The 62,849-nt window shown below is 30.1% G+C and overlaps 7 protein-coding genes across 20 annotated transcripts in view; 2 read left to right on the top strand and 5 right to left on the bottom strand.

Annotated features, from left to right (window-relative positions):
- LOC109806857 (Mal d 1-associated protein) overlaps positions 1-1,967 on the bottom strand; it is a 2,679-nt gene extending 712 nt beyond the window's left edge. Inside the window, exon 1 of the mRNA XM_020369389.2 lies at positions 1,716-1,967. Within this exon, the coding sequence (XP_020224978.1) occupies positions 1,716-1,891 (176 nt within the window). The 5' untranslated portion in view covers positions 1,892-1,967. The remainder of the gene's footprint in view (positions 1-1,715) is intronic.
- A 1,331-nt stretch (positions 1,968-3,298) lies between these two features.
- Positions 3,299-8,900, bottom strand: LOC109809857 (uncharacterized). The gene is made up of 10 exons (XM_020373263.3): positions 8,067-8,900; positions 7,840-7,958; positions 7,495-7,603; positions 7,338-7,377; positions 7,054-7,143; positions 6,862-6,961; positions 6,642-6,769; positions 5,393-5,495; positions 3,818-4,513; positions 3,299-3,673 (listed from the first exon to the last, which is right to left on the bottom strand). The coding sequence occupies exons 1-10, from the start codon at positions 8,206-8,208 to the stop codon at positions 3,653-3,655; spliced, it is 1,548 nt and encodes a 515-aa protein (XP_020228852.1). The 5' UTR covers positions 8,209-8,900; the 3' UTR covers positions 3,299-3,652.
- Positions 8,901-14,599: 5,699 nt separating this feature from the next.
- On the bottom strand, positions 14,600-25,836 carry LOC109808087 (dihydroneopterin aldolase 2). Of its 13 annotated transcripts, XM_020370918.3 has the most exons (16): positions 25,480-25,799; positions 25,223-25,408; positions 24,210-24,419; positions 24,010-24,113; positions 23,485-23,626; positions 23,278-23,337; positions 23,091-23,186; positions 22,541-22,885; positions 22,273-22,413; positions 21,942-22,112; positions 21,271-21,528; positions 20,984-21,135; positions 19,850-20,398; positions 19,410-19,683; positions 17,002-18,748; positions 16,577-16,809 (listed from the first exon to the last, which is right to left on the bottom strand). In XM_020370918.3, the coding sequence occupies exons 4-15, from the start codon at positions 24,042-24,044 to the stop codon at positions 18,641-18,643; spliced, it is 2,331 nt and encodes a 776-aa protein (XP_020226507.1). In that variant the 5' UTR covers positions 24,045-24,113; positions 24,210-24,419; positions 25,223-25,408; positions 25,480-25,799; the 3' UTR covers positions 16,577-16,809; positions 17,002-18,640. The 13 variants fall into 13 exon arrangements, with proteins under 13 accessions (XP_020226939.1, XP_020226941.1, XP_020226943.1 ...); XM_020370917.3 differs by lacking the exons at positions 24,010-24,113; positions 24,210-24,419 and having other exon boundaries at positions 25,480-25,800; XM_083077674.1 differs by lacking the exons at positions 23,485-23,626; positions 24,010-24,113; positions 24,210-24,419; positions 25,223-25,408; positions 25,480-25,799 and having other exon boundaries at positions 23,132-23,186; positions 23,278-23,343.
- A 4,860-nt stretch (positions 25,837-30,696) lies between these two features.
- Positions 30,697-31,014, top strand: LOC109807244 (uncharacterized). Its single transcript, XM_020369763.1, has one exon. It carries the CDS (start codon positions 30,697-30,699, stop codon positions 31,012-31,014), a length of 318 nt encoding a protein of 105 aa, XP_020225352.1.
- Positions 31,015-37,276: 6,262 nt separating this feature from the next.
- Positions 37,277-41,270, top strand: LOC109807347 (uncharacterized). The gene is made up of 4 exons (XM_020369866.3): positions 37,277-37,781; positions 38,497-38,652; positions 38,799-39,470; positions 39,752-41,270. The coding sequence occupies exons 1-4, from the start codon at positions 37,446-37,448 to the stop codon at positions 40,832-40,834; spliced, it is 2,247 nt and encodes a 748-aa protein (XP_020225455.2). The 5' UTR covers positions 37,277-37,445; the 3' UTR covers positions 40,835-41,270.
- Positions 41,271-41,628: 358 nt separating this feature from the next.
- On the bottom strand, positions 41,629-44,357 carry LOC109809440 (uncharacterized protein At5g39865). Of its 2 annotated transcripts, none has more exons than XM_020372758.3 (2): positions 43,243-44,356; positions 41,629-41,896 (listed from the first exon to the last, which is right to left on the bottom strand). In XM_020372758.3, the coding sequence occupies exon 1, from the start codon at positions 44,066-44,068 to the stop codon at positions 43,265-43,267; it is 804 nt and encodes a 267-aa protein (XP_020228347.1). In that variant the 5' UTR covers positions 44,069-44,356; the 3' UTR covers positions 41,629-41,896; positions 43,243-43,264. The 2 variants fall into 2 exon arrangements, with proteins under 2 accessions (XP_020228347.1, XP_020228346.1); XM_020372757.3 differs by lacking the exon at positions 41,629-41,896 and adding an exon at positions 43,059-43,158 and having other exon boundaries at positions 43,243-44,357.
- Positions 44,358-55,147: 10,790 nt separating this feature from the next.
- Positions 55,148-56,392, bottom strand: LOC109807243 (RING-H2 finger protein ATL70). The gene has a single exon (XM_020369762.3). The coding sequence runs from the start codon at positions 55,846-55,848 to the stop codon at positions 55,330-55,332; it is 519 nt and encodes a 172-aa protein (XP_020225351.1). The 5' UTR covers positions 55,849-56,392; the 3' UTR covers positions 55,148-55,329.
- Positions 56,393-62,849: the final 6,457 nt, after the last annotated feature.

Raw genomic sequence — 62,849 nt, 5'->3', positions numbered from 1 at the left:
AACTTTAAAATCAACCTATAAAGCAGAGTCCTTCAAAAAGAAGCTATGTCCATATGAAAATACTCCAATGGTGCACTTCTAAAAGGCTGTGCAGAACCTAATGCCTGAAAATGAAATCAACTAATGCACATGCACACTGATGCACAAACATGTAAGTGCACCCAGGCCACATACAAATAGAGATGGGTTGGTATCATAAATTTAAATGGAACCAAACATGGTCTTATTTGGATAAACATTTTATAAACACTTGTAGAAAATAAGAATGTAAAATGATTCAAGTTTCTTTCACAAGTTAAAAATCACCTTATACTCCTCAGCTTTGGAGAAATTAGATAAAAGAACTTTTATAAAATTGTATAAATTGATTTTAACTAATAAAAACGGCTACATTCATTTTATCTATTTTCGTCGCCTATAAGTACATAAAAGTTTATCTGAACATGACTTAAGTAGAGTACTAAGGTTCTTGTGACTCGAGATATTTGGCCATCAAATATAAACCGTGCAGTATGGGCCTACTCACTGATGACAAGCTCAACTGCAAGAATTCTCTGTGTGTGTGTGTGTTTAAGGGTGACTGGAAGCATTCCCTTTCCCTCCATGTTGCCAAACAGAACACTGTAGCAATTTGATTTTCAATGGAAGCAACCAAGAAAAAATCAATTGCACCTTCCACTTCTAATATGGTTATAAGTCCTCTATTTGTGCGAGTTACAATAGATAATAATTTGACTTCCAACAACCTATCAAGAAATCGTCCATACTTTAAAATATTACAAAGTCTATTATCTGGTTTGTCTACAATGATAAAAAAACTAGTCATCCAAACACTAAATCTTAAAAAGACTAAACAAACTAGATTTTTAAAAACTAATTCAACCATTACATAGTATGTCATGCTTACTTTCAACCCATTTACCATACCCTTATCAAATAACAAGCTACTTTTCACCTGGTTTTGCATGAATGCAAATAAATGAAAAGAAGTCGGAGAAAAATAGAGTAGGTGATGGAGGACAAAGGAGGGTCACTATTATTATTTATATCTATTTGAATTTTATGACAATCTTAGCTATACATTTTCACTTCTGTTTTGCATCAACAGGATTCACATATAAGGACTTAGATACAAATCAACATACCTCTTGGGGAAAGAATTTACAACCAAGGCCCTAGAATTAGATACATCATACATGTCAATGTGAAAGCTTCATAACAGTAGTATGTTTTATAGATTTTCTATATGGAAATTTTAAGCCTACACCTCACACCTTGTGAGTTATCTACTTATCTTAACTCCTTTAGACAAGGATATGCCATAGCCATACATAGCTCTATAATTTTTTCATTTTATTTTTCCAGACTTACATTGCTATCAAAAGATATAACAGTTTTTGGACATACTTATCCCTAGAAAATCTATACCTCCGGTCTTTGCCCTAATTCTTAAAAAGATCAAAGATATCAATGCAGCCGTTACCAATTCTATTCAAAATATTCCAGATTTTCAATTCAAAACATTCATTAAATTATTTTGTGATTCAGAAAACAAATAAATTCTACATACTGTAGGCTAGAATTCATAGCAAACCTCTCCCTAGTATCTAATCAATCAAACAATCAATAGTATTTTCTACGGCATCACATCTTAGAGTATTGTAAAAATAAATAAATAAATAAAAGATTTGTAATAAGTGAAAAATAAGAATTACTTTCCGACGCAATTCCTGAGAAGTTCTTCGGTTTTTTCGCATTTTCTGACGAACTTTCCAGATTCGACCTCCTCTGTTCTGCACTGCGATTTCACGACCTTCGTGGTGGAGCATCGTTCCGAAGAGTCATCGCGTCGATGTTCGCTGCTGTTGTCGTCCCTCCAAACCCAACCCATTTTTTGTGTTTGCAACTTTCGTACAGAAATTCCTCTCTTTTCGCTTCTTTTAGAGGTATTTTTGTGTCTGCAACTTGCACACCAAGATTTCGGGTCAAACGGTGCGTTTTCACTTCTCGCTATTGCTAACAGGAAAACATACATTAAAAAAATAAATTTTAAAAATCATTTGATTAATGCTGTCAAAAATGATTTAATTAATAAAAATATTTTATTGATAATGAAAAAAATATGGGTGTTAGAATTTTTACCTTTTTGTTTGAATAATATTTAATTATTTTGATTGAAAAAATTAAATATTGATCAAATAAATTAAAACCAATCATAATTTTGTTTTAAAGATTACCTAATTAAAGATTAAAGAATATTGATTTAGTTAGATAAAAAAATTTATATATATATTATCCTTTATCTCGTTTTAAAAACTTGTTTTTGTCTATTTATTTGATTCATGTAAAAAACTTAAATTGGAAAAGAATATTTACATATTTAGTATTTTTCAAACTCTAGAGGGGTGGATATAGATTGTTCTCATGTTTGATTGGAAATATTCTTTAGTAATAAACAATAAAAAAAAAACTTATTTTTGCCTTTTATTTTTAAAAAAAAAATCATTTTAAATCTTTAACTTTGAAATTTGAGTTATTATTGTTCACATGAAATAGTAACTATTTTGATTTTGGAATGCAATTTTGAATTTTGTTTCCTTCTGATTCAATACGTGAAACTGCATAAATAAAAATTATAAAATTCAGTTAATGTTGAAATAAAAAATAATTATATTAAATAGAAGTAAAATGTTCGTATCTTAAATAATATATTGAAAAAAGAATAAAAATACTTATTTTCTTCTTTGAGTATTACACTGACATTTTGATCTTTGAGTTTTTTTTTTTTTTTTTTTTTTTTTTGTGATAATCCTATCATGCAAACATCCAAAAGACCAAAACTATATTAATGAATTGATAATATTAGTACCAATCCTCCGGTATGTTATAAAGGATCCATAAGACGTGCCATGTTGCAATTACATAATTACATCAGACAAGGTAAAAACAATTCAATTATTCAAAGTAAAATGCTCTGCTAAACTTCATCTAAGTTAAGCACAGAATCAGAATACACTATGGACAAAAATAAAAGACAAACTTAAATTAAATTGTCAAACAGCATCAATTATATACCTTTAACTCCAAATTTTGTTTTGCAAATAAATGCAAACCCAAATCACCTAAGGCAAGTTTCTACCATTTTTTCTACAATAGGTGCTGTCCCAACTAAGACAACAGAGTTAAATTAGTGAATGCCAGTGAATGGGGATAAAAACCACACCCCGAATGCTAGGAACAAAATAAAACTAACTTCTTAAATCATACATATATAAATAAATTTTTTTAGCAATAGATGGAACAGCAATAATAATGATAATAATAAAATTTGACATTACATACATTGTATTTCTGGTAGAATAATAAGGGACAAAATTAGTCCAACACATATGATCTCTATACAACTCAACCTTTTAGCTATTGCATAAAACAACAGAATCGATACTTTATTTCCCTGGTTGACTTTTTCAGGTCATCTGAAGACATATCTTGAACTGCATCACTGTTTAATTGTTCGTCATCACATATTGTCTGGTCCAGTATTGTCCCATTTTTCAAAGAATAAGAATCAGCCAGGCTTGCTTCAATTGGTCTTGAAAGACTCTGCTCTAGTGAAGCTGGTACTACTTTATTATAGTTTACTTCCTTTACGTTACCATTTGTTCCTGCGTGCCTGATGGAACCAAAAAGAATAAGATCATCAGTTAAATGCATTATGAACTATGCATTCTGTTCTGGCTGGCTTATATTTCCAAACAAAGAAAGAGTTACATAATCACCCGAAGTTTTGGATCATCGGAGATCCTTTGACACTAACCTCATTTTTCAAACACACTTGAATAAGTTTTGCAGAACTTGAATCAACTGTGCCACCTTTTTCCATGCAGTGTGAGTCTCCATTAGCAGAGTGTGAAGTGGAACTGAGTGAATGATATCCATATTCCCGAACAGTTGAAATAACCCTCTCTATAGTTTCAAGAGCATTTCTCACATCTGAGCGTACATATACATTCATCTTGCCCTTAATTACACTCCTTGTATCATCTTCATCTATTGGAATAATGTTGATACCCTTTTCGGCCTGAACAATGTCTTCATTTTCTGCATCTACAATCTCACCATTACCCTTGCCCTTAAGCACACTCCAAGAATCACCTTCCTCAATTGGAACACCAAGTACCTTGTTGACATCTCCAATTTGTACAATCTCTTCACAATGTGCATCTACAACTTCTTCATTACCTGCATCTGAAGTCTTCCCATTATAATTATTTGCACATTGGTTGCTGTTATCCTCACAGAACACATCTTTTGCCCCATCTTGTTCACTTTGAATAAGTTCTTCAGTAGGAACAATGCTTGTTTCTTGCTTAAGTTCTTCTTCTTCCCCATCCATAGCCTTTGATCCATTAATGCTGCATAGAGTTTTGCGTATTCTAACATACAATGAGTCCTCCAAGGCCTTGCTGATGTCTTTATCTTTATTATTGCCCGTCATAATAGAAGCCACAGCCTATAACAACACGAGGAATTGATTAATGTCAAAAGGTGATAAAAAAAACACAAAATAACATTTCAGTATGTTTTATATGCATGAGCAAGGAGAAAATGGTAAATATGCTGAAACCAATCTTCTAGATAGCCATTGTAAATAAAGTGACTGTAAGTTCATCAGCCAGGGCAAATCCTCCTATTGAATATAAGGACAATGTTGAAGAGTGGCCTCAAAACACCGGCTAAAGAAACAAGGAAAAGAGAAGGAATTTTTATGTTAAAAGCATAAAAATTATTTAGTACTTCAATTTTAAGTAATAAGAAGTTAGAGTATTTAGTAGTATATTAAATATGAGAAATTATTATAGATCACATGATCTATAATTACTTTATTTTCTACATAACATGTAATTAAGTGTCATTAATTTTTTTTATAAATTTAAAAACTTAAATGCATATTTTGGTTTTATAGATAATTGATGGTTTTATACTACCTAATAATTCTTCCATAAATATTTTCAGACAATCATTAACAGACACATGAGTTAAATACATACATGTTATAATTAAAGAATCCATATTAATAAATATGAATGTTATCCTTTTTCTCGGTTGATTTAAGGAGGATATTTTCTCTTCTTTTTTTCCTGTAATCCTGATTTCCTTATGATAAAAATAACTCTTTTATCAAATAATATTAACAATAACAATAAAGAATGGATGAAGCTAATGATTTTTATAGAATTTAAAACATAATGCTGCCATACATTTACTTATAACTTGTTTATTTGTTTTTAAAACAAATTGTTGATCTTATTAGTTAGCCGCAAGAAAATAGATACAAAGTCAATATTAGTTGATGTCCCATAACAAAATAAATCTCAAAGGAATCTACAACCTTCTGATAAAGTTTGAAACCACTGCCGATGACCTGCCTTGAAATGAAATTTATGAGGGTTGGAGGTACAAAATCCAGCTTTAAATCCAAATTTGCTATTATCCTACAAAATTTGCCAAAAAAAATTAGGTCTCGGAATAAGGGTTGCACATCAAACCAAAATCTTTTTTCATTTTACACCACATGTTGGAACTTGGAAGCTAAGCCATACCATTAGTCTATAAATTTAAACCAGATCATTTACATATCTTTTTAAGTACCCGGTAAGAAATTAATAGGAAACTTATAATGGAAACAAAAGGTTAGCTGCCAATGGAAACTGGTAGTGTTCTAAGGGCTCCATTGTAGTTCTTAAATGTTTTGTATTCTAACTTCCTATATGTACAATTTTTTTTTCTTAGATAGACACAAATTTATAATCAAAAAATTAATTAGGGCATTGGTAATTAGCAGTGTCATAAGGCATTAATCAAAGAAAGAGGAAACATTTTTTTATTATGAAGTTGCATCGAAAATCATATGAAGTGCATTATTACATATATATTCTAAAAAAGAAAAAAAAATCACTTTTAATTCTTTAATCAATAACAATTATGTTTGACCTAGTGAAGGTTAGATAGAAACATTTTTTGGAATACTAACAAAGTTCCATATCAATAAAATAAGAGAGGAAATAACAGTTTATAAAACATATACTTTAATAATAAAGATACCTTTTAGATGATAATTAAAAGGAAAATTGGGATAAAATATCATAAAATAACTTCAACAGTGTTAAAATAACTTTATAAAAATATCAAAGTTATAATTCTTATAAAATATTCTTTCAAATAAATATCATAAAAATAACTCCATCAACATTAATACTTGAGTTCAATCTTTTTATTATTTAACAATTTTTTTATTAAAAAAAAATTCTTTAATTAAGTCACTTTAGAATACTAATTAAGCATTAATTTGAATTAATGAAATAAAATATTAAATAATTTTTATATTTTTTAAAAATTTACAAATTTGATCTATGTATTAAAAACTTTAAATTTAACAGTTTGATATAAAACATAAATTATTGAACAGAGTAAATTTAGATAAACTTATTTATAAAATAAACAGATCTCTCACTTGACACTTGATATGCTCCCTATATATATATATATTGTCAGTCACATAATACATGTACCCATCCTTGTGCAACATAGGTTTTCTTCTTTGATCTCCACTCTCAAAGTTGTAATTTTTTAGTACTCACCGAAAATAGCTTCTATCGGATGTCACCTTTTGCATAACATAGCCTCCCACCACATCAATTCTCACCACATCCTTTGCTTCAGGAATTACATCCTTGTTGAAACCATCAATGATCTTCGACTCAGGGACCTGAAAGCAAATTAAGCACACATTTGTTGAAGCTTAAATCTAGTTTAGAATTAACTTTCTTGAGAAAAAGAGAGAAGGGTGCAAGGGACTACCGTTTTCAAAAGAACCACCACCAAGTCATCTTGAAAATACTCAAACAGATAATAATGCACTATAGCCTCCCTTGCAGACAGCGGCCATGGAACCTTCATCCTTTCTCACATAATTAGCAATATAAGCATTCAAAAGTAAAGGTTTAACACACTAATAAGTAAATTTTCTTATTGGATGCCGGCAAGACACACCTCACTCGTGATATTTGTTCCCCAATCTGGACCCTCTGCAAACGTTCTGCTACTAGAACTTTGAAACTGGGAATAGTAAACTGAGGCCACCTGAAAAAATTTATAAAAAAAATTGTGAAGGGGTATATCAGCTAGAAGTATCACCAAGATTTGTAGTGTTCCCCTAACATAGATTCAAATAACTTCTATGCTATACAAAAATAATGTCAACTGCATGCAACAAACATGGTATAACCTCAACCTTAAATAGAAAACTAAAATCAAATATTGCACACGATTCTCACCATTTCTTGTAGAGGACCGACTCCCATGAAAGGCATAAAGCTGTAAATGTAACCAAGGATAAGATTTCACGTGTTGAAAATCATAGCATGGCCTTTGTTGTTAAACTAATTAAAAGGGCTATGCCAAAAAAGTTTGGCTCATGATAACATGACTCACAAACATCTAGAGGCCCATCTACATAGCCTTCAACTAGCAATGTATGAAAGGGAGTTCCTTTTGGTCCTTCACGATACATAACACGAAATTCTTCATTATCCTGTTTTAACTGTTGAAAGAAGTAAAATTATCATCAAAACTGTCTCAAGAATACAAATGCTAAACAAAATTGCATCAGTCCTTTGAATTATCAATAGGTAAATAAATCACTGAAGCAAGAAGTTGATCAATGATCACCCAATTCGGTGAACAAAACAAGAAAGTTCAAGATCTTAATCAACAGAAGATGATCTAAATAAGCAATTGAAATATGAAGAAAACAAAGTATGGCTAATGCTAGCTTACTTTCCATTCAGGGTGTGATGTACTAGATCCTCCACTATTGTCTCCGGAAGCACTTCTCAACATATCAAGAAAGTTACATAGTTCTGTTGTCCTGGTTTCCACAACTTTCTCATTACATTCTGCAAAAGACAAAGATAGAATTAAAAAAGTAAATAAACATGACTACCAATAATAATATCTGTCAGTTAGTACCTTTTTCTGAGAAAGAGCTGAAAGCAAACTATTACCTTCAGTTTCTAATTTAGAAGAACGTTGGAATTGACTTTTGACAAGCGTTTTGAGTTTCTGGTTGTTTGTCAGATCAGATAAGGCAAGGGTCTTCTCCAACCTCTCTCTATACTGCATAATGTCGTTTCCCTTTTTCACCATCTCTATAAGCAAATGAGAACGAGCCTTCTATGGCAAAGTCATATGCTAAAAAACGATTTACAATTAAAAGATTCTGCACTAAATATTCTCCAAAACAAGACTAGCTAGCCATCTATTCAGGTTAAATTCAATATCACATGTCATGAGCAGAACAAAAATAGCATATTGTATAACGTAATTGGCCACAAAAGGTTATATGCATAACTCTATGACACTTGACACATCCATTTGAGACGGTGAATCTGAGCTACTACCACTGTGCACCAATAAGACTCAGAAATACGAGTGAGAGAATTCTGAGCCACTCGTTAACAAAATTTGTACACGCACGCCCCAAGAAAGAGGGGTGATAAACTTTAATGAAACCACGTGACCAGAACTGAACACAAGGACTATTCATCATTTTCGATTCATAGCTAAAACAGAGGCGTTAATACCCAATCCAAGAAGAAAATTTTATTAAAGCAAATCCCACTTGCGCGAAACTTTTGATAGATCAACACTCAACAGTGGTTTTTAATGCGAAAAAAGGCGAAATTTGCATCGACCCAAGAATCAGTTAATCCCTCCCATCATAGTGAGTGGAGACAGAGTTTTCAGAAGTGCAAGCATCCATACGGAGGCCATGATCAAACATGAGAACAACCACTTGCTCTTATTCTTAACACTTCATTTTCGGAGAGTTAATAACACGTGGTCTCAGTCAAAATCAATGCGTAATACTTGACCATATAACCTATAAGTAGGTATTAGTTGGAACTACATTTTCTTCTTTCATATAATAAAATTTTTCTCGACAAAACTTTTAAATAAAATTTAAATCTTTTGGTATGTAACAAAAACATTTGTATTAAATATCATTTAAGAGAAAAAGCACGGATAGTAATTAAAGAAATATAAGTTTTTATTTTTTTTTTCTGTCGACATCTATTTTCAGCCGTTATTAATCTGACTTGTGATAGTGGATTACCATGACAAGTTATTTTCTATATTAAATATAGGACTCTCCAATAAATAAATTGTTTAGACAACTTAGTGTAAGTGGGAAGTGTCTACTCAATACGTAAATCCATTATCCATTTTTCCCTTTTTATTTCCTAACACTTTCTTATCAATTAAAATTTATTATAAAATTATAAAATCATAAAATATAAAGAGAACTACAAGCACCGCACCTTCTTTATATGAAATTATCACATGGTCCAAAAGGGTATAGCCTCAAATAATATCTTTTTTTCCGCATAAAGCCTCTAATAATCTCTACGTGTGTGTTTGGTTCAGATTTTTAACATAATTTATTATATTAGAATGAAAACTATCAAAAGAGTCTTAGTTTAATGATCATGTACTAATAATGTAAAATAGTCTTAGTTTTACGTACATATCATCAAAAGAGTTTGTTACTAATTTTTAAGTTGTAATCCAATAACAATCTATAAACGATAAATTTATTAACTTTCATAATAAATTAATAATTACCTTTAAAGGCCTACAAATTGTGATTTTTATTGGTTGACAATACAGAAATTTAGACTAATAGTAGACAATAACTTTTATGTTGAAGGTTTTTACATGGTCCTCAACAAATACTTAAATGCTAATATTTAAGTATAAAATATCCTCAGTTAATATTTAACAAGAAGCAATTATAGAGTATAAATAACAATCGTTAATAAGGATATATGTGAAAAAGTTAATTAATATTATTTAAAACAAAAAAATTGTAAAAAAAAATGGCTAAAACATACAAAAATTGTGGACCGAGAAAAAAATGTCTCTCATTTAGAGAGAAAAAATTTCTTAAAATTCATTTTAACCTCATATATTGTTGAACCAAACTAATTAAAAAATAATATGCACAACATCTATATATTGTTGTTACAAACCTTCCAAGGTTTCCATCTAAAGTCTATTTTTATACTAGATTACAAGTGTTTTTGCTATCTTTTATACCGAAAATGTTTTGGTATATGTAAAAGTCTCATGTTATTTAGTAGTCGAGACTTGAGATTAAGGGTAGTTTATAAATATTCTCCCTTCTTAATCTATTGAGATACCTTTTAAATGATAAAATTATGACGGTCCAACGAGTACGGATGCGGTAACCCTAACGATGACAACAGACTTACAGTATGATCATTGGCGTTAGAAGGAAGGCTTAGGCCACTCTTACCCCTTAGTATCAACTGTTGCTTAGAAGTTAAGGCTAAGAATAGTTTATAAATATTCTCCTTCCTTAACCCATCGAGACGCCTTTTAAAAGATAAAATCGTGACGGTCCAACGAACGCCGAAACGAACAATATCTCAGATACGGTGATTCTAATGATTATAGCGTACTTATGGTAGAAACATAAAATATTAAATAAAAAAAAAAAAAACTTTTTAAAACACTTGTAATCTATATCCTAAGTCCCTAACAGGCTCTTAGAAGAAATCCTTGAGGTTTCCCTGAGTTCCGATGTCTGGACTAAGTCTCGGTGGTTGTATATAAGTATGATGATGATGGAATCTTTGGGTATCTTTGTTACGTGTGGTTGTTTCAAATCGTAGTTATTAAGTGAATGAAAGGATCCTTTCCAGCTGTTGGATGGTTTTTATTAGTTGGACAAGGTAAGAGTTTTTAATTGGATATATGATTTCATAATTGATGTTTACCTTAAAAATATATATTAGCATTTGATAGATAGAGGTTTGAATTGCATAGATTATATAGGAAAAGGAAAGAAGGGTGAGAGTGAGTGGTTAATTGTTGTGGACCACATGTATTGAATGAGTGGTTGGTAGTTAAAATAAGAAGAAGCAATAAAGAAGGTAGGGCTGAGTGGTATAGTACAGTAGGTGGCATTGAATCACAAAACGATGAAGGATGTGGCATAGAGCATAGTGTCCATCGGAACAGTATCCAAAATCTGTCTCCTCTAAATTTCTCCACCCATTTCGCCACTCTACAACTATCATATTCATATCCCATTCCCTTCCTTAATTATGCTTCTTATAACAAAAATAATGGAGGGCATTTCAGGTACCCGTTTTAGTTGCCTTACTATCCATCCCTAAAAAATGACATCAAATGAAATGACTTGATTCTTCAGGTGAGACTGAATCATAAATCTTGACCAATCTCAATTAAGAGGGAATTGACCGGTCAGATTTTTTTTTAAATATATTTTATTATTTATTTAAATTGAAAATTTTAAGGTTGTTTTTGCCATAATTAACAAAGTTAATTAAAAGATCCATAGTATAATTTTTTACATTCAACATTAAAACTACATAAATAAAAATTAAATTAAAATACTAAAAAATATTCTTTCAATCAAAAGCACTACAAATATGTTAATAATCTTTCAACAACACAAATTATAAGTCTTCAAGAATTACAACACAAATATTATTTGACTTCCAATAATTAGATTATATTTTTTTTTGTTAAAATCTGTATTTAAATAATTATAATTATAAGTTTTCAACTATTTTAAATAGTTTAATATCATATTTGTAATAAGATTTGATTTGAGTAAATAAATATATCTAATGAGATTATTTTAATAAAAGATATTTTTATAAAAAATACTTATATACTCATGAATATATTATTATAATTAAATATAAAAAAATTTAATTTTCAGATATCTTATATAAATATTTTTAAAAAAATTTATAAGTAATCAAATAAATTTTAGTTATTTTCACGAAGAATCATGATTCTCGAAAATTATTTCTCAGGATTTATAATTTTTAGAAATCATAATTTTTTAGATATAAAAAAAATTCCTACCAAATGCTTCTTAAAAATGTGTTAATTAACGAAAATATGTAACTAAGAAGGGTTATATTTTTTTAATGAAAATAAATGTGTATTTGTGAAAAATATGTCACTATTAACTATACATTTTTAATAAAAGTATGTACTTTCTTTTATGAAATAATGTCTCCTTATTAAAAGTTATATAAGAAATGACTCTTCACTAAAATCAATAAGATGTGTCTTTTAACGAAGGTAAGGCTAAAAGTCTCTAAAATAATTAAAATCAATTTATCTATAAGACAATAATAAAACAAAATATATCAATATAATATGTATTCAATTTTTTACCTAGTATTTTTTTTAGCAGGAGTTGAAGATAATAATTATTTTTTGAAACATTATAAAATGTTGGAGATGAAATAATAATAATAATAATAATAATAATAATAATAATAATAATAATAATAATAAATTAACAGAGACTAAAAGTAATAAAAAAATAGTAAATTAAATGTAAGAAAATTATATTTAAACTATATTAAAATTAAATTTTAAGGCAATATTTTTTAATTAAAAATCAATTCAAACAAATCCTGTGTGAATGACGTAGTGATGAAAGCTGAATGAAGTTGTTTTTGTTGCAAATGGTTAGTTCGACGGAGAGTATGTTGCAAAGATTCAAGCTCAATCATGTTCTTCGTGCGGACAGGGCTAATGGTTTATGTCATGTGCTGCCATTAATAAATGCCATTTCACACCCATCCTATCCATATAAATATCTATATGGACCACATATCATTAACTAAAATTTAATCATGTCCTTTTTCGACTTTTAATTGTAATACTCAAAAAAATACTAAAATATCATATCCAAAAATAAATTTCATTTCATTTTATATTTTAACATAAATAAATTATTCTATTTTTTGTCATTTTATAATATCAATAAAAATGTTAAATTCATTTTTCTTATTATATATCCTTATCTATATATTATGAAGTAGAAAATATAAAAAGAAATATAGACCAGAGAAATCTAACTAATATTAAGGATTGAGAAAATCTTATGAATTTGTATAATAATTTTTATGAAATTTAAAAGATATTTTTTTTTTGTAAAGATAAGAAAGATTACAAAGATAGTCGTAATGAGAATTGAACCTAGGTCCTCATGTTTCTAACAACTCCAACCCCTTCCTACCCAACCACTAGGCTAATTCTAGTGGTCCAATTTAAAAGACATTTAAGGAGATAGAATTTTTTTTTTTTTTTTTCAGTTTGAGATATATTATAATTCTTATAAATTATTAAAATTTGCTTAATTAGTTATTATTATTTTTTTAAAGGAGGAGAGATCTATTTATTCTAATAACAACTCTTAGTATACATACTTCATTCAATAACTAACGTTTTTTTTTATATCAAATTTTAACAATTTAATAGTTAAATTAAAATAATTTAATGCATTGATCAAATTTAAAAATTTTAAAAAAAATTAAAAACGATTTGGCTCTTTGTTTGATTAATTCAAATTGATAAATAATTATAAAAATATTTTACACATTGATTTGAATTATATAATTTTTTAAAAAGTTTTGAAATATTTATATATGTTACATAATAATAAAATATTTTATCATATTAAATCAACAAATAAATGTAATATAATACAAATTTTTTTTCTTTTAACTCATAAATGTTAAATATTCATCCCACCATGAATAATCTAGTGAGAAACTTATTTTAATTTTTTTTGAAAAAAAAAAGTAAAAATGTCTTTTAAAAATATTATTTTTTAAATAAGGAGCAAAATATGAAAAACCATTATGGTAAAGTAAAAATTTCTACATGTCAGACCTCCTAAGTGTAAAACAAAATGAAAGAGAAGCGTTACTAAACAAGAACAAAAATAAAGTAATTATGATCTACTAAACAATAACAAAAGTGAATTAAATACCAAACATGAATGATGGCGATATAATATAATATTCGATGCTTTTGAATAATGAAAGATGAGAGGTAAGAATGTTTCTACTTTCTTGCCTTGGATGCTACTCTGAAAAAGAAATAGCCATTGAATAAGCCTTGTTCAGAGTGATGTATCACGGCGTCAGTACATGTTTTGAGTATTTTAAAATTGATTGCGAATGAACTTAATTTTCAAGCCGAATGAAATTTATGTTCGTGTGTTTTACCCTCGAAAGTAAATTTGTTATACCTCAATTCAATGTAAACTTTTTAACTGAAACCAGAAGTTACTTTGAATTAAGGTGAAGTTTGGAGACGAAATAAATTTTGCCTAATAAAAGCCAAACACCTATATTTTTACTCAAATCAGGTTTGACTAGTTGCAAATCTATTTTCATGATTTGAAAGTGAAACCAAACACCCTCTAAGTTGTTTTAAACTTTATCCGAAGCAAATTGTAGACATTTCGGCTCTTAGCAAAATCGAAGGTACAAATCTACAACTATTCGCTTTGAACTTCCTTGGGTTCAAAATTATGAAATGTGATAAAAAGTTATCAGTTTAGGCTTTTACAAGCCTATAAAAATTATCCGTCACTCGTCAGTTCAAAACTATCGGTAAGGAAAAAACAATTACAAATGAACAATTAAATAATGATGGTTACATACTAAACTTTACTCACAAACATAGGCAATTCATTAATGTCTCACTGCAATATTGTTTTGGAGAATCCAAATCATTGTATAGTTTATTTAGTATGCCTAATTTTTTGATCTTTTAATTATATCAGCTAGACTGATAAGAGAGAACGCAAGATAAAACATACTAATTGGGTACTGAAGGAAAGAGTTGCCTAACTTTTGTATCAAATGGAACAACACACTAAAATTCTGCAGCAGAAACTATGAAACTTCTAGTCTTATTCTGTTCCCTTTTAAAATTCTGCCGCAGTAAATACGAAAGTTCTACTCTGACAAATCGCTTCTGCGTCTAAGTATCTCAACGCCTAAGTAATCAACTGGACCCCAAACTGCAACATGAGGCTTTCCAACCTTCACTCGAACAGCAGAAATTTCTTTATGCTTTGACAGAGTAGTGATTGCAATTTTTTGGACCACTGACTCCAGAAGGTTGTAAGGTGACCCTTCAAGGACTTCCTTAGCTATACTGCAACACCAATTATTGACATGTCAATAAGATTTCAGCTAATAAATTAGTAAACTACCAATATGAAAAGAGTGCCTCTAGAAGTTAATGCAATCAAACGATGAAAGAAGAATAAATGATGTTCTGAATTTGTCGGTCGCTCACTCATATATATCCGTGTAACTAACTGTATGTGTTAAGTGATCAGATTTGCCAGCTTCTTTCAGATCCAGCCAAGCATCTATATCTACCAAGAACTTCTGGCCCAGATTCCTTTCTTCGGGCCTCACTCCATGAAAACCATGGAATGACAATCCCCTCAGTATGAGTTTGTCTCCCCATGTCAGAGCATCAGACTCCATTTTTTCTGAAATCCATGACAAGTAGAAATGCAAAGGTGAATTTGGTTTTAAAAATCAAATAAAACATAACAAGTGTACTTTGTTAAATATAGCCACCACTCAAATCTCTAAAAATAAAACTGAATCACAAAAGGAACTTCTTGATTATTAAACCATCCAATGAAAAAACAAATAGAAGACAATATATGGAAAGGCATTAAATCAAAGTAGCAACAAAATTGAAGTACAAGACTTGTACATGAATAATTTTTCAGCTATAATCCAATTAGTGCCCATCAGAATATGTTTTAGCCGACAATCGAGACTGTGAAACAATGAAACTTGACTTAGTATTATACACATGCACATTTGAGTCCAATTGTAGTCTGTAAACTATAATAAAGTATGCACATATATAAAATAAAAAACATAAGTTCCCTCATCAGACCACGCTTTCCAAAAGTGATTTCATTTGACACCTCTCTGGCTCTGCTACTAGTTGAATCACAGGTTCAGTACCCGAAAAAAGGCTGTTTGTATGAATTTTATTTTATACAACCATATGTATACCAATCAACCATCCCAACCAACCAAACCGAGAAAACAAGGATGCTCCATCTCCTAGCCCAACAAAAACAATAAAATTTAAATAAATAAATAAAGCCTCCTTGAGATTCAGTCAGATCCACTTCCAACCAAGGTTTTAAAAAATAGTCCACAACTCTTATTTGTCAAGGTTTTTGGAGTCACCGCAATTTTCCACAACATCAACCTTGCTTTCAAGTTTCAACCAAACCAAAATTCCAAATTGTAGAATACCTAATACACAAAATGGTAAAAAGTATAGAGCTTCATTTGCAATAACTAAAATCAAAAGCCTAAACGAATTAACACGTCGTTACGGTGAGTAAATAATAAAGGCATCTTTGCGGCAGTTGCAATGTTTGAACAGTATACTTGCTTCAAAAGAAATTATCACGGCTTGAAGAATCACAACGAAATTTTAAAACAGAAAAAATAAGAATTCGAAGGAAGTATAAAAGACAGTCCAGGCACATTTTAAAATAGAAATTCAGTTGCACGTGATTACTAACGCTTCCAATACCAAATTACGAATAAACAGAGAAAAATGAGAAACCTAGAAAGAATGAGAAGAGGATGACCTCTGCAGTGCGTTCGGCAGGGGAAGAGAAACAAACTTGAGATTCTCGTGCGGAATGCATCCAAACCAAAGAGACCCAAATATTTTCTGTTGCAAATTTTTACCCTTTCATTACTTCAAAAGCAATAACGATTGGCACTACGGAACTAACATCATGTCAAACTTGACAGGTACAAGCAATTTCGCCTTATTGGTTAGTTTCTCTTCCGATACAATCTATGCTAACTACATTTTCTACCAAAAAAAAAGAAAAACCAAAAAAGTTTTCAAAATTCTATTAAAATAAAACAGATACACGCTAAGTTAAAGAGAATAACGTGTTGCAATACTGAACTAGTAACTACGTTAAATTTAGTTGGCACAGAAGAAGAAAAAAAACATATATGCATGGTGGATAGAGGAGATAAAGTGAAAGATGGAACTCACAGTAAGAGTGGAGAGAACGATAGGCAGAGTGGCCAGAACTAGTCATATCATATCTTAAATTTTATTTACTATGCCAAGGAACTAACGCACCTGAGGGCCAGGGGGTTCTCTCTCGCAACTACTGAAGCTCAAGCCCACATACAGCCCACCCCTTTTTTGGTTGGACCAAAAATATTGTTTCTTTTTCTTCTTTAACTATGGAGTCTTACCAAAATGCCCACCCCTATGGAATCTACCCATTGGAAGACATTAAAGGAAAAAAGAAAAAAAGAAAAAAAACTGCTGTAGAAATCTGTGCTACTTCTACGCATCATCGAAAGACAAAATCTATATTAAGAAAAAAGATAATTATGCATGAACACCATGAGTTTACTAACACCTAGAGTACCTAGAGTGAGGGGGAAAAAGTATATATATAAAGGTTTTACCAACAAAGGTCGAACACTTGTTTAATTTTTATTAAAAATTACATCAAAACTACGTAAAAGTACATTGTTCCATTTTTCAATAAAACATTCTAGTTTTAAAAATAAAACATTCTAGTTTTGATTCGTTAACATTGCGTTAAGGATATTGGTTTACATTTTCACTGACGATATATAACAAACAAACAAAAAAGAGACAAGAAAATAAGTATTAATAAGATGTTTGTAATGTTAAAGAGTTTACGGCTAAGTTTTACACATTTGAAACATGAAACCCCAATTAGATAATCTTAAATACAGTTCTTACATATTTGACTCTTTTTTTTCATTCCGTTGAGTATGAATTATAAGAAAACTTCAACCGAATCAAAACTAAAAAGTTAAATTCTTTTTTAAAGTTAGTTTGAAAACTTAAGCTTAAGTCAACTTTTTAATTATAATTCAAACGCACGCTCGTATAACTTGTTTGGTTTCCAGTCCCTGACATCTGTTCGGCGTCTATTCTGAAGCAGTAAAACATAGCTTCTACGTTTTTGACATGAAAATTGAAGTAAACATGCGGAAACACACAAACACTATTGACCAACAAATAAAGCCTTGAATATTTCTCAATCATTGCTAATGCTACACTTTTTACAGAATTCAGAGTAAAAAAAAAATTACAGTACAATATATATATATATATATATATATATATATATATATATATATATATATATATATATATACCGACATTTCCTTACTAAAGATGGGAAATATATAGAATTAACTGAACAAGTCAAACGTACAACTTGAAAGAGCATCAGAAAATTTGGCCTAACCGAAGAACACCAAGCATGAGATGAGCCAAGAAGACAAAAATGTATAATTCTCCATAATATAATCTAGGTTTTAAAAGAACCCAAGCTACATCTGCTTCCAAAAAATTGGTTAAATATTTTCAGGATATGTACATGACGCACATGTGTAAAATAATCTATCCTCCGGGTTTAAAAATTTAAGTGCTACCCCCTTTTACCTGTAGCTTCTAAAAGCTGTACAATATTATATTCTTTGCATTTCTCTTCATTTGTCTCGGTAAAACCCGACCCAACCAGTATCGCTTACGCAGGAATTCTGAGGAAGTCAGCCAACCGTATAGGCAAAAGGTCTGAAAAGCCTCATGCATTCCATCTTGCTATGACTAATTACACAATTGCATCTAAAATTTTCATCTAAACTTTCCTGTAGAATAGTACATAGGCAGCAGGAGTCTTTATCATGTCCTCACTAACAGAATCGACCCTGCTGTCGTCAAAATCATACCATTTATCATAGCCATACTGCAAGAGAATAAAAACAGTTGAGTTAGGACCAATAAACATATAAATAAAAAATAAAAAATAAAAATAAAAAAACATATTGTATCAACTAAAAAATAAATAAATCAATAAGATTAAGGATGTCAAATAAAAATTAAAAACTAATTGTACTGCACATGCAACTTACAATTAGTAAAAGGTTTAAGTAATACACGAAAATTATAAAATTATATGGAAATCTTATGTGCTCTAACATACTCTGGAACAAACTTCTAAAAAACTAAACTAGAAAACTACATTTCACCGTCTCAGGTAGTCTGTCAAAGCTCTCTTCACACTGGCCACACATATCATAACATTGTTTGTCACTGTCCACTTAATATCTAAATATATGTAATAGACTAATGGAATACATGGGACCTGTTTAATTAGAGTTTCAGATTTTTATTTGATTTTTTAATTAATAATCACAAACGCTTTGTTCCTTCCCTGATTCTAAATAATTGAATTAGAAATGGTGTAAACCGGAAATTAAAGTAATTGTTAGTAAAAAAACAGTACATAAGCTCATAGTTTTTCTATGGATAAACAATCACCCCCTAATATTATAAAAAAAAATGTGGAAGAAATTATTCTAATGTTTTAACAGAGCAAGAGACATTAGAAATTGTGAGGTACTTACACGGACAAATGCTGTATAGTGACCTCCTCCTAACCCTCCATAATGACAACTAATTGCATACAACACATAGAGGTTGGAAGACTGACTATTCCCATGGACTACATATGTTGATAAGTCCAGATCATTAATTGGGAAATCGACAAATGTTTCCAGCTTGTTCTTGAAGTATCGGTTGTATGAGAACCTCTTTAAATGAACAACGAGGATTTCAGGCAATCTCCAAAGATCTAGTTTTTTAGTTGCTTGCTGAGGTTTTTTGCAGGTAGGACAGTACCTTGTGTACAGGAAATTGCAATATCAAACATCATAAAGACTTTAATCTTGATTATAACACATAAAACATGATGACAATTAGTATTAAAGATATAATGTTCTCAAAACAATAATAAAAAAACTTCAAAGGTAAAATAACAGACTTGATATCTCATATATCAACTAACCACATATCTTCTGGCCCAAGAGGTTCCTCTTTCAAGAAGGCTTCAAGGCATTTGTAAATAGAAACTGATTCTTGCATTCTCTTGGTGGCAAATAGCTGGGGCTTGAAAACCTCAGGCAATGAGTCAAGCAGGTACGTATCATACATTTTAAGCATCTTATCTGACCACAAGACAACTATCTCCAGCTTTCTGGGAAACATTGTGACTGGTAATGGTTTGTTCAATATTATCTTGATATTCTCTATTCCTTGCAAGTAGAATTCAATGTCAGTTGACCAATGTATGTCATCCTCTGTTCCACTGTTTGAGTCTGCATCACTTGCTATTGCTGCAGAGTTAGTAGTATCACCCAATTCATCATCTTCACTTAGCCTTTTATTAACACCATCATCCTTATCATACTCATCTAATATATCTTCAGCTTGCATCAAAAATGGCTTCATTAACTTCAGAAACTCCCTTTGAACATCATATCCAGAAGAAATACCGGACACCCTTGTTACCAGGGGGAAACCAAACAACTTGTTTTCAAACATCTCCTTCCCAGTACTGTAATACATGATACAATAAATTTAGTGTACCAAATAAGAGCACATATGTAAGCAAATTGAGAAACAACCAAAAACAAAATAACTTCAACAGACTCATCTACCGAATACACACAAAATTTAACCCCAAAATTTGCTTAGATAACCATTTCAGAAACAAAAACTACTGCAGAGGAGCTGAAAAATGTGTATGTTTTTTATACTTGACATATAAGCCCAACTTGTATAAACCAATCATATTAGCAATCTTAGACGACTGCGTAGTTAATTTGGATATTTGCAAACTTTTATGATTGCAGAATCTAAAGTTAATTTTTATTTAAATATTAGGGTGGTAACAAATGTGAAATTATTAGATTAGATCCTTTAGGAGTATAGGCAATTATGCAGCCAACAGTTTAGGTCATGCTGTGAGGCAAAAATATTCTATCATGACATTGCCACAGTGGGAGCATGTATTGCAGGTCTTAGGGTACACCGTACACAATAATTATTCATGACATACAGAGAAAGATATCGTAGGAATGAAACTAAAATAAAATACTTGTCTGTAAAAGGAGTGGAATGGGGGCATAGAGAGACTTACTTTTCCACCAAACGTTCTTGCACAAAAACAACCAAGAGACTAGCTTCATTATACTTCTGCATTCGGTAAGCAACAATTTTGTCTTGATCTCTAATATCACTTAACAAATCAGATGGATCCTCGTATACTCGAAAAATTTTATTCTTGTATATCTGTCCATAACTCCATAAAGTCATAATTTAATAATAATACAGTATACTAGCATGAAAAATGTTTACATTAACCTAATATATATAGTTAGAACATCTCAATAATGTGTCATTTAATTTCTAACTTTTACAACATACCTCAGCCACCAAGAGGGTTTCATCATCTCTCAGGGAACAAAAAGCAATTAAGGCCCCAATAAGATCCTTAAGTGTTCCACGTTCAGGCACTGTTACCGTAATTGTAGAAGGCAATGTAATCCCATCAGTACTTACGACTGTCAAAGTCATGGTCCGTATTGTAGTAGAAGGTAAAGGCAGAGATAGATACATAAAAGGGTCAAATGTGATAGAAACCTTCTTGCAAATAGGGCAAACCAATGTCGACCGAAATTGACCCTACAAGATAATGGAATAAAGTAGAGATTTAATTCCAAAACCAAAAGTGTGAATTATTTAATTAATTTTAACAAATATAGATTTGGTATTGCTTCCTAATTAATGTATTGCTGCTTTTATTTTTTTAAAAAGGCTAAAGAAATGATTTTTTAAACCTCATTCAACAAGTGAGCTCAGTGGCAGCTAGTAGCCAGTTCACCCTAACAGTCGCTCTAACCCTTCTTTAATAATATTATAATCTGATATACAACAAATGAACAAATTAAAATATCTTTTTGAGATATCTGTTTGATTGGTTCCATCAAAAATTTTCATGCATCACTGATGCAAAAAGCCTAGGGGATACTGAACCCAAAATTAAGTTAAAAATCTATAATGAGAATTGCACAAGGGAGAAATCCTATACGACTCACTTGGCACAGATCAACTATTATGGAGTCATTGCGAGCAAGGTGATTTCGCCAATACTCTTCTGCCACTTCTTCATCTGGACGACCATCTGCATCCTTAACTTCATGATATGGCTTGCGTTTTACACGATTAAGGTCTTCATGCAATCCATCCAACAAAAAAGCAAGAAGTTCCTGCATGCCAGAAACTTCAATGTTTTATAAAATTATTTCCTCTCATGTCAACAAAGGAAAATCTATCAATAATAAGAGATGCCCATGGAAACAACAATTTTTTTAATGCATATTATTGTTGTTGTTATTATTACAATAATAAAAAGATAAAGGTATTAACTTGGGAGTCATGCTGGCCATAACCACTAAACTGAGGAGCAAAATTAGCCAGTTTCATCTTGAACGTTCTTGGTGCAATGGGCATTGCTCCAGGAACCCACAGCTTTCTAAGTAAGTCTCCAAAAGCTAGAGCAAGTTCTCCCTGAAATATTTTTGCATAATGAGAGAGAAAAATAAGCAAAGAAAATAAATAATTAATAATACAAACAAACAAAAAAAACATGTTTATTAATGAGACTAACTTAAAAAACAGAAAATAAAGAGCATACATTCATTCCCAACGGATTTTCACAATTTATCTCTTTACGGTAATCTCCAAGGAAGAAATCAACAAGCTTTGGGGTGTGAGCCAAACACTGAATGGCACTATTCATAAAACATGTATTTCCAAGATTTTGTAATCCTGTCAAACCCAAAGATCGAATTGCTTTATAGCTACTGCCTCGAAAATAGTTGGTCTCTGTTACATAGGGGATCACATTGTCAGGGCTTCCATTCATTATAACAGAGCCACTATGAGAACATTCCGTCTGAGACCTATCTAAAATCATCTCATTGCTCCCATTACTGCTCATAGAATCTGGAAGTCCATGAACTTGTAACTCCAGAACAACCTGAATAGACATGGAGCAGCAGAAATAATATAAACAGCTGATATTCAAATGTGAAAAGTTTCAAAGTTATCAGGCACATAGTCAATTTCAATATACCACCATCAGTTAGCAAACATTTAGTTTCTAGTTAGACCACCACAAAATTGAAATTCTTTTAACAAAATTATGTCAAAAGAAAATAGAAGAAAAAATATGGATCACCTACCTCTTTTACAGGTTGACCAGTAGAATCGTTTGGCAACCTACCTTTGTCATTCAAGAAGAACTGGGTTGTCTGCCCTGAAAAGTCCCAAATATGCACCTGCATCATCAATAAAATAGAATTATACATAACCAAGGTATTATAGACAATCTATAAACAAACAGAAAAAATCAGTAGATAGCTTACTCACAGATTCATATGCAGAATTGAAAATGTCACAAGCCTTCTCATAGAATTCAGCTGCATTTTCCTGAAAGCATGCCACCTATTACCATTACTAATTATACAAATATACTTTAAATAAAATAAAAAATACAACTCGAGCTCTTTCCATAAAAAATGTTCACCCTAGACAAAAACTATCCTTAAAAAGAAAACAAACAAATCATCATTCAACCTTTTGGCTTATCTTTGCTACCAGGGAACTGGTTTCCCATGAAACAAATATCTTAACTTGCAAGGGGAACAAATCCAGCAAAGAGTCCTCCGCATAGGAGAGGCTTCCAAAATCTTTCACTGCATTATTAAAGTCATTATACCTACAAAAAGAGTAAGATGAATGATGAATCAATTTTCTACTTCTGTAAACTATATTTTCTTGTAAGAACCATGTAAAAATATTTTCTAACTTGAAATGGAAATAAATCTGAAGGAAGATCTTTTATCAGCATAAGACTTATAATATTGTTCAATGGAGTTAAAATCACTATGTCAGTGGGAAAGCAACAATAAATCAATACTAAATTTCTATTACATATGCATAGTATAATCCAGAAAAGAGTACTATAGAGGCTACACACAGACAGCAACAAAAGGGTGCTAAAGAAACGGGCATAAAAGCACTTTGGTTTGCCATTCGGAATAAAACCTGATGGCTGGTGCATTTTAGTGTCACACTGGCATTAAAGGAAGACATGCTCACCTCACCAGGTGAGATACTCCTAGCAAAAAGGGCATCCTATTGTTCCATGACTCATTTACTGCACTCTGTTGTAACAATTTCTGTCAACACCATATGATAATGACCTATAAGCGGTATTGGAGGAACATTTATTAGCACCACGAACCTATCCTTAAATAATTCTCCACCACTTAATTTTTAGGCTCTTAGTATTTGCTTACCAGCTGCCAAGGCAAGTGCAGGTGAAGGATGTGAACCATTTGGCTTACATTTCGACTCCAAAAGGAGCAGTGCAGCTGCTAGTGTTGATCAACTGTCGGACATGCCTGAAGCTGTTTCAACTAAGGTCTACAATGAAAACTTAAAGGAGTTGGTGGCGCAACCAGGGGGACACACATTTGGACCCAATGGATGGAGACTGCATCCCAGAGCTACAATTGCAATAAGAGCCTGTTTGATAAACTTCTTTGGAAGCACTTTGGAGAGTAAAAAATATGAAGAAAAAATGAAATAAGTTTCTCCATAAGCTAAAATTAACTTTAGCACAAAAGCATATTTAAAATTTTTTGGAGAAGTTATATGGGAAAGTTTCTTTAAATTAGTTTATGTATAAGCTAAAATGAACTTGTGGAGAAACATACTTCATTTTTTTTCCTATTTTTTCATCCTAAAATTGTTTTTGTAGTGTATGACACCAAATAAAAAAGGCAACCATGTGCAGTTCGATCTGGCAAGGCCACGGTTCAGATTTAGCTCTTCCTTGATTATGCATATGGAACAAAATGATGTCATAGGAGGGCAAGCTAACCAAACAAGCTACTCCCAAGTCCTTACAACGGCATGACTATCTCAAATTTAAATTCTAAACTCGGCCATCCTTCTATGCATAACCTTGTAAGGTTACCAGCCCTTAAAAGAAACAAGACACTATTTCATAACTATCACAGAGAAATCCCCCAGTCGCACTATTCTCGTACATTTCATTTCACAACACCCTATTCACACCTGACACCTCCAAACTCCACAATGGACTTTCTCAGTACCTCACCCACAAACAATTATCTAGACTACCTCATTAGCTTGTCGCAACCCAAAAAGGAAAGAATAAGCAAATAACCACAAATAAAAAACACCATGCCTAAAACACACCGAAAAACCAACCCCAATTCCTAGAACAAATCCAAATTTTGCTTAATTTCAGCAAACGCTAGCTACAACTCAAATCGCGACTCACCGTTTGAGAGCACGCAACCAAATTCCCTCGGGAACCAACGCATACTGACGGGAAGAAAACCTAATTTTGTGGCGGTCCTCTTCCTTCCTCAGATGAAGCAAAATCTCGGAGTCGGAATCGGAATTGCACGCCACCGTATACAAAACGCCCTCTCCACCACGTTCACCTTCCGCTTCCGACCACCACCTTCACTCCACCCAAAAATAAATAAATTTCTGATAAAGCAAAAGCACAAAAAGCATTGGAATGCGAAGGACCTGTGGGGGAGGAGGTAGACCCGGTCGTGGCCGAAATCGCGTTCGTCGTCCTGGAGGAAGCGGCGGTGGGGGCGGGAGGAGGAGGAATCGAAGTCGTCGGAGATGTAGTCGGAGAAGAGGGTGTCCATTGCGAGGAAGGGTAGGGTTTGGGAGAGTAGGAAGCGAGCGAGGGACTTGCAGAGATGATGAAGAGTAGAGAGAGAAAGAAGAGCGAGAAAACGGGTCGGTTTCGGTAGCAACCAACGCAAACGGAGCTTCTCTCCAAAACGGGTCATATCATATCACACAAATACGATAGCCCCCTCCCTTTAACAACTACATCACGTTTTAAAACACACAACACAATTTTTTGCCCCCCTTTTTTTTAATAAAAATATAAATTAATTTCTTGAGTTTTTTGCTAATGCTTCTATAATTGACATTGTTGTTCGGTGGCATCAAATTCCTACATGAAGATGAAAAGAATGGTCCCCAAATCACGTTAAAGTGTCTTAATTAATTAGATCAAGTTTCAAGACTAAATATCTTTATCGTAAAGATTTTCAAATCTTTTTTCGAAGTTGTTTTGTTTTAACCGTTGCGGAAGATGTTAGGAATTCTCAACAAGTTAAAAGAATATTTGAACCTAAAAAATCAAATATATTCATTATATAATAGAACAAACAAGTGTCCTAAATTGAATCTTATAAATAAAAATAAAAGTAATATTAAATAAATTGTTGTGATAAACAAAATTGTATTCTTTAAATTTTAAGATAACTTTTATTAAAATTAATGCATTTGCCTTATAGTTACTTAATATAAAAATTTTAAACTATTAGTACATTTAAAAATTAAATTTTATTATTAAAATCAATATGTGTATCATATATAATATTTTTCATTAAATATTAATGTAAAAATTGTTTATTATGTTTTATATTTTATATATAAAAATTATAATAGTTATCTCAAATAAAAATATTTATAAGAAGTATTATTTAATTAGATCATTTTTTAATTAAAATTTTATTTATTTTGATAAATATTTTATATATTTATATGTTAAATTTTATGATTTTAAAATATTAATAATTAAAAATAACTTTATATCATATTATAAAAGAATTATCATAATTTTAAAATATAATTTATATGTTTAAAATATTTATCTAGAATGAGAATATTGATAAAAAAAATTATTGTTAAATGGGATTATTTTAAATTTTTTGTGATTATTTATTTTAATATATTTTTTATATATTTATAAATTAAATTTTAATGTTTCAAAATATAATTTATAAATTAAAATATTTACTTGTTATGAATTTTAATTATAGTATAATTTATACATTAAAAAATGATGTTATTATAAATTTTAATTAAATTAAATAAGCATATATATATATATATATATATATATATATATATATATATATATATGCTCATACTAAAATACTAATGTTATATATATATTGCTCATATTAAAAGAAAAATCTAATAGTTTAAGCATCATTTTTCATAAGAATCAAATATGATACTAGAAAGTTTATAATATTTTACGCACTCTACTTGATCCACGAGCATTGATTAATTAACGCATTTAAATGCAATTGGTTAAATAATTTTAATTTATTTTATTTTAAAATAAAAATATTAACTATAACATTTGTAAGCAATTTAATTAGTGTAATTTATACTACTTTTGGATAGTTGAGATTTGAAGTTTGAAGGTTTGGGGTGTTGTGACAAAGTGTGGACCGTGGACGCATGCGTGTGTGTATCGATATCTGGATGCTTCGAGGTGCGTCTTGCACTCTTTTTTTGTACTTCATTTAGCAAAAGATGCATGGGTCGCGTCACCCTTTACTTGGATCCAATCCATTTCACTTGTGGACCACTCTTTTTTCTTTTTTTTTTAATTGGGCAAACTCGACCTATTAGAATTAATTAATTATCACAGTATATCCTAATTTGAGTATGCTATGCCCAAAAAATATTTTGAGGATCCTATTTGTGAGCAAAACGATAAAATGGAAATAAATTTAAACCCTTCCTGAATCAACATCTTTTAAAGCTAAGCATATATGTTTTAAAAATAAAACTTGTTGAAATAACCAACTTTCAATGAACAGGGAGGGTATAGTAATATTACGCATAATTCAATATCATATATTGGTAATAATATTAATAAAATAATATTTTTTGTGTTTTCAAATATGTTGAACTCTACATATTCTTATCCAGTCTACATATTCTTATCCAGTCAAAAGGAGGATTGATTTCATAAATGACTTGATTAATAAGTCTAAATTTACTAAAATGTAATCCTTGTTAGATCGTCCATTTTGTAACAATAATGTCTTTTAAGTATACTAAATTAGTATAGTTATCCATCTTCTATCAGAGCAATAAAATTTCACAATCAATGACGAAATAAAGTACTAAAGAAGTGCCAAATCTATAAAGGAGATTTTTTTTTAATTTCTATAATTCAATTTATAAACAAAGACTATAAACAAATTATGGGGTTCTTACAATTTATAAAGGAGATTTTTTTATTTCTATAATTCAATTAGATGCCAAATCTATAAATATATTTTTTGTGTCTATTGAAAATATTTTTTCTTTGAATCTTATCTGTTTTTTTTTTTTGTATTAGACACCCAAAGTTTCGAGTGTTCTTTACATTTTTTCTTTTTGTTGTAGATATTAGAAGAATAGAACTCACTACAAAATTAAATGAGTTAAAATACAAGATCAAAAATGAAAGGGCATTCAAAGCTTTTCCCTTTTTTTTAAAAAAAAAAAGGAAAACATAACAAATTAGATACAATAAATAAATTAAAAAAAAGAGAGATAAGAGTGGCACCTAACATTATAAGATCTTCAACATGGTCATAAGAAAAATTTTCTTCTTCACTTCTATGTATGCATTCTTACTTGACTTGTTCTACATTTACTTATCGATTAAATGTTAAACAAAAAAGGGTAAATAATATTCAATTAATTATATAAAAAAAATCATCAAAAGAAAGATTAAGCTAGTTAAAAATTAAAGAAGAGTTAATTTTGTTAATGTAAAATGATAAATAGTATAAGTAAAAATTAAAATTATCATATATAATAAAATTAAATTGTCTAATCCTAATTAAAAATTAATTTATCTAAATAAAATATTTAATAAATGATAAGGATTAAAATTAAGTAATTCGAATTTGTTAAAGTTTTTTAAAAAATTTCGACCAAACACATCCTTATTGTTTCTTTCCGGAAATTCAACGTAGAAAACGCAAGAAGAATTGTCAAAGATATGATCAATTGACTTTTAAGTTCTCATAAAAGTGGAGGGAACAATCAAATAAAAAAAAAAACTAAATGGAGTTGTTGTCAACAAAAGTAAACTAACTATTGGCTATCGGGTAGTTGGGAGAACAATTTAATAAGAAAGTTTTTTTTTTAATTTTAGAAATCAATCACTATAATTAAACATTTCCTTATATTGAAACATTTTTTTTCTTTATATTAAATATAAACTCTTTTTTTCAGAACTTCTTTAAGAATTTTTTTAATTTTTTTTCAAACTTCTTGCCTAATTTAGTTTTTTTATCATAATTATTTATATATTAAATTTAATATTTTAATATAAATTATGAATAAAAAAATAATATTATATTATAATATAAATTATTTATCATAAATTTAAAATATAATTTATATATTTAAATAATTCATATATTTAAATAATTCATATATTTAATATAATATCTATTATATATATATATAATAAATTTTAGTTATAACAATTAAATTGGACAGATAAATAAAAAAGCATTTCATTCTAATCGCATGTATATTTTTATATACTTTTTCGTTCTAAAGAAACGTGATACATTTTTTATATATGAAATGTCGCACACTTTTTTTAATCCAGCAATCCAATTAATGTCAAAGATGCTCTCATACGGGGTTATATGATGAAAATTTGTGAATTACACACTTTATAGCACATTCTTATAAACATGTGTTTCTTTTTTATTGATTATAATTTATTAAAAAATATTAAATTTAATAAAATCTCATATTTTATTTAATGACCTTCTCTTATATTTATAATTTTCAATAAATTTTAATTCATGAAAATGAGTGTATTACAAGAATGATTATATAACTGGCTTTCAACTAGTGAGCACGAAAGAGTGCATGGTTTACATGAAAGACCTTTGACTTTGAGAGGCATTTGTTTATAGACATGCACTTTAAAAAGTAAGCCAATCCACGCCAACCCTTCTTCTCGTTAATAAAATAAGGTTACCCCACATAATCATGAAACAATGTTGAATACATCTGTGAACCCGAGTCCTCTGCACCCCAATATTCATTTCTCATCAACTAAAAAGAAACACATTTACTCATCGGTCGGAAACCAAACCCATTGTTAGACCTATATAATAATACTATAGCAGAGGAATACAGAGAAAATGGCAAAAGTCATATCATATGTTCCTTTAGACTAAGTAACAACCATTACGGCTACACTTCATGCTTACTGACTTTTTTCTTTAATTTTGATTTTCAGAATTCATTACGGGGACTTTAGTTCCTGTGGATGATTGAATTACAAGTAACAAAGCATTGAAAATTAATTAAAGAAAAAAAAAGGTGAAAAGAACCACAAAGCGAAGCACCTAGTTTTTTGGCTGACCTAACTTCATTTTGACTAAGTGTGTGTTTGTTTTAAAATCAACACACTTTTCAAAGCCCGTTCAACTTAATCTATGAGTTTTGTAGCTTTGAACTTAACGGATGTTTGAAGCTTGTGAACTATGAAACAAACACGCTTTAACACTGCCTAGTCAATTCAATTCATCCAATTCCAGCCACAAAAATGTTTACCATTCAAATGAAAAATTATTAACAATTTCTTTCTCGGTTTGAAATGAAGCAAACCTTGTCTACTTAATTAAAGTTTCAAATTTGAGTATTATAATAGAAAAAAAACATAATCGAGAATGGAAATCTCAATAAAGTGATCAATTTTATTTCTCTATACAGTAGAAACTCTTTAAATTAATAATGTCAGGACCGGATAAATTTATTAATTTAGAGAGTTATTAATTTATCGATAAATTAATAATTATTAATTTAAAGAGTTTTTAAGTAATTATATTGTACATACCAAACAAAAAGATAAATTAGTCTATGCCTATTAGAATTACGTTGCAGCGAACTAATAAGATGGATATCAACAATCTAATGAACTACCCAGGTGAAAATGAAGCATGTTCGGAGGTTCAGAGTTTAGAAGATATTGTGGGTACTATCATTGAGAACAATGCAGAGGATGACAGGGAAGATGATACAATGTCTTTGGAGCCTGTTACGCGAAAGGAAGCACTTATGGCGTCGAACACTCTTCACAACTTTATGATACAATACAAAAATACAACACCTGAGCTATTGGATGCAATAAGAAAAGTTAGAGATGAGCTCCAAATAGACTTGAACTTTAAAAGAAAACAGACAACTGTTGAATCATATTTCAATAGAGTGTAATATATTTTTTTTCAGTTTCTATGAATTATTAATTTATGATTTTCTTGGGACCGAAAATTATAAAGGGATCTCCTGAAAAATTATTATCTTATTATTTTATCGAGTTTTTCAATTTTTTACATTGGCCCAAGTCGGGACTGGATAAATTTATTATTTTAGAGAATTTATTAATTTACCGAGTATTAATTTAAAGAGTTTCTACTGTAGATGTTTTACACTAATAACATCATTAATTGCTTACCCAAAAAAAAAAATCTTACTTTATTAAAAACAAAAATATTTTCAGATGTCCATAAATGTTATTGTTGGGTATGAATTGGGTTGGGACAGAATTCGACTAAACTCCATATGAACTATATGCTTAACTAATATGATTATTTAGAATATGGAATATTAGGTTGGGTAGGCAATGTTGTCCTCCAGTTTGGTTGGTTTAGTCTTCCAATTAGGCAGAATAGGTGCACATATTTCCCAGTTATTTCAATCCTTTAAATTTAGTGTACATATCCTTTGGAGTTGTATATACCAATCTTTGTTAGTCATCATTCCTATATGTGACTTGAGTTGTGAACAAAATTTACATTCGAAGATGAGGAAGCAAGTTAATTAACACATGCATAATTACTATGGTGACGTAGTAGCAGTTCAATTCGTGCAAAGAATATGTTCCTCACTTTGTCGACGCATTCCAACTTTCTGGACGTCTCAAATCTCAATCATTCCGTATACGCCTTTGTCTCATCACACGCCAAACTCTCTTTCTGCCGTGGCTTCTGGAAAAGGCTTAGAAAATGAAAATTTCTACAGTGTTATTAATTTCAGTTTAAGTTTATTGTTTTTAATATTTTATTTATATAATATTATTATATATTTTAATTATTTCTATATTTTTTTTATAGTATTTTGTCCTTTTATTTTATTTTTAAATTATTTAGTCGTTCTATTTCTGTTTTATATGTTATTTTATAGCATTTTCGTATATATAAATAGCTTGCTTTTAATAATTTTGTAAGCACATTTTAGTCTTTTTGTCTTAAATTTTTGAGTTTCTACATTGTAAATTAATTTTTCACTTCTATTATTTGTTAATTATTTCCTTTCTTTAAATGTTTTTATGGCATTATTGTAATCTTATAACTTTAATCCATACAATTTTGTCATATATTTTGTATAAATATAATCTAGATTATTTATTTTATAATTAAATTAACTTTTTCAACTTTTTACTGGTCTACAGAAGAAAATGTACCAAATCTCCTCCATTTTAATAGTACAGTCGCAACTCCCTGAAAAAAAAAACTAATTTGAAATGGAATAAATTCTTAGACACCTTTGAGACGTGAACACCTTGCGAAACATAGGGAAAAAAATTAAAAATAATTCATATGATTAGTAATGTAATATGATAAGATAAAAAAAATGAAGAACTCAAATGTTTAATTAATTATTAACACATTCGTTTAGATATGTTTTTATATTAATTTATAAAAAATATGTTAATATATATATATAGTAAATACATTTTTTATTAGTTAAAATTTATTAAAAAAAAATTATAATTTTATGAATTCAATCCTATTTAACAAATTCCTCATAATTTTGTAACTTTTAATATAATTTACTTTCTATTTCATTTTGTTCAATATATGTATTTCATTTTGTTTGATGGTTTAAAAAAAATTATCTTTATTTTAAATCTCATTTAAAAATATTAATAAAGAATTGATTTTTTATTATATTCTTAATTATTTATTGTGAAGTAAAAAATATAAAAGGAGTATAATTAATATAAAAAATAAAAAATATATATATTAAGAAATTTCAGAATGACTTTAATAAAATAAAAAATATTAATTATATTTTAACAAATAAAATATAAAATATTAATTAAATTTCTTAATACACCCTCAACTTAGAGATGACAAAAAACTCATATTTGCATATATTTGTGAATAACTTTTTATGGATAATTAAATGCGTTTTCATTTAATAATAGGACGAAGATGAATAATAATCTATTCATACTTACGGATATCTTAAAAATATTTTTAATAATTTAAATTAATATAAATAATTTAGTTTAATTTATTTTTATGATAAATATATGTGTCATAATTATTTGTTTTTGGTATATATATTACAAAATTATTTTTAATACAAATATACTTTTAAATTTATTTGATTTCTTGTTTTTTTATTATCCTAGGATACTCGTAAATACATAAAATTTTTATAAATATTTACTAAATAAATATTCACACTAAATAAAATGAGTGACGGGAAGTTATTATCTAATTTAACCGATGAAACAAAACAAAATAAAAACTAATAAAAGATAATGTTAAAGAAAAACCCGCATCTCATCCTATGATAGTATCTACATCGTTTTGTTTTTCTTTTGTCTTGATCGTATGCCGTCATTTCAAAAGGCTTCAAATGAATTAAAAAAAAAAAAAACTTTAAAATATAAGGTTTATAATAAGTTATAAAAAAAAAGTAGGCTCGTTACTAAATAAAAAACATTCGTAATCATTTTGTTTTAGAAGTCAATTGGAATATTTTATTTAAATCAAATGGAGATAAGCAAAGATGAAAAATTTAATTAATTTAATATACAAGCAATGAATACTATAGATAAAACTTATTTGACTTTCTAGCCAAAGCGAATATTCGCTAATACTTCCTCTTTTAAAATTTTAAGGTTAAATTCAAAAAGAAATTGTATAGATTAGTCTTAGTCAAAGTACGAGTGTATAATAATGGGTAAAAATTTAGTTATGTGTCTACCCATTATAAGGTTGTTTCGCCTTTCATGTCTTTATTTCCATATTAGTTATTATCTTTTGGAGTATTTAACTATTTATCTTGTATAACTTATCTTTTATATTAATGTCTTTTAGGTTGCACTTATTATCATTAGATAGGTCTTTTATCATATAAATTAGCTTTAATCATTTATCATTATTTTTATATATAATAATTAATGCATATGGCTAAAATAAATTAAAAGATATAAATTATTTATCTTAAATATAAAATATAATTTATAAATTTAAATATAATATTTATTTATATATTTAATTTTATTATAATTTTTTATTATATAATAAATATTTATTTTATAAAATACACGTACTAAAATATTTATAATACATAAAAATGATTTGTTCTTTTGATGTGCATAACTTATAAATTCATTTTATTCTTATCATTACTCCAAATAACCTACCTTCTAATTATAAAATATTAGTATAACTTTTATTATTTTATTTAATTTTATATTTTAAACAAATATATAAAGACATAAAATATTGTTTTTCTCCCAATAATTAATAAAAATAAACATTAGAAAAAACAATTTATAATTGGAGATGTTTATTTTATGTAAGAATAAAACGAATAATTTTTTTAGCTTTAAATATACTATAGTACTTTTAATGATTGAGATAAATTAATTTAAACAAAATAGCCACAATTGTTCATCAAACATTTGTACAATAAACTTGTTACATTATATTAGTATTATCAAAATTAAGTCATCATTAGCATAACTTCCACCAATCAACCAAGTTATTTTGCTAGTTTTGTCCTACTATTATACTAAATATGATCATTGTAATCTAACCACGAGAAAAGAAATAGTCAGTGTGTAAAATAATCAATATAAACAATTGAACAAAATAGTTAACTCAAGTAAAATCTCTGTAGAAATCATTCACCAATGATTTAAAGATACAACTGAATAATATCAACCAACAATTAATCATCATATAAATAACTAAGTATAGATGATAAACAACTTGCACAACATAGAACCAACTAACAACTAAACAATTATTAAATAACTAATAATAATTGTTAATCAACTGAACCACGGTTGCGTTGTCGTGTACAACAACTAATGAAAATCTCTTATAACAACAATGAATAGTCTAGAATCCTAAATAGCTTGACCCTACCAAATCACAACGGCTAGTATAAAATAAGAAATAACAACTAGTTATCAAACTGGAAACAACGACTGACACGATGGTTAGATTGATTTCTCAAATTATCACTTAAACTATAAAAATCTAATACTATTATCAGTATAAGACAAATTGAGTGTGAGTCTATCACAACCTTAACATGCATAATTAAGCTTCTCATAAAATTAACTTATCGATTACCCTTCAAATACTATGCACATTTTCAATAATTAATTAAAGATTTTAACCCTTAACTTCATACCTTACTAAATTTAGTCTTTTTATACATGTATAGCTCAACATGGATCACATTTGGCTCCACACAAAACTTAGAGGAGACAACTCAAGACACCAATCCATTCGGGAGTCAACTACTCATTGAAGGTTTTCAACTTTGGTCTATTGGAGCACCACAACTGATGTTCTCACAATGGGATATAAAAACTTCTGAAAACTTTTCCTTCCTCTAATTTTTATGTATCTCAATTAAGACACGTATCACAACACTACATGCCTAAACAACTTAATAACTACAATTCATCAACTCAAACATTTACTATACACTATCCTAGATCAATGCATAATTAATCATAATCATACAACACTATATGACAAGTAAGAAAGCATTAAACTTCATAAAATCTTTAAAACTTAGCCAAATTTCATCAAACAAACCATGACCAATGCCATTCTCTCCATGTGTCCAACGCTATTGAGGTAGAAAACATCTAACTTGCTCACGACTGATGCCAAACCACTTGTGCCCCATGTAGAAAAGGCAGAGCCTCTATGTGAAGCATGCCTAACGTGGCAAAACCCACGTCTAGTCCCATTTTAGGTAGAGAATCTCTATCAAACTCACGTTCGACATCATTTAAGCAAAAAGTCACTATTTTAATCATGTTTGACACTTCTCATACATTCGATGTCACTAAATTAGAGATATTCTCAAACACTCATGCTTGATGCCTCTCATTACCACGTTTAACTTGACCAAGTTAATTTTTTTTCAGATACAATGCTTTATCTTGAAGTCTCCTAAAAATACTTTATATTTTTTTTAGCAACGTGTTAGGAGTGTAAAATATGTATCGATTTTATTGATCAAAGACTAGTCTTGAACAATGCCAAATTCATGCATTAATAAGTGATTGCATACATATATTATATACATATGTAATCAATTATGTGTGTGTTTTATGCATTTCTTTGCAAAGAGGTGAAGTTTTTTTTTAATGGAATTTATATTTATTTATATAGTGAATATGTTCCTCCATATATAAACTATTTTTCCACACTCCAATTTAGAATATTCATCTCTTTATTTTTGTACTTTATCTTGGTGCTTAAAAAACTATTTGTACTAATACTATGAAATTCTTATTTTTAAATACACAATTTATAATTGTTTAATAATAATATTAATCATATATATTGAGTTTAATATATTTCCAGTTTTAGTTGAATTTAAAAATAGTATGTAGGGAAAATTGTTATTGTTTCTGCGTGTCTGTTGTCCATGTAGGATCGCCTGTTAAAATACAGCTTAGCATAAATTTTGTCAACGCTTTTCAATCATACCGGCTGTGCCACTCCATGCTTATTCATGTTAACTTTTAACCCTACAAGAATATGAATAAGAATAAGAATATCATTCATCTATTTGAAGTTTTGAACATTATGAATGATATTAACACAATCTTTTAAATATGTTTTTATATTAATTTGTAAAAAATATGTTACTATATATAATACATTTTTTTATTAGTTAAAACTTATCGAAAATTTTCAATTTTTTTATTAGTTAAAACTTTAAATATTACTTTCTCTATTTTATTTTATTTGATGGTTTAGAAAAAATCTCTTCCATTTTGATTGTCATCTTAGAATATTAATAAAATATTTAATGTATTTTTATTATATTATTCTTAATTATTTATCGTGAAGTGAAAAATATAAAAGGAGTATAATTAATATGAAAGTAAAAAGATATATTAAGAAATTGCACAATAACTTTAATAAAAAATCTAAAATATTAATTATATTTTTAATAACTAAAATCTTGAATATTAATTAAATATTCTTAATGCATTTTCGACCAGTGAAACAAAATAAAAACTAATAAAAGAGATATTTTTTAATATACAAGTAACGAGTTCTACAGATAAATTAAAAAAGAAGTTTTTTGATATAAAATTTAGGATAGTTTTAACTAATTATATAATCGTTTCGCCCTTTTCATCTCTTTAATTATCTCTAAAATTTAGGATAGCTGAAAAGGCTCTTAAGGTAAGGAGTAAGTCTAAGGCGAAAGCACAGGGTTTGTAACCAACCAACCCTTCTTATAAACTAACGTCACATTCTCTTTCTCTCCGCAGCGCATGCTTTGAATTCATCGACCAACTCACCTCTGTCTCCTTAAATAAATCAAACCTTAGCCATAGCCATACGAGGAAGAGACTAATGGTGGCCAGGATGATGAGGTGGCGCCCCTGGCCGCCCCTCCTCTCGAAAAAGTACCAAGTGAGGCTCATTGTCAGGACGCTCCAGGGCTGCGATCTGCTACGCCAGCCTTCTGGATTGGCCCTTGAGATTCGGTGGAAGGGTCCTAAGTCCACCCTGCCCTCTCTGCGACGGAACTCCGTCGCTAAAAACGTTACTAGAGAGGCGGATGTTCGCCTCGACCACGCTGGCGCCGCCGTCCTGCACTGGGACGAGGAGTTTCACGCCTTCTGCAATTTCAACGGCTATAGGGAGAATGTCTTTCACCCTTGGCAGATCGCTTTCACTCTCTTTAATGTTAGTCTCTCTCTCTCCCTTAAAACCAATCGAATTTGCCTCAACAATATGCGCAGTCCTTTCAAAATTGCAATTTGGAATTCGATGGGTTAGGGATGTTTGGGAATTAGTACAGTAGTATTTATTCATCAAAACACAAGGATTATTGTTCTAGTTTTTTTTTTAATTAAAAAAATTTATTTAATTTTTTAATAGTTTTCTGGACTCTTGAAATTTTCGATGATCGTTATCTTGGGTTGTCGCGGTCGTTCTCTTTTTCTGTGTAATATTTGGATAACTGGTTTGCATGTGTCTTTGTCTGGGAGTTTTCTTCTGTCTTTTCTTTCACCTGTCCATCTACCACCCTTTTAAATGAAATTGGGTCATAATAATACAGTACTATTGAATAGGTGAGCGTTAATTTGTGTGTCTCTCTCAGATAATATTTCTGTTGACTAATTGTTTTCTGAGTGCAGATATGAGCTTTTTTTGAAATTTTTTTTTTTTTTCATTTTTCCTTCCAGTGGGAACTTCTGTGCCGTGGTTGACTTTTTGGCCGATATGTTTTTTTTTTTTTTTTTTTGTATTTTTTAATTTGTCATAGGTTAATTAATGACTAATTTGAAACATTTATTTTTCCTGTTCCATGGGTTAATAGGCAGGGGCACTGTGTTATTTTATTATTATTCTTACTTTTTTTTGTCTAAACAGAATTTGGGTTTGTTTTCTATTGCAGGGATTGAATCAGAAGCTGAAAAGTAAGGTTCCTGCTATTGGAACGGCATTATTGAACATTTCCAAATTTGCATCTCAAACTGATCAAAAGGATTTTGATTTAAACATTCCACTCGCGCTTACCGGAGGTTCTGCAGAGTCTTCTCCATTACTTTGTGTGAGTCTCTTTCCCATTTTTTCCTGATTTCTTTCATCTCATGCCATACAGTTTGTAGGCTGGTTCAATTTATAGTCAAAATTATTGAAATTCTATCTTTCAGGTTCTGTCTTTGTATTTGTTGTAATAGCTTTGATTGTATGCAGATATCGATTAGCTTCGTGGAGCTAAGAGCTGCTCAAGAAAGCTTGGGGTCAGTTCAGAGATCTATAGTGCCTGTGGCATCACCCTTAGCCAAGTCAGGAGAAACAAACTTGGCAGAGAAAGATGAGGTTTCTGCAATTAAAGCTGGCCTTAGGAAAGTAAAGATTTTGACAGAGTATGTATCTTCCAAGAAAGCAAAAAAGGGATGCCGTGAGGAAGAGGGAAGTGAAGGTAGGAGTGAGGATGGTGAATACAATTATCCTTTGGATTCCGAGTCTCTCGATGATTCTGAAAAAAGTGATACAGAAGAAGGGAAACAGGATTTCAGTGTTAGGAAGTCATTTAGTTATGGAACACTAGCCTCTGCAAATGCTGGGGGATTTTCTTATTCCAATACGAAAGTAAATTGTGATGATGAAGACTTGGTTTACTACAGCCATCGCAATTCTGATGTTGGGTGCTCACAGGTGGATACTGTTTCTTCTTCTGAGCTTTATTTATTAAAAAGTTCTAAGCGCAGCATAATACCATGGAGGAAGAGGAAGTTGAGTTTCAGATCTCCTAAAACTAATAAGGGAGAGCCATTGCTAAAGAAGGCGTATGCAGAAGAAGGCGGTGATGACATAGATTTTGATCGCCGTCAACTTAGCTCAGATGAATCCCTTTCTTTGACTGTGAGGACTCTTTCTTAAAACTTGTTTACTTCTCATTGCAGTATCAATCCATATTTTGTTTGCAAACCTTCACAATTGATATTTTTGGGGGCAGATCTAGCCTAGGCCATCATTTGTGGGCTAGTGGTAATGATTGTAAACTAACAAAAAATGTAGTGTATAAATCTCCATTGTTCAATGAAAGTATGCTACATAAGCCATTAACTTTTGTCATAAATACTTCCGCAATTTTTGTTTCACATTTTATTTTATTCATGTTAACCTTTTATATTTTCTGCCAGTGGTACAAGACTGAGGATGACACATCTGCAAATCGATCATCAATTTCTGAATTCGGGGATGACAGTTTCGCTGTAGGGAGTTGGGAACAGAAAGAAATCACGAGTCGTGATGGTTACACAAAGCTTCAGACACAGGTCTTCTTTGCCTCGATTGATCAATGCAGTGAGCGTGCAGCGGGTGAGAGTGCATGTACAGCTCTTGTTGCTGTGATTGCTGACTGGTTCCAAAACAATCGTGATCATATGCCAATAAAGTCGCAGTTTGATAGTCTAATTAGGGAAGGCTCCTCAGAATGGAGGAACCTGTGTGACAATGATACTTATAGAGAGCGGTTTCCTGACAAGCATTTTGATTTGGAAACAATCATTCAAGCAAAAGTACGTCCACTTACTGTAGCTCCTGGGAAGTCCTTCATTGGTTTTTTTCACCCAGAAGGGATGGAAGAAGAGAGATTTGACTTCTTACATGGTGCCATGTCTTTTGACAATATTTGGGATGAGATTAGTAGTGCTGGACAAGAGGGCCTCAGCAATGGTGAACCTCACATTTACATTGTTGGTTGGAATGATCATTTTTTCATTCTCAAAGTTGAATATGATTGCTATTACATCATTGACACTTTGGGAGAGAGGCTTCAGGAAGGATGCAATCAGGCATATATCTTGAAATTTGACAGCAGCACGATTATATACAAAATGCCAACAGTTGCTGCTCATTCATCAGATGACAAGACCCCCAATGACCAGAAAACTGTAGTAGAAGCATTAGATCATAATAACAGGCAAACTCAACAAGTGGATCATAATGCAGGGGAGGAAGAACAGTTGAGGAGTGAGCAAGAAGAAGTTATATGCAGAGGGAAGGAAGCATGCAAAGAGTACATTAAAAGCTTCCTAGCTGCAATCCCTATTAGAGAATTAGAAGCTGATGCCAAGAAAGGTCTCATTTCTTCAGCCTCCCTTTATCATAGACTACTACAAGTTGAGTTTCACTACACCCAACTGTTACAGTCTTGTTTTGCAACTCCTGTGAATGAATCATCAATGGTTGCACCAGAATCCTTTTGCTCTTTCAATAACTGAGGCTTCTACATAATCGCACTGTAAATTGAAGTGAAGGAAGTGCGTATATGCTAACTCATCTGACTACTTTAACTGTTGATGTTCTTCTGATTTTGAGCTGAATTTAATTAACAAAAGGATACTCGTTTAAGCTTTTGATGCGGGCAATGAGTGAGGTGGGATTTTGTTTGCGATGTTCAACACTCGCCTTGTTTTTTACCTGTAATCTTTCTTGGGAAGGTTATTCTGTAAATGGCTCTGTAGTTTCCTTTTCAAGTGAGTGCATACTTTTGGCATCTGAAATGTAGGTTCTGAACAGATTCTACTCGTAAATGATGGATAGCTTTTTACAGACTCATCAGACGTGTTACTTTTTATATGCACTCTGATTCCGAGGTTTAATTTTTATATAGTCGTGATGGGAAAAATTTATAAATTTTATTTAATTTTGGTCTTATTATTGTATTGTTTCTCTTTCTCTCTTTATTTTTATTGTCTGTTTAATATTACCTGATTATTATTTTGATGTAGTTTTGGTTCTCTCTTGTTTTGTTACTAAACTGAGATTAGGTATGCGGGTCCCCAAAAACTTGATAAATTTTGAGCACAGAAATAACTCAAATAAGTATAATCTCCAGCAAACAATTTATTATTCATTTTACAATCTTAAAAGGTTCGTATCACTATGGAACTGGAACCCTGTGGTTCACTTTTGAATTATTGAAGATGCAGTTACGAACATAATGAATCATAGTCTACAGAAGATTGTAAATTTGTAATATAGAAGAAATAAGAGTAACCCAATTACTATCGTGTATGGATAAGGAAATAAATAATAATGAAGCAACCAGGTACTTGGGCCCATGGACTTAGGCCCTTGGGCCTGTGTAACATGTATTTAGTTAGTCAGAAAAAACTATTCTGTAATCTGTACGGAGTTTATTTGGGAGAGTAGTTGCGATTGTCGAAATTCTCAGTCTTTAATAAATCAAGATTCATTTTTCTCTGTTCTGGTCCAGTACGATCATCTCTTGATATTCCTCGTTGGCTTAAATATTATTCTCATCAGACACAGGTTCATCTCTGGAATGATATCAAATTATCATTTAGCATAAGTACTGTATTCTAGTATGCTGCTTAAAATAAACAAAGGGTAGTTAACTTATTCATAAAATTATTTTAGTCTGGGCTATTCGAGTTTCTTTGATATATTATATAATGATAAACATTATGCTGTGTCCTGATACTACTGCTCACTGTTAGGCCTAGCACACTAGAAGAGTTTCCCGGTAACTACTGCGGTTTTTGCCAACTAAAAAGTAGGACTTACAAATAGATAGGTAGAATAATTATTTTCACGGATGATAATAAATTGAATAAAAATAATTTATTAATTTATTTAAATTTATAAAAAATTCATATAAAAATTTAATTTATCTAATTTATTTAAAATAAAAAATTCACCCATTAATAATAAAATGAATGGATTGTATTTGATCTATTATTTAATTTAATTATAATAAATGAATTAAATAAATTTACTTGTAAATAAATTGAATGAATGATAAATAAATGAATTTATTTATTTCTATTAAAAAGCAAGAGATGCCTTCTTTCATCATCATCATGTGTGGAAGAGTTTTTTTGATTGATGTCTCAAGAAGAGATCAACTCACAAGGATAATGATACTTTTACATGATTGATAGTATACTCATTCTATTTAATATATTGGCTTCTAAAATTTTCTTTGTTTTCTTCTTGATTGTGCATGTTATTTGGACATGTATGAATAAACTTATCTATAAATATTTTAAAAGGAAAATAAGAAAACAAAAATTAAATATTTTTTTTGACAGGGATAAAATTTTTTACAAAAAAAATTAAAATTAACTTATAAATAAGTTAATTTGTAAAAGTTTTTTCATATTAATTTTTTTAAAACTGATTTTTAACCTATAAAGAAACTATTTTTAACAAAACTTTTTTTAATTTATAGAGAACTTTTCTTCTTCTAACTTCCATCTCCTATTTATTTTAAAATATATCCTAATAGGCCTTTATCCAATTATATTTAACAAAGTTGGGCTTCAAAAACACCTTAATTAACGATAAATCAATATGAAAGTATTAACGTGACATGTAATACCAATATGAAAGTATTAACGTGACATTTAATAAAAAACGCTGCTGTGAGAATATGATAGAAAAATACACCAATATGAAAGTAGTAAGAAAGTATTATCGTGAAATGTAATAGAATATTATATTAACATATTCATTAAATATTAAATGTAAGTCAACAAACAGATCAAAATTACATAATTAGAATACCTAAAGATCAAGTCTGCAAAAAAGAAATGAAAAGACCAAAGTCAAGAAATAACAATTAACTAAAATTATATGAACCAAAAATAAAAACAATACGCACCCAAGGTGAGATAAATTTGTAGCTAGCAGCTGCAAACGGGGCATTTGACAAGGCCGTTCTCGTTGCACTCAGAACATCTAACGAAACATCGATCGTTGTTATCTCTATTGCCGCTGAACACTTTGCAACTGCCACAACAGTTGGAACAAATAGCGAATCGCATGTTGTCGCAGCCACTGCATGGAGAATCACTCGAGTTTCTCGGTGTTCCTTCCAGAAACTTCCCAAGCCAACCCATCTCATGCAACCCAACAACTTCATCAGCTCCTCCAATGTACCTCCCTTTGATGAAAAGCTTCGGCGGAATCACTTTTCCTCCCAAGATTTTCCACAACTCCTCTCTGAACTCCATGTGCAGCGACACGTCCCTCTCATGGTACATTATCTTAAAGCTCCTCAGCAAGAAACGGATCGTGTTGCAGTCCTGAAAGGTTTTCCTTATCCCTCTCAAGCTTGTTGTGTATAGAATGATCGAGTGGTTCCCCCCTGGTGGACACAGCTCTTTAAAGTCACTCAGAGATGGGTAATAGTATTCATTGTTGCATGATGCCATCACTAACTTTTCTTCTGCTTCTGCAAGTTCTAGTTGTGTGTGTTTGGACCCTAGGGTGGCTTCTTCCTCCTCAAAATGATTACCATCCTCAACCACTAGCTCAGATAGGTTGTTTTTGCTTCCTTTGTAGTCTTCATATGGGGTTGGAGACTTTCTTTGGAGAACTATGCCTTGTTTTAAGTTGGTTATGGTTTGCACTAGTTTGAGTTTTTTAACAAACCTTCCTCTCACCATTCCTTTGGTGTTTTGTGGCTCTAGAAGATTGGATGGCATGTGATGTGGTGTTGTGTTGTGTTGCGTTGGTGTTGCCCACTTAAGAAAGAAGGGGGTGACAGTGACTATAAAGGAACACGGTGGGGTTGGGATTGGCGATAAGTATTAAGGAAATGTGTTTGGAAACAATTTGCTCTTACAAAATTGACTTGTATATGGTGATTCCACTACTAATTGTAACTATGTAAGATTTTTAATACACTTTACTCACGTTGAAAACTGGATATCTGAGAGGGTGAAGTTTGGAGTGTATATAAAGTGGTATGTGATGTTGGGTTTGCTTTTGATTTTGAATGATCAGTGGATGGTGTGGGGGCAAGGCTATACCCACTCTCCATCTTTTATCAGATTGGAGTGGACTGACCCTTTACCTACCATTTGGTGCCTCAATCATGGTGTGGAATATAAAGGATATTTGTTAATTGAAAACTATAAAGTGCTAATATTCTCCCATATCATTTGCATATTTGATGGGGGAACTATGGCAGCCTTATGTAATCTCAATTTGGCACATGATTCAGTTGGTTTGATACCACTATTGCTTGGACCACACCTATTCGTTTTGCCGAATGCGAAGGAGACAAAGTGCGCCGGTGATCATGATTCGACACATCCGGCTAAAAGCCGCGCTGTCCTCAAATTGTAACCTTTGGGATGGGATGGATATTTAACATGCCTACGATTTTGTTGGAAACATATTGCAAATTTACATCGTAAACTTGCATGCATAGGCAACAGAGGATCTCCAATAATGTATATATGGTGGAGAGCTAGCTGTTTAACTCATTTTTATTAGAGCTTGTAATGTCACATGAGATTTGACAACTTCAAAAAGAAAAATGTCTCAAATGTTACAATTCTTAAAAATTTAGAAGGAATCTTATAATTATCTATAATTTTTCAAGGATTGTTAAGAACCGTTATTTATATAAATAACTATTCTTGCATGAGAATTATAACGTTAATTGCTCTAATTGTGAAACTAGTCTAACTAGATAAGAACAAGTTCACAAGTTTAAGAATCTTAAAAGTAACTCATTGGATATACTAAAAAATAATCCTGTAGACTCTCCATTTTTTTTTTTTTTTTTTTTCTGGTAACCTGTGGCCAATCACCCGGAAAAATATACGAGAGTAATGGAAAAAGATTGATCATAGAGTAAATTCTCTAATTAGTGAATAAAAATTTAATAAACGACACGTAAGTCAGTAACACTATAAACGACAAAATTATTAGACTATTAGTCCTTTTCGAGAGACTAATAATGTGATTGTCTTTTAAGGATTGGTATCATCAATATTTGTAGTTCCTCGAGAGTTATGATAGAGGTTTTGCATATAAAATCCTTGCTGAAAAAAAAAAAGATTCTATTGTGAAATTTCTCGTAGACAAATTTAAAGATTTATTCTTGATTTTACTAAGATTAAGTTCACAATTTCTTCGCAGTTTCGTTGCTTCACCCTTCCCAAAGTTAACTATGATCTATACTTTTTATTACTCCGAAGTCAATCTATTCATTTCATCCCTTTTCTGCACAGAGATCCCATGTTTTTATTGCTTCCATCCGCAATCAAATGCTGTTATCACGCTCATAATAAAGTGGCACACTGGAAAGACCTAATAAAGATTAATTGTGACTTTTTTTTTAATATATTGTTTTTATTTATTTAAATAATCTGAACTCTATTTATTTATCAAAAAGATCCATTTTTTATCCAGGGGAGAAATTCCTTATTGAATAACCAATTTTTCAATGGGCTTTTAATTTTTTTTTAAAAGTCTATTGAGAAACCATAAATTCAGTAATTGATTTTTCACCTAATCAAAAAATGGATCATTTTGATAAATTAAAAGGGATCCAAATTATTTAAATAAATAAAAAATAATATATTAAAAAAAAGTCATTAATTGTTGCAAGCAAAAATTAAGTAAAGCAGTGCACTAGACATTGCAACCGATTATCTGTCTTTTTCCAAAAAGTGCATCAATAATTTGTCCACCAACCATGTAAAAAGTTATTACACATTTGTGGCTAAGCATATGCACCCTTGGGTCCTTGTATGATATACAAACATAGGTAAAAGATTCTGAAAGCATTTTATGAATGAAGCACATAATGCAACTCACTTTAATACTCGCATCAAACCACAGAATCAGCAGTAAACTTTTAGACCAGAGTACATGTATGTGTGTGCCAACTTTTCTATGCTCTCTGCACCCTCCTGCCTGCAAAGGTTAGTCCTTGCTCGTGGGTGTATTTATTATATGCAATACAAACTTTTATTTGTTATATGGCCAAATGTATGAGAGAGAAAAGGAATCTATACCATCGAACCACTGCTACACCTTCTGAGCGTGATTACCACATAAGAATAATTAAAGAAGTACCCAGTTTGTATAGTTTAATCTCTGCGAATACTAGCTAGAAGTATATATATGATTTTTGTACAAGTTGGTACAGTAGAAGGAACTAAGTATTGAAAAGATACTTCGCAATTTGTACTAATAATTTGAGAGCCTCATAATAATAAACTTCTGGACCTATAATTGATGGATTTACTCAGCTATCAGCCACAGTGGAAATAAACCCAATATCAAAACCAAATCCAATGCAAGTTAACTCATGTTTGTTTCCATCAATCATCTTCATCTTCAAAGAGTGCCCTGAAAGCGTGACACATGGTGAGAAACATGACATCGCAAATAAAAATAACACACTAATTATAAAAGAAAGGAGATTTAGTTAGTCTTTAAATTTAAACGTCTCCAACGTGTGTTTTGGCGACTAGACAGTTGAAAGAACTGAATATGCTACGTCAAAATCCAATTACCAATCCCCTCCTTCTATTGTTCAGTCAAGGAAAAGTCAAATGAAAGGTAACAAGGTCATGACACTAGTAAAAGACACCAAAACTTGATTGTGCTTTTGGCAGAAAGCATTAAATTTGGGACAGATGATTGTAGATCAGAAAGATAGTGATATTACCCAATTCATGGATTAAAAGTATTTAACAATAATAAGGAACAAAATTTCATTAAATTTGAGATTCCATGCATAATGAGCTAGGAATATGCACACTTAAGGGAATATATGAATAAAGAAACCTGGGAATATATGAATAAAGAAACCTTGTTAACTCTTTCGGGAATTATTTAAGAATAGAAAGTTTCCTTTAAGATATATATTGAGCCAAGTGTAATGTGTAGAAGAATATTTATGCAGAAAAAGATAATCATATGAGCTAGGAATTCGTCAACTTAGATTTGACAACATTTGGAAAAACTTGCTTATAATTGTCGCTGCCTTGCCAGAGTAAGAAACAAATTAGTGATACCAACGAAAAAAGTAATGTAGTTTTCTAATGACAATAAGCATGATTTCAACACACTAATAGTTTCATCATTGTATTGATTGTAATATTTAGTCTATGCATTATTATCAAAAAGTTACATCTAAGTTGTAATGAATTATCACTCTAATTGACACATATATATCAATAGAAAAGCATCGCAAATGATGATAATAAAAAAGTACCATCCAATAAATTGGTAATTAATACATCAATACTAGTACAGTAGTCATCATCTGATTTCGTCTGTTTTGCGGAGAAAGATGCTCTTGATCTTAATTTGACAACAAGCTATAACATGACTTTTTTCACGAGGATCAAATTCCAATTATGATTATAGAAGACACTAACAATTTAGGTAGTAAGATTTGGGATCAGGTGCAGAGTCACCTGAAATGAATGAATAAAATAATGACATACAGCCATACAGGAGGAGTGAATCCTGGTAAAACTTGTGTATGAGCAATTCCACAAAGTCATCGATTAAAACAGGGCAAGATGTTTCTTCACAATGGTCATGTGTCTCCGTATGTATGTGCCATCCAAAATATGAGACACCAATCACCAGCTTCCCTCCTGATGTTGCTTCACTTGAGTCATGGTTCATCAAATTATTCTATTAGAGAAAAGTGTTATTTTTTCGTTTCTTAATAGAAAAAGAACACATTAAAAAACAAATAAGAGAAAAAAAAACTTTTCAACCATATATATATAGAGTAATGCTTTGGACTCCGAATCAAAGTTCCAAACCATTCAGTGATTTATATCTGTACAATATTTGAAATAAATTATTTTTTTGATTTTATTATTTTAAAATTTTAAACGTTCTGGAAGATTTTTTGACTAAAATCTCTCGGAGGATGCATCATTTCTGATATATATATATATAAAAGGAACCAAGAAATGCAGACTGTAGCAGGCTGGCCTCTTGCAATGGGATTGGGAGATATTTTAACTTCTAAGACACCTTAACGTTATTATAGTCAGCTTTCTCATCTGCACATACAATTTAAGGGTTTAGTCATGTCATGACTTATTAGTTATTACAAGCTTAATTTAATTGTTTTGAGTTTGAGTTTTTATATTTTATATTGATCCTTCAGAACTTTTCTCCTTAATCTTTCAGTTTTTTTAATTTTGTCATTATTTTCCTTTTAATTAAAACTTTTAAATTATCGTTTTGAGTAGGGGTGAGCAACGGGTGGGTTTGGTCGGGTTCGGGTGAAAAATGTCCAACCCGTTGTAAACCGACTTTGAAAAAATGTGACCCATATCCGACCGACTGAGCTTTCGATTTGAGGCGGTTCGGGTTGAAACGGATTCGGATTTAAGCGGGTGGGTATAATCGGGTTTGAATTTTTTTGTAGACCAATTTATCTTAACGAAGATGAAGCTTAAAATGATAAAAAAATATTTTTAAAATAGTGTATAAAAATATAATGAAGGTGACAATAGATGGTGTAAATAGATTCGTAGTTGAAACATTTACAAACTAAAGAAGCAAAAATAAAAGATAACAAAATTCATAGTTGTTACATGGAAAAGAAATATAAAGTTAGATTACAAAACCATAAGAAATCACAGTCACACAAAATGTACTCAAAATAGAGATAAGAAGATGGAAAAGAAAGACAAAGAAAGAAGCAAAAAGATAACTCTAAAAATGGACTAGTGTGTTGAGAAGTTGAATGAGGAAAGAGAAGACAAAATAAATATCTAAGTTATGAGAAAAAGAAAAAAAATAAGTTACAAATTGATGGCTATATTATACTTGAAATAAAGACTTTTAAATTTGGACCATTGTTGTTTAGTTATACAAAAGTAATAAAAATTTAAACTTATCTCATTTTCGGTTGGGTTCGGTTTTTAGCGGATTTAAAAATTCAAAACCGAACCCGCCCAATATAACCCGTATAAAATCAAAATTTTAACCCGATTTACCCATAAGACCCGCCCGAACCCACCCAAAAGCAATATTTTTTTTCGGGTTTTTCGGGTGTCGGTTTAATGCTCACCCCTAGTTTTTGAGTAAACTATAATTTCTTTTCTTGAGAGACATGAGTATTACCTTTGTATCTTATATTAACAAAATATTTTCTATACTTCCCTATCATGTATGGTTGAAGCTTTATATTCTTTATTAAAATAACTACTTCCCTCCCCTAAAATAAAAATAAACAAATATATTTTACTCCATTTTTAATGTTAAATAAGAACAGGGTTAGGTGAATGCAATTTTTTTTTCTTAATAATTTTATCCTCTGGACTTTAAGGATAAAAGTTTTTATTATTTTTTTATTTTTAGTTTTGAATTTTTAATGGCCTAAAAGTCCTCAGTCAATTAATCGAAAGATACTTATTAAAAAAATAAAAAACCAAAATGGTTTAATCAAGTTTTCCTATCATTAAAACTATTATTATTTCATTCAGCTTCATTATTTTAAATGAGTTCCTCATAAAGTAATTTTTGTTATCAATAAACTCTCACATATACCTTTTCCATTTCGTCGTCCCTTGAATATTATGGGCATTTCGTTTAGTTTTTCATTTTAGGAGACGCAAATAAAAAAAATCCCGATATTTATGATGATTAAACGAGAAACCTGCAAAATTTAAAATGACTAAAAGGAGATTTTCGTAAAATTCATATGGATTAATTAAAATTCAAAAACTTATAAAAAATCATTAGGTCAAGAAAATTATTTTATAAAAAATTATAAATAAGGGACCTTATAAAAGATCTTAAGCCACTCAAACCTAATCAATCCATAAATAAATAAACAAAAGATAAGAAAGCTGAAGTAATCATGCAATAGATTGAGAAAACATTTTTGTACAAATAGCCATGCACATAAAAAGAAACAAGATGGATTTAGTATATCGATAGTTCCATGATTTTTTTTAATAGGACCCTAAATTATTAAAAAAAAATTATAATTTAATTGCTAATACTTTTCAATTTTTATAATAAAGTTTGTGGAGTGTATTTGTTTCAAGGGTTAAAAAATCATTTATAAGAATGTGAGTTTGAAAATGTAAAATTATTACGTTTATTTTAAAATTTAAAAATATATTTTTGAATATTATTTATTCTCAAAAAAATAAGTATCCCATATTTTAAGTCATTTCAATGTCTATGATGAGAGATGAGAAAGTTATATTCTCATAAAAAATTGAGAAGTTATTATCAAACTTAATTATAACTTCATTTTAATTTTAATTTTTTTTTATTTTAAAATTTAAAACATTTCTAAAAATGTTTAAATTTAACCAATTTTTTTTTTAAATATTCCAAATAATAATATTTTTAGTTATATTATAACATGATTCATAAGAATATATACAGTATTTCATAAAGCAAACGTTCCATTAATGTTAATGGTTCATTTAGAAACGGTTTTGACAAAATATTCTTTATTATTTCTAACCCTAAAGACCTAATTATACAAATCGAAAAAGATAAAAACTTAATTACATAATTTATTGTGTAGACTTATTTAAAAAAAAAGTCCTAAAAGTTTAGGATCTATGGTTCAATAATTATATTATCCTTTGTTGGATCGAGTGCTTACCACTAGACCAAAAGCTATAACTTATAGTCAGGGCGCAACTCTTTTTACTTAAGAGCGCAGCAGTCCAAGCGCAATGATTCGACAGTGACTTGGTCACTAGGCCCACCTAGCCTCCGCCACGGGACAATTGATACATCCCGCAACATCCTTAAATAAAACTTAGTAATTTAATGACATACATGTTGTGTCCCTAGCTATCTCGAAACTTAAAAAATATATTGAGTCACTCTATATATAATAATGCATATATTAATAAATTAAAAAAGAAAATTAATTGTCATTCAAGAACGTAATTGTGATGTCAAAATTAGTCGCTTAGTCTGTTTGAACTTAATAAATTTAACCAAATGAGCCTATTTTATTTATTCTTTTGTATTAATTTATATATTTTATATATAAAAAATAGTTTAGTCAAATAAATTATACTATTTAATATGTTTGACTCTTTGAGTTGGGTCGAATTCATCATATTATTTTTGGGTCTCAAAACAAAGCTTGATTATCAAACAAATTTTAACAAATATAAATTTTCAAAAGATATATATATATATATATATATATATATATATATATATATATATATATATATATATATATATATATATATATATAGTTAATCACCTATACACTGCCAGTGTAAAGTTTTTTACACTGGCAACCAATCATGTCTTTTAAAGTTGCTTATTTTATTATTATTTCATTAAATAAGTAACTGACATGTCACTATTAAAAGATATGATTGATTGTCAGTATAAAAAAACTTTATACTGACAGTGTATAGGTAATTAACTCATATATATATATATATATATATATATATATATTATGTGTCATTATTTTAGAAAAAGGTTATTTCCTTCACTTCAAAATATATATAAAAAAAATATGTTAACACACAATTTTTTCATATTAAATAATTTTAAAATTTTTTAGTTAAGTCTCTAATATCTTTGTATAATTAGGTCACTAAATATAAGTTAATGGTTTGTAAAAAGTGATTATAAAAAATCGAAAAGATTAAAGATTTAATTACAATTTTTTATAATTTAGATATGTATTCAAAAAACGAATGAGCAAGATAAGTATTAAGCCTAAAATAAAAAGAAAATAGAAAAGGTTTAAGGAACAAGGAGAAGAGACTAACCGCAATAGTGAAGTTCGGTGGAATAGGGGAGTTGGTAAGGTAGAGAGATGGAGAAAGACAAAAACAGAAGGAGCTTCCACCTTAGTCCTTACGCTCTCCATCTCCTAAGAGTAACAATGCTAAAGATGCAGAAATACTCAATAACATATGTAACAAGTCCCACATCGGGGAGGTCTCCTTACCAGGGAGGCCTTATAAGGCGGGAGGTTCTCCAACCTCTTGGGCCGGCTTTTGAGGGATGGTTCCCCTCCTTAGCCTTATGCTCGTTACAATGGTGCTTTCATTGAGAGCCAGCCAAATCGAGAAGGGCTACCCACGGAGGGTTCTGACCATCGGAGGGTTCTGACCGGCAAGGGCCGAGTGAAGTGCCGGTGAGTGAAGTACCGTGGAGTGCAGCCATCGAGGACGCTGGCTTTCGAAGGGGGTGGTAATGTAACAAGTCCCACATCGGGGAGGTCTCCTTACCAGGGAGGCCTTATAAGGCGGGAGGTTCTCCAACCTCTTGGGCCGGCTTTTGAGGGATGGTTCCCCTCCTTAGCCTTATGCTCGTTACAATGGTGCTTTCTTGAGAGCCAGCCAAATCGAGAAGGGCTACCCACGGAGGGTTCTGACCATCGGAGGGTTCTGACCGGCAAGGGCCGAGTGAAGTGCCGATGAGTGAAGTACCGTGGAGTGCAGCCATCGAGGACGCTGGCTTTCGAAGGGGGTGGTAATGTAACAAGTCCCACATCGGGGAGGTCTCCTTACCAGGGAGGCCTTATAAGGCGGGAGGTTCTCCAACCTCTTGGGCCGGCTTTTGAGGGATGGTTCCCCTCCTTAGCCTTATGCTCGTTACAATGGTGCTTTCGTTGAGAGCCAGCCAAATCGAGAAGGGCTACCCACGGAGGGTTCTGACCATCGGAGGGTTCTGACCGGCAAGGGCCGAGTGAAGTGCCGATGAGTGAAGTACCGTGGAGTGCAGCCATCGAGGACGCTGGCTTTCGAAGGGGGTGGTAATGTAACAAGTCCCACATCGGGGAGGTCTCCTTACCAGGGAGGCCTTATAAGGCGGGAGGTTCTCCAACCTCTTGGGCCGGCTTTTGAGGGATGGTTCCCCTCCTTAGCCTTATGCTCGTTACAATGGTGCTTTCATTGAGAGCCAGCCAAATCGAGAAGGGCTACCCACGGAGGGTTCTGACCATCGGAGGGTTCTGACCGGCAAGGGCCGAGTGAAGTGCCGATGAGTGAAGTACCGTGGAGTGCAGCCATCGAGAGGTTCTCCAACCTCTTGGGCCGGCTTTTGAGGGATGGTTCCCCTCCTTAACCTTATACTCGTTACAACATAACATATGTTAATAAAGATCTTTGTTGGTTGCCTTGGGGGAGTGGAATCGGAAGGAAGACTCACAGGTTTTCACTTACTTTTAGTTTTTTTATAATTTTTTTTTAATTTACGGTACTTGTTTAAATAATTGAGAAAATACCAGAATATGGAAAGGAAAAAAATTTTACTTTTGGTTATTAAAGGAAATTATTTTCATAATTTTATAAAATCTGATTTTTTTTAATAATATTTTTAGAATCACTTTTTTAAAAAACTTTACCCTTATTTGCTCTCATACCACCAGGCGGTCCAATGCACTACCGATGGTTAGCTAAAAATATAAATAATACTAGAAAATTAAAAATTATTTTAAATACTAAATATTAAAATAATAAAAATTAATAAATTAAATCTCTCTCTCTTTTTCCATTCTCTCACCCTACAATTTTTTCTCCTCCATCTTTCTCTTTTTCTATTATTTTTGTTCCTTTCTCTTTCTAATAATTTGTATAGACACTAATTAGTAGACGTGAATTCTTTCGGTGTCCATTATAAGGGAAATATGAATGAGGATTGATATAAGTTCTTTTAAGAACCTTCCAGATAACTCTCTCTCCTTTTACTATATCATTGTTTCTGTGCTCTAATGCTCGGTTTTTATAGGTGTTGGGCATATTATAAAATATAATTTATGTTAAAAGAAACAAATTATTTTGTGTGAAGATAATTTTATTAAATTATGTTGTACTATCGTTAAATGCAACTATGCTCACCGACACTTTAATGTTTTATCCTCTAGCCGTTGGCCTTTCGTAGTTTTCGGATGATTGGATTTTGGTTCTGTCACTTATCTTTTGTCAAGAGCATTATGATATAAGCTGGTTGAATTTGATGCTGGCGGTGGTTTGAATTTTGGATCACATAAGTTGTCTTTGAACCTAATATGCATGCATATTTGTTTTGGTCGTTTCGGTTTTCAATTAAATGATGTACATGACTTTTCAATTATTGGCAACAGTTAGTTTTGTAGAGGTTGTTTTCTCGTTAGCTTCGAATACGGATGTTAAAGGATCAGTGCAAAATATTGCCGAGGATATCATCTAGGATGGAGAGTCTAGTCATACCTGATACAGCAATTCAAAGGGTTTACGAATAACAGAAAATCTATACAGACAAGAAAAGCATCAAATTAATGAGTTTTTCTATTTATTCCGAGAAATAAGAGATATAAATCTAAATCATATATATAGATCATCAAAATTAAAAGTTTGTTAATAATCATATGATATTCTAAAGTTATGTAAGTGCAATGTTTTTAATTTTCACCATTCAAATATGATTTTATAATCTATATTTAATTATTTATAATTTTCATAACAATTTTATGGGCTAGGTCTGAAATTTGAAACAATTCATACGCTGAAATAAATGATGATTCAGTTATAAATAAAAAAATTGTTAAGGCTTAAGTTTGTAAGATAAAGATTTTTTTCCTCTTATATATACTACAAAATTAATTTATAGGATAAATATTATTTCGCACGTTGAATATGAAATTTGTAGAATTGGACATATGTGAGTAATATATAATGACCTAATAGATAATCTAACAAGTTGAGTAACATTGGTTACAATAAACTTTGATATTAAATGGTGGGTTGACCCAAAAGTAAAAAATGAGGCATTCTACGGAGTTTGTACCCTTGATATGCCAATTTTTTTTTTTTTTTTTTTTTCTCATAAGAAGGTTACAGAAGAAGAAAAAAAATCAAGTAAAGGATCAAGCAATTTAAGTAGCAAGAAAAAAAAATCCTGTATGGATACATACATGGCAATTGTATTTTTTTGAATGAGTGATATAAGTTGAGTCAAAATTCTGGTGGTGTTGTAGCTATGAATCCTGTGTGGTTGCTAATGGAACAACTTCAGCGAGAGGAGTTGAGAGTGGCGTTGGAATGGGAGAAGTTCTGCAAACTGGACAAGTAGGATGCAATCTCAACCACGGGTCTATGCACTTGAGGTGGAACTGGTGGCCACAATCAGGTAGCACTCGAAGCGCATCACTACCCTTGTAATCCGCAAGACATATGGAGCAACACGTTGCAGTGGAATCACCCTTCTTGAGCTTGGCTTCAGAGTACAGAAGCGTTGGATAACTTAGAATCGTTGCTTCATCTAGACTTACATCAACTATAGAGTGATGTGGTTGAAGTTCATTAGGGTTGTTTCTCCTCCTATTCCTAGTATCTGGAGCAGTAGTTGAGACACGTGTTCTGGTGCAGAAGTAGGATGTTAGAGTGATTGTCATGATGAGCAAGAGAATCCCTACGGAAATTCCTATGCCATAGCTATAGCCACTGATGTTGCTTGAGCCAAGGAATCCAGGGGAATTAACTGCAGGGTTGCTCATCTTATTATCAAATAGTACCACCTTGTTCTTGAGATAATAATAGAATTCGAATGGCTTATTAGTGAAGGTTATATTAAAGTCAACGAGATGAGAGGGTGGTTACGTGTGAATCAAGGTAAAATGAATGAATGCATTGGTGAGACAAATATATGAAGACAAGGCAATGAGGCATTGCATGTGGAATATTTCATTTCACTTTCTCGACCTAGATTATCTTCACAAGTTTGTGCAGGTCAATGGACCCTTGTAATAAGCCATATTAATATATGTGTGCTGATTTCATGATTTTAGTCCACGTCTTTCATTCAACCAACGTTACTAAATTTTATCTCTTCCCATCCAATCAATTCTTCATCATCTGCGGCCTCCACGTCATTCTATTCATTTTTAAACCAGCCAGCAACTTTCACTCAAAATTAAATCATATGTACAGACAAAAATGTTAGCAGTTTCGCTTGTTTATGTACAACAAATATCAATATAAATATTATATAGTTATACACTTACAGTGTGATGCATTATATTAACAAACAAATCTGCTGTATCAAATTGGAATATATATAGTTAATGTATCATGTTATTAGTATGATGTGAGTCGGCCTAAATTTTAGTTTACTCATGTTAATAATGTGTACCAAAATATTTGGATACAAAACTTATTGTAATTTATTTAAATTAGTTAATGAATTATTTTAGCAAATTAATTTCATTAAAAAAGTCTAATTCATCTCTCCTCTCTATTCTTTCACCTCACCCCCTAAAATTTTTCTCCAATTTATCTTTTCCCTCTCAACCTTTGTTCCAATCTCAGTGCAGGTACAAAATCCCACTCCTAACGCAAACTAACAACTAACCTTTCTTTTTTCTGTATAGATTCTAGCTATAAAGAATTTTTTTGTCTAATAATGAGAAATTTCATGTTTAGTGTTATTGAATGTATAAATTTTGTTGGTTATTGATTTTTTCTTTTGGATAAATTTTATTGGTTATTGATTATCTATTGCTTTAGCAGCAATCTACAATTTTAATACTATAACTACCGGATCAGTCCAAATTAAAAACTTCTCTATTCCATATTCCGCAACTTAAAAAAAGAATGGCAAGTGTATTCGTTTCCTTCAGTTTTTCTCACTCAGACACACAAACAACACACAAACAGACAAAAAGTATAATTCACAACAATATGATTGTATGCATTCACTTGTTCTGGGGTTGAAGCCGCCACCGTGAGGTTTGTTCTATAATGTTTAATTATGTAATCAGTTTTAGAAGCTGTAGAAAAGTCAAATTATATTAAACCCACTTGATTATAAAATTGCTTGCGGACAATTTATTCTATTTAAATTAAATAAAAAAAATCCCTTAAAAATCTGAATTTGAGTCTAATTCAATTTCACAAGATGGATTTGATTTTATCATTGATTAATGTAGGTTTAACTATAATTATTAAGATAAATTTTGATACTATCTTAGAATTTAAATTTAAAACTTATTTAGTTTCACAAATTCCATTTGTATATAACATGAAATTTCCAACAAAAACCTTGCAAATTAAATATCATGAAATCAGCTTTAATAATTTTGAAAGAATTTGTCTACCATGAAGTTTAATTTCTTTCACAATTGGTTGGTGAATTTTGTTATTAAATGAAATTGGGAATTTGAGGTACCTAAATAATAAAATAAAAAAAAAATAGTGTAAATGGCAGAAATGTGGAATGGAGTTAGAAAATAGAAATCAGAATGAGATGGAAGTGAAGAGCGTGGTTTGAATGTCTTAGTTAGTTGGCCTGGTATACATCTACTCTGCCACTAACAAAGTTGAAGTTGTTTTTACTGTTAAGAGAGTTTAGGGTTTAGGGTTTAGGGTTTAGAATCTTCAATGAGACAAGGATCATGGTAGTTCATTTGGTTTTCAATCATTTGTTTTATTTGGTTAGACACAAATCTGGTAAGTTCACTTGTGAAAAAATAATAATTAATACGATATGGACATTAAAATGATTAAATAATTAATATTATTAAATTTAATGATACATTATATTTAAGAAATAAAATAATTAATACGATATAGACATTTTATATTGAAAATCATGTCTTTAAGTTGTTATTATTATTATTTTTAATTCATTGATTTTCAAATGTAATTTGTGAATAATAATTAAAACATATGAATTAATTATTTAATTACTTGTCATTAAATTATAGATATATTTTATTTAATAATATAATCACATAAAATGTTATATATTTAAAAATTATACTAGTTTACAGTTTTGCCAATGTTGTTAATATATCATAGGCAGCAAATACAATGCATTTATATAAATATTACAGACACAGCTAGTAATAGCATTTTATACATGATGAAGTCATCGAAGACTGTCTGTTTTTTTTTTTAATTTTTTTTTTGTTCGAGACCTGAATGTATATAACTATATATTATAAACATGCGGTAATCTTACTCAAGTCATTGAAACAACAGCAAAACTCACTTTTCATGTATTTAAAACTTAGTTGCATTCCACAATCAATTGTAAACTTCGTTTCATTTTTTTTTTTATAGAAATTATAATGACAGCTAGATTTATGTCAATTGATGATGTATTCTACTAATATACATACATATATATATATATATATATATATATATATATATATATATATATATATATATTCTATTTTTAATATATGCAAATTCACACGAAATTCATACTTTTAATAAATACATATGATATTTATTAAATTGAAATACGGAAATTAAATCATAATGTTAAAGTTAACTTTACATTATTTATACTATTAATAAAGGAAAATATTAAATTGTGATGTTGCTAGCTCAGTTTGATATTTATTGTGTCGATAATTGGGTTTTTCATCATGTTTATCAAGTTCTGTGGAGGGCCAATTGTTGACTATGAGTGACTTTGTTGTTGGAAAAAAACCTATTCGTGTTATTGTGACTATTTGGGTTGCAACTGTGTGGAATTTGTGGCTATACCGAAATAAAATAGTGTTTAATAATGGAGTATGTGATGCGCTTGAAGTAGTTAAATCTGCTAAATATAGAGCATGAAAGTGGTTGTCAGCAGGGAGAGTCATAGGAGCATTCCTTTTGTAAATTGGCTTAATAAACCATACCATTATTTTTCAAGTTTTTTACAATTTGTAATGGTGAAAGTTTTCTTGTACTCTCGTTTCTTGTTTCTTAAATAAAACATTAGTTGATTAAAAAAAAAAAAATATATATATATATATATATATATTATATCTCGTGTACATAATTTTTTTTAAACAATTTTGTCTCTATAACTAATTTTCAAATTATATGAAATAGTAATTTATAATGTATAATTTGAAATATATGTATGTACCTACGTATATATTAATATATTTTTTTTAACTCACGTATATATTAATTTTTAATGTGTGTTAAAAAGCACATGAGCATGACTTCTGAGAAAGACCAATCATAAAGTTTTGATAAAGGCAATAATAACTTATGATGGGAATTACTTCTACGAAAAACCAATCATTAAGCTTTAATGTGAAGACAACGACTTTGAGCTTTGTAAAGGATTCGATGAAGTTGAGCAGCGAGAATATATATATATATATATATATATATATATATATATATATATATATATATATATATATATATATATATATATATATATATATTTATGTGAATTATTTGAATCCTTTATCATGTAAGACTACAATTCTATCTTTATACTAATCTATAGGGTAATCAGGAAAAGTATAAAATCAACTCTATAAACGTGTTGTTTAAATGAATAATTTCATTTCAGGTCGAAAGAATATATTTATTTGAATGGATAGAAATTCATTCCCTTCAAGTAGAATTAAGTTAAAAAAATGAAAGAACCAAATTATGATTGCAAGTTTTTACGAGAGAATTGATTCCTACGAAAATAATTTTAGGCTTTGTTTGGATTTGAAGATGGAAAAGGACGAGTGGAAAATGAGAGATTTGAAGGGAAAGTGAGTGGAAAGTGAGGTTGTTTGGATTAAGGAAAAGTGAGTGGAAAGTGTAGAGAAAGTTTGTGAAAGTTTGTGAATGAAATGATTGATGTGATAGATAAAAATAAATTTTTTAATTGATAATTGTGAAAGATTACTATTTTGCCCTTAGGTTAAAAAAAGTTTATAATTATTATAATTAAAAGATAAATATATAAACTTTAACTAAAAAATTATAAAAAATTAATTTAAAAATAAATTAATTTAAATATTTGGTTTAAATTTAATGATAGATAAAAATTAAAAATTTAATAGATGAATATGTAATTTACATTTTTATTGTTGGATTAAAAATGAGTATAATATTATTTATTGTAAATAATAATAATAACAGAAAAATTATATTAATAGGTATAATTTATTAAAAAAATAATAAATAATGATAATAATAATAATAAATATTAGAAAAATAATAAGAATCATAATAAATATTAATGATACTAATTATAATAAATAATAATAATATTAATAATAATGATAATAATAATAATAATAATAATATTTATAATAAAAAATAATAATAACAAAATATATTATGATAATGAAATTTTCTACCATTATTTTATTAATATTTATGAAAGTGTTATTATTTTAATTTTATAAACATGTATTACTTAATTTTTTTTATATTCCCACTTTTTGATGTCAATATAATAGAATTTTCTTAATATAAAAAAATGTACAATAAAATTTTTGAAAGTTAATTAAAAAATTAAAAAAATTGATAAATCATTGACTTAAATTACAATGAAATGAAGATACATTTGATAATTGTACAAGTTAATTTTTACCAATTAAAAAATTATGAAATTTATAACATTACAAAATAGATGGGTAATAACATATTATATATTAAATATTAATATTATATATATATATATATATATATAATACGTTAAATATATATATATATAACCATCATTAACGTATTATATATATATATATATATATATAATAAGTTAAATATATATATATATATATATATATATATATATATTTAACCATCATATATATATATATATAACCATCATTAATAACCATCATTAATATTATATAACCATCATTAAATAACCATCATTAATGACAAATTAATGTGTCAAGAACGGCCCGTTCTGAATCCGAAACGGCCGTTCTGGGCTCATTTTGCGTGGCTCATTCACATACCCAGAACGACGCGTTCTCAGACCAGAGCGGGCCGTTCTGGGTTACAGAGTTTTTCACAAAGGCCAAAAGTGGAACGGCCCGTTCCAACAAGTGCAACGGCCCGTTCCAGAAGTGGAACGGCCCGTTCTGCTTTCGCAATTTTCTCACAAAATGCTTTTTGGAACGGGCTGTTCCGGGGTCGTTCCGGGTTCCACTGGCAGCGAAAACACCCCTGCATAATCGATTATGCTTTGCACATAATCGATTATGGCCTTGCATAATCGGTTATGCCTCACCCATAATCGATTATGTGGCCAACCATAATCGATTATACTCCTTCGTATACATTAAACTTACCTTCAATGGAGGAGCTCCTTCCACAATCACTCACCACCAACACCCACCAGCCACCACCAGCCACGCACGTCGACAATCAGTCACCACCCCGTGGAGAACTACGAGCAACACCAACCACCAGCTTCTTCGAATTTCTGTGAAGACACACTACCAGCTTCCAACTCCAACTCTTTTATAACTATTTCAAACGCACTCAACGACAAAGCTCCTTCAATGGCAATCAACAATGGCAGAGATTCCTGCTAGTATGCATGCATGAGACAACGCTACAGGGAACGTCCGTAAAATGGCAGAGATTCCTCTGCTACATGGCACATGCATGGGAGGGGCATTTTTGGATTTTCACAAATCCTACGTGTCTTTCAGCTCCTTTCTTCGCTTTTGTGGGAGGAGAGCAACAGTGCTTCTCCTCCCTTTTCTTCGCCTTTCCTTCCTTTCAAATCAGCGGAAACAAACGCATACTTTCCACGCCTTTCTTTGCTCGTAAACAGGACATCTCCGGAAACAAACACACGCTTAATTCTCTCTAAAAGAATCAATTCCCATGACCTAATCAAATTTTTGGTTAAATTGCATTTTTGTCCTCTTATATTATTGAATTTGTAATTTTAGTTTTTCTATTTTTAATTTCATAATTTTAATTTCATAAATCATAATTTCATTAAATCTACAATTTTGATCTTTTTGTTCAATGTTCATTTGTTGATCATTAAATTTATAACATTAGTCATGACCTAATATTAAATAGATGACACTATAATTAATATTTAATATTTAGATTAATTTATAATTTTAGTTCTCATTTAATCATTTTTATGAAATAAAAATGATAACGAATAGTAAAACTTATCGACTTATTATTAAATTTTAATGGTCATGTTATCTACTTGATATCATATTAAGACTATTGTTATAATTTTAACAATTAACTGATCAACATTTAACTAAGAAATTAAAATTGTAAATTTTATGAAATTTTGGGACTAAAATTACAAAATTTAAAATAAAAGAATAAAAATTACGGATTTAATATTATAGGAGGATAAAAGGATAACTTAGTCTTGATTCTTAATTATCTTTCGCTTGAGCATTCTTTAAAATAAAAGGTATTATTGATATTGTAGATAAAAAAATATAATAATACAATTCATAAAAGGAAGAAATATAATTAACAAAAATAAGAGATATAACTTGATCTAATTAGGGAATATGTTATCTCTAAGATACTTTGGCAAATTATTTTTATCTTTAAATTTCTATGTAATAGAACAACTTTTCTAATAAAAAAAACAGGAGAAATAACAAGTGAAAATTAGAGAGTAAAATAATAGATCGACTAGTGTTTTTCTTTGACATTTTTGGTTATGAAAATTCAATGGTGGGTTTTTAATTTGTGGTTTTTAGTGGTAGTAGTCACTCAGGATTGCGAGGAGGATTTTCTTGTATTACCATAC

Source organism: Cajanus cajan, chromosome 6 (assembly GCF_000230855.2).
Source record: "Cajanus cajan strain Asha chromosome 6, NIPB_CcT2T_4, whole genome shotgun sequence".
NCBI classification, from domain to species: domain Eukaryota; kingdom Viridiplantae; phylum Streptophyta; class Magnoliopsida; order Fabales; family Fabaceae; genus Cajanus; species Cajanus cajan.
Note: the sequence above shows the minus strand (reverse complement) of the source record. Positions and strands in the feature narration are given on the sequence as shown.

Coding starts and splice junctions, on each gene's coding strand:
- LOC109809857 (XM_020373263.3), bottom strand. CDS start 8,208: ATGGTGAAAAAGGGAAACGACATTATGCAGTATAGAGAGAGGTTGGAG. Junction 6,962..7,053: donor GAACAAATATCACGAGTGAG/GTGTGTCTTGCC, acceptor TATGTGAGAAAG/GATGAAGGTTCCATGGCCGC. Junction 6,770..6,861: donor TGGTGGTTCTTTTGAAAACG/GTAGTCCCTTGC, acceptor ATTTGCTTTCAG/GTCCCTGAGTCGAAGATCAT.
- LOC109808087 (XM_020370917.3), bottom strand. CDS start 25,754: ATGACCCGTTTTGGAGAGAAGCTCCGTTTGCGTTGGTTGCTACCGAAA. Junction 21,529..21,941: donor TAATAGTTGATCTGTGCCAA/GTGAGTCGTATA, acceptor ATTATCTTGTAG/GGTCAATTTCGGTCGACATT. Junction 20,399..20,983: donor CAAGAACGTTTGGTGGAAAA/GTAAGTCTCTCT, acceptor CATGTATTACAG/TACTGGGAAGGAGATGTTTG.
- LOC109807244 (XM_020369763.1), top strand. CDS start 30,697: ATGGATATCAACAATCTAATGAACTACCCAGGTGAAAATGAAGCATGT.
- LOC109807347 (XM_020369866.3), top strand. CDS start 37,446: ATGGTGGCCAGGATGATGAGGTGGCGCCCCTGGCCGCCCCTCCTCTCG. Junction 37,782..38,496: donor TCGCTTTCACTCTCTTTAAT/GTTAGTCTCTCT, acceptor TTTCTATTGCAG/GGATTGAATCAGAAGCTGAA. Junction 39,471..39,751: donor ATGAATCCCTTTCTTTGACT/GTGAGGACTCTT, acceptor ATTTTCTGCCAG/TGGTACAAGACTGAGGATGA.
- LOC109809440 (XM_020372757.3), bottom strand. CDS start 44,068: ATGCCATCCAATCTTCTAGAGCCACAAAACACCAAAGGAATGGTGAGA.
- LOC109807243 (XM_020369762.3), bottom strand. CDS start 55,848: ATGAGCAACCCTGCAGTTAATTCCCCTGGATTCCTTGGCTCAAGCAAC.